This window comes from Chiroxiphia lanceolata, chromosome 2 (assembly GCF_009829145.1).
Source record: "Chiroxiphia lanceolata isolate bChiLan1 chromosome 2, bChiLan1.pri, whole genome shotgun sequence".
In the NCBI taxonomy this organism is placed as follows: domain Eukaryota; kingdom Metazoa; phylum Chordata; class Aves; order Passeriformes; family Pipridae; genus Chiroxiphia; species Chiroxiphia lanceolata.
The window spans coordinates 101,978,165-102,050,253 of record NC_045638.1 but is presented as its reverse complement, the minus strand read 5'-3'; the positions used below and the strand labels follow the sequence as shown (position 1 = coordinate 102,050,253).

The window sequence follows — 72,089 nt, the reverse complement described above, 5'->3', positions numbered from 1 at the left end:
ATATTGTAAGGCACCATGTCAAAAGCTTTACAGAATCCAGATAAACGATATCTGGAGCCATTCCCTTGTCCACTAATGTTGTTGTTTCAGACAGAAGAGAAATCCTGAAATCAAAATCCTTCTAGCCCCTCCCCTTTGACTTCTCCTGAAAGTCGTTATGGCAAAGCATGTTTGTTGCAAGCCAGTCTGCTGCTGGCAGGAGGGAATATTTATGTGATGAGCAAGAAAATCAGATATGAATGGGTTATGATGGGTTGTTTGTCCATGTCTTTTCTCCTTTTCCCACTGTTCGGTCTGCTTGTGGCTGAGGTGGCTTTTTCCCCCCTTCCAAATCCTTTCTGCTTTCTTCTACTTGTTCAAAGTACTACTGCAAGCTTGAGGGAGAGGGAGTCAGACCCTGAGAACAAGCAGAAGGGGACAGATAAAAATGGCTTTCTGCATCTGAAAGTACTTTCTGAGTAGCTCTGCGATGGAGAAAACTGGTTACTTACATATGTGCTACTTGTGCTGCTTACTTTAATTTCTTTCATTTCTGCTTTGCATTGACATTCAAGGCACACTGAGAAGATGAACTTTCCTTTTTACTAAAGAGATATAATAGAGTATATTTCCCTATATATCTAAAACAGAGACATCTGGAAATGAGAGCCATGGTACAAGGAGGCCTTGTGACACTATTCCCATGATAAGGCTCTGCTTATCAGACTGAGAGATGCATTTCACATGTTGTAGTAATTTTGCAGTAAAAATTGCCACAGATGGTGTTAGTTTTTGTGGAGTTTATGAGATTAGTATTTGGCTACAGATCAATCTCCATGTTTCCGTGATACCAAAAAGAGTGCAGAGATAGAGCAGCAAACTTTTCTTAAACGAGATTTTGTTCAGCCAATTTCACTACAACCTCTGCAGTAATATGGGGACTGGACATAGTGAGCTTTATAAATCCAGCTCCAATTTCCTCTCTAAAAGTAATCCTATTCTGCATCTGCAAATGATTCCTCATCATCTGTTGTTTCCCCGCACGCTGCTAATCCATGTATGGTATCACCTTTAAAACATATAAGCAAAAGGTACAACCCCTTGACTAGCAGCTTCTTTGCTTCCTCCCAGCACCCTTCTCCTTGTTGAGACAATCTTACCCCCCACCTCACAATATAGGTCTGTGTCCACCTTACCAGACCTTCTCTAATCGCACAGAAATGTCTAAGAAAGTAAATCTTAACCTCATGCATCATAACAGTAAGGCAGAAAAAAGTGCAAAGCAATACTTTCTTTTTCTTTCTAAATTATTTGACTGAATTGTGCCAAAAAGCAAACTGAATCTTTAACTGAGCATGGTGTTGTGTGATGCTCAAAATGTTGGATTAAGTGACGGGGAGCACAACATTCACCTCATCAAAGCAGCACAATGAACACACACAGAGCTCAGAGTCACACAATAAGCATTAGGGGTGCTGCTGAATGATGTGTGAAGGACTGGGGTATAACAGTGTAGGCTGGGAACTTGTCCTCAAATGGGGCATTTCTAAGCATAGGTGCCATCACTGGCTTGTGCAACAGGTGTACAGCTGCAACTAGGGGTACTCTACTATGAATCCATGAGTGTTAGATGCAAGATTGGATAAGTCAATTTAGGCAAGGTCCCTCAGGATAAAACAGCTCTACAGAACCCGGTGCTCTGCACTTGCCACTTTGACTGTTTCCTTCCCAGATAAATCATAAGAAGAATTAGTTTTATCTTCTTACTGGTTTTTGTTTTGATTGGTTGGGGTTTTTTGTTTTCAAGTAGAGAAATGTAGTTTCTCCTTCTTGCTTTGAGAAAAGGGCCTCCAAGCATCCACACTGTGTGCATCTGTTGACGGTTCAAGAAATTTTTCAAGGATTCCCCTGTTCCTCTTGACCTTGCTCCTATTTGTATCCATCTGCACCCAAGCTACCCCTACCAATGCATCACAGATTTTATTTTCTACCCTAGCACCAGCTGCCAGGTCTTTACATATCCCTTTTGATTTTATTTTTTTTTCTGCACCCCAGTCCTTCAGTCACCTTCACAAAGACCTTATCTTAATTTTAAAGTATTCTTCATATATGAAATTTCCTCCTACATCCTTGAAGAGATCTCACAGAAGAAAGCAACTGAACGGTTGAGTGCAAGAAAGAGGAAGGGCAGAAATTCAGAACTCCATCCAGCAATGCAACTGTATTTTGCACCTCAGAAGTGACAGGCCAGCCACAGACAATTGAAGCCTACGAGTCCAGATAGGTTTAACACCTCATTTTGCAATTCACAGTCATCAGGAGTCAGAGTCTAATCAAGACATATCTGTGTCGCCCACTGATCTTTTAGCCATGAATTCTTATAAGCTTTGCAATGGGGGAAGGATGCCCAGCACACCTTATTCTGGGTAGGACATAAGTCAATTTTACAACATATGGGTGTACATGCCACATAACTCTAATTGAGCCAAAAATCCTTGGAGAAGGATACTAAAATCCTTGAGAATACAGCAGCATGTTTGAGGACTCCCACGCGTGTAGAGGGAGCGTCCATGCCTCGTGGAACTCTACCACCCTTGCTAGTGCTGCAGTCCCAGTTATTTGGAAGCCAAAGCCAACTGAGATGCTGCTACCCCAGTAATGTTCACATATTCCTTTGCAGGACAGACCCAGCAACACTTGATGTCCATAAAGATTAGCACAGAGCTAAGAGAGGCAGAGGACTGAAAGAGTAAGCGAAACATTAGCTCAGATATAGCTGTTTTCTTTTTGTTCTCCACAGCAGTGAGCTTAGCTTAGACAGGTGTGAGTCTGCAAAACTGCAGCCCAGAAAAACTATTTCTTGTTTTCTCCTGGCAAATACTAACTTCTTCTACTAACCCCATACAACTTTTATAACCAGACACTGCTGCAGCACTTGTGCCAAAATATGCCATTCTGAATGTGGCCTTTCACTCTCTGCACACAGTAGCTCTCTCAGGCAACTGCAAACGTTTATCAGCAGTTTTCTAATAAAGACATAGACACATTCTTTTAATGAAACTAATCTTTTCTAGCTGAGGAATCATTCTAATTTCATCTGATTCGAGGGACCAGGCATATGTTGTTGAATCATGAAGACCAAATATTTGTTTTGACCACTTCAAAAATACCTTTGAGGCTAACTCTTGTTTGCCTAGCTCTTTGTTAAACAATTGCAAATGAGAAACATTCAAAAAATCACAGCCTGTTTGTGCATAATTTGTACACTCAGTGCAGAAAGCGCCATGTATCTCAGCTAAATCATTTGCAATGAATAATTCCACCATTTGGTACAGATGCAAAGCATTGGAAGTTTACAGAACATTATGGAAATGTATCTTCCGTCCTCAGGAGATGGGGGAATTTTAATTCCTGGCACTGAAGGCAAGCTTGAATGAGAATATGATTAAACTTTTATAACTGCTTGATGTTTTCTTGGCTCAATCAATATTCTTTTCAATAAGCCCTTGGCCTGTTTTGGAAGCACTGCCAATATTTGTTGTTGAGTAAATGTGGTTTTATTCTTCACTCCCACTGATCTGATCAACAGAATGACATTGATCACAATGAGCGCTGTGTTCAAACATTTTAAAACAATTTAATCTCCTCATGCAGGACACAGGTTAGGTAGCAGCGCTGATTACAGCACATCTTTTAGCGGCTTCTGTTACAGATGGACATGCTTTGATGCCACCTCCAATGTATCCTACTGCAATCATTCATTTGTGCAAGCTGGCAGGAATGGATGAGGTCACACGGAATGGTTGCTTCCCTTCCTTCAAAGGGAGATCGGATGGGACATAACAGGCAGTCATGCGTGCCTCAGGAGGACCAGCATCCTGGGGATAAATCCTGAGCCTTCCACACTGGTGTGTGTGAAAGCACCCAGGGGAACTGGCTATGAATATTTAGATGTTAATACTGTCAAGCAGGGGGATGTTAGACTAGAATTGTGTATGTGCTTACAGCCTATTCACCAATGTGCCACCAGCATGCACAGAACTGTTGGCAATTCACTTAGCTCTGTGCCTTGGGCTTTCTATCTCTCAAGCAAGGTTAATAATTCTTGCCATGTTTTGTGAAACAGTTTGACATCTGTGCAAGAGGCATGATGTGACTGTTGAGTTGTGGCATTTGTTCAGCACATTGGTGACACTCAGTTCTTTGCCAATCCAAGCAGGAGCTACTTCTAGAAAATGCTAGAGAGAGTGAAGGGTTTGGAGAAAATTTAATCCAGACAGTTTCAGCAGAGGCTGAGAACTGAGGAAAGTGGTGAGTAGTGAAAGGGAAAAGAATCACTCATTCCTTTTCAAGGAAATTTTCATCCTTTGCTTCAATGATAGTACAATGTTATTAGGTCAGATTCCTGAGGTTTGTGCCCTGAGCCCTCAATGATTAAAAATTATATTTGTTCTCACTTTTCCATTCCCACACGTGATGGAAAAGAGCACTGACCATTTCAAGGTAATTGCTGTCCTAGTAATTGCTTGTTCCTCAGTTCACAGACATGGTGGTTGAACGTGGGACCTGCCTTTATAAATGAGCTTACAGTCAGACATATTTCAGTGACCAGAAGGCTTCAGAAATAGCCAGCTTCTGTAGGTTGAGTCCCACCAGCAGCCAAGCACCCACAAGCACCCCAGTGGGGCAGGGGAGAGAACAGGAGGAGGAAATGTAAGAAAACTCAAGAGTCAAGATAAAGAAAGCTCAGCAGGTGAAGGAAAAAGGGAAAACAACCCCATGAAAATTAAGTGATGCAAAGGCAATGATTCGCTACTTCCCACAAGAGAGGTCTCCAAGCAATGGCCAACATGGAAGCAAAAATCCCTCATTTTCTTCTTCCTCTACCATAGTTTTTATTGTTGAGCGTAATGCTATATGGCATGGAATATCCCTTTGGTCAATTCAGGTCAGCTGTCCTTCTGGGTCCCCTCCCAACTTCTTGCATAGATCCCGCCTACTCATACTGGAGTGGGGGAGGAGCAGCACAGAGGGGAAAAAAGAGAAAGCCTTGTGTTTGCAAGAACTGTTCAGCAACAGCCACATAATAAAAGTCTTACCAACACCATTTTAGCCACAAATCCAAAAAACAGCACCACAGGGCTGCTGTGAAGAGTTAGATTCATCCCAGCCAAACCCAGTATACTAGGAAAAAAAATTAAAATAGCAAAGTCTCATTCTGGCAGAGAACTGATTAGACTGGAACTAATAAAATTACTCAGAAACAAAATTACATATGCTCTTGACAACTGCGGGCAGTACACAGCCTTCAGAAAACAAGCAATCCAGCTAGCACAGCCTTAGAGCCTGCTCAAAGGTGCTTCCAGCAGGCCTGCACACTATTTTCAGAAAGAGGGAGCTAAATAATGTTACTCAACCTAGTACTGTGTTTGGGAACTCAGCAAAGTATTTGGCTTGACAGGCAAGATTTTTGATGCCTTCCTGATGGCCAACTGTGTCTGGTTTTTTGTTTTGTTTTCTTCTATGCTTTATATAAGCAGAGTTATGGAGTGGTTGGGTGTGTTTAATTATGATAAGGTTTGGAAACATTTGTCTGTTTAACAGACACTCATGCAGGGACTGCCTTATGTGAGGAAACTAATTTATGACTTTGGATGGGGTTGTGAGCAAGGAGGAGTAAAATACTGCTTTCTCTCCTACCTCTTGGAGAGCAGGGAAGGCGAGGCTCCTCGCAGAGGTGATGGTACACAGCGACTGCTGCAGCACCTGGCCTGTGCTGACTCGTTTACTGTGGTGTTTTCCTGAGATGCTCATGCTTCCCTTTTACACAGGCAGCCAGCTCTTCTGTATGCCTACAGCTACTACCCTCTCCACACTTCTCAGTGTTTTTGTACAGTCTCTGAATCCCTAATTGTATTCACTGACTTGACACAAGCAGAGTTTCTGGAAAACAGCAGTTATTTTATGCTTTCATACTCTGTTGCACGAAGGGTGAGAGCAGCATGCAATCCGGAAGAAATATACTGAAGAGAGATGAGTTTGTCATTTCAATAGTCAATGTGATGTTTTGGCTGTATCTGAAGATCAACATTTACAGAGAATAGATGTGTAAATTGCTTTTTATATGGTTCTTCAGAGGTTGCTTTCAGAAAATTATTTATTATTCCAGATGCCTACATAGTCATAGATATTGACTGACTGGAAAGAGTTCAGAGCAGAATACTAAAAATGATCACTTAGTGCAGATGTTCTGACCTATAAAAAAGTGATAAAAAGATTAAAAGGATAAAATACAGCTTGAGGCTGGACTAAGTAATGAGCTGGAGAGGACACAGCCCTCTCCAAATATGAATAAACAGCATGAATAAAACAATTACATATGGCAATAAACCACAGGGTAAACAATGGCACACACAACTCAGTCCCACAAATTATCTTCTACAAGTCAAACTAATCAAAGAATAGTTGAGGTTAAATCTCCTGTCAAAGATTTCTGCACAGACATAGAAGTACTGAAGATGGACAGAACAGAGGACAAGCTTCTAGCACTACATAGGCACCAAAGAAGTTTTCTTCTTGAAATGTGTGTGTTTCTGCATCATATTAACATATTCTCTTATAATGGCAAAACATTCACTGTTTATTTAGTCATAAGATTAAAAGAGGGTGACTGTCTTCAAGCCGTACGAAATTTCCTGCTGACAGCAACGTGCCATTTCCCAGTGGCAGAGCAAGAGTGAGAACCCATCTAAGAGCAAAGACTCAGAAGTCTGGCTGTGTACTGACTGTGCGACCGGAACATTTTCATCTCTCCACTGGTACTGTCCAAGATCCCTGCTTCCACATGGCTGTGACAACCTTGTTTAGAAGCTCCATGCTTTACCAGGTGTTACACTTTTATTTCAGGCTTTTGATTCTTTGGTACCTTGACTTCACATCTGGAGAAAAACTACACACTTTTCTCTAAGAGACTTCTCTTAATTTAGTGAGAAAATAGGGATTTTGGCAAAAAGGGTTTAACAGAAATAATATGCAACTTCAGAAAAGCGTTACAACAGGTTACTGAAACTACCAAGCATTGCTATAGTAAGGGAACCTTTGTTAAACCCAGCAAACACAAACTTAAGTGAACTACCCATAACTTAAGTGAAATACAGACAAGGAGTATAGGAAGAGAGATTAAAAGAAGGAAGAATAGAGAAAGAGAAGAGAAAAACGCAATTACTACTATAAAGGTCACATCTTGACAGGTAAGGAGGGCAGACGCCAAGGGGGATGGACACCTCATGCCTCTCTACTCATAGATTCTGGCTATTGTGGCCACTCCCCCTAGGCAGGACCTTTGGCTCAAGGTAAGGGATGCCACAGACAGTTAGAGGCTCCAGGGGGTGTGATGTGGGTGGGCCACCAGGCAGCCTTCCTGACTGCTCAGCAGGATGGCTTTCCCTGCCATGTGCTCTGCATGGTTGCACCATGTTGGCTCCAGGACTAATCCTAGCCCTACCCCCCTCCCCCAGACAAACACACAGGCAACATGGTTTATTCAACTCATCAATCAAATAATCCGGTGAGATATGAATCCGATCTCTGATAATGGCACATAGCACAATTACACCTGTACAACACACTCACCTCCACTCAATGAAGACTGCAAACTACTACTCCCAGTACTCAGCTTATTCATGATTTCAGAAATAGTTTAATGATAAGTATCTTTATTGGAGCAGAACTGAGACAAGGAATTTGTCTCAGGTGCTGCATCAACACAAGAGAAATGGGAAGTCCCCGTTAATTTACAATCTCAACAAGTAAGCAAGGGATGACAAGCAGCAGACACAAAAAGGACTACAGAGGAATGTTAAGAAAAGATAGACCATTTGGGTCCCACAAGACAAATTAACTGCTGCTTCCTATAGGGATGTGTAGCAACCTTACGTCAAGGTTTTAACACTATAGCTCTTCCTTGTTTTCTTTCTTCTACTTGTCTGAAGTTTGATGCACTACCTTGCTTCACAGTCTACATAAATGCACCCAAGCATTAGCTAGTCTTTGTCGACTTTGTGATTCCTAAGGTCATAGAGTTTGAAATTTTTTGGTTACATCTTATCAAATCTACCAGTCACTGCAGGTTTAGGATAGTCTTAATGCATAACTGCTGAATGTCACTCTCATTTTCTCAAAGGGGTCGTAGAAGAAATTCTTTGCAAATGAGTGCTTCTGTCACTCTGTTGAGGTGTAGCATGAATTCAAAACAGCCAAAAGAATCTCCTGGATAGATTCGCTGAAAGACTGATCTTCTACCAATAAAACTGACATAACAGGTTGGTGATTACCTCAAATATAAAATTCATCGGCAGATACTTCTATTATTTCTAGTATAAAAGTATATATTAAGGAATTCAAAGACATTAAGGTTGTAAAATGAGTGAGTCCTAAGCCAGGAAGTGTCAGAGAAAAGTAATTCATCACATCCTATGTGTGCATTGTATTTCAATCTTTAGCTATCAAAGCACTGCAAGGGGATGGTAAAACACCACAATGAAGGTCATGATGACCCTAAACCCTGTGGTGAAAAAACCCAGAGACATTACAATGTGCTTTTTTTTTCCCCACAAGAAACTTAATGGTGTATTTTTTCCATGCAATTAGCACTTTGTTGAAAGAATTGAATAGTTGGTTACCCGATACTTTCTTTTATCCTTCTTTAAGTATGAGGCATCAGGTCTTTTTTCTTCACATCATGTAAAGCTTGCCCCAAATACATATAGAGATGTACTTGTCTATTAATAAAATTCCTACTACTATTCCAAACTATGCCAATGTTGAAAGTATCACAGAAATTATTTTTCCTGTATTCAGGGGAGTAAAATTAGTAGTATATTTTACCCATGGAAAGGAAAGCTTATAGGGACTCAGTTCAAACTACTAAGCACCCACAGTTTTGTCAAGTCAATCTGTCATACAGAAATTCTGATTTATTCATGGTAGTTACACTTTATTTATTATTTTCAAATCTTAGGAAGTTTATATGAGTTTATAATAGATTTTTCATATATTCAAGGTACAGCTCCCATTAAAGTGAATATAAAGTGCTGAGAGCTTCTGCAAATCCACTACCAAGTGGGTATCAATAAAATAAAGAACAGGCAATTAGGCGATCATCAGTGAGATTCTCGCAGTTTTTTTAGATGATTTGTCTTGCATTCATCATGATGGGAGAAGAGTGGCAAATATAGGAGTGAGATCTAGTCTGTCAGCTTGGAATTACCACACTCATCTCTTCCTGCAAGCTGAAAACAACACTTCACTAATGTTCTGGGTGGCTTGCTCACCACACACACATGTGATTTAACCACTGAACACAGGGGTTTGTGCAGTGGTGGCAGAAAAACCATACCTTGAAAAAGGGTAAGGTCTTAATGCAGAACCAGAAAAAGGGCAAGACCTAACAGAAATAAGGTAAGGCCTCAGTACACAACTTGTCAGCTGTGAAAACTTCACAAACCACGTAAGAATGCTTAAAAATGGATGAACTGATACATTTCTCTTTAGCTTTGCCATTTAAAAAATAACATTTACTATATCTGAATAAACAGTAAGTAGATAAATACAAATCAGCTTTAGACAAGAAGGCATTATGAAAAACACATCTCTGTCTTTACATTCACAGAGTGGCAAATGTCTTCATAATGGGAGGCTCCAGGGGACTTGATGCGCTGGTGGCATTTTGTTGTTTTTAAAATCTTTATTTATAGAAAGGGAATAAAAATTTTGGGGAGGAACGGGATGATGTCCACAGTATCAATGCTAGTGGGTAGGTCACGCTTTTGGTGATGCCGGTTCCAGCGCCCCTCACAGAATCTGACCCCAGGAGAGTATCATCCGAGCGCTTCTGTCAGGCTTGACTCCTCCTCAGTGGCCTCCAGCCTGGAACGCTACGGGACCAGTTGGAGTGACTGGGAAGGGCGTGACTCATGGCAGCCACTGAACATGAAATTCTCCAGCCCCGAGTCCTCTGACCGTCTCTGCTGAATCCAACAGGAAGACAACGCTGTGTACAGCTCTCCCTGGAGCTGCCCGGTCGGTGACCCCAAGGCACCCTGACCGCAGGCAGCCCCTTAGACATCTATTTCACATGAAATGGCTCATTTTTATTTTTTTTTTAAACGTTGGTGTTGTGCCAGCTGCTTTATGCTGATGATGCTGCCCTTGTTGCACATACAGAAGCAGCTCTGCAGCGTTTAACATCCTGCTTTGCAGACGCTGCCAAGCTCTTTGGGCTGGAAGTCAGCTTAAAGAAGACAGAAGTTCTCCATCAGCCTGCACCTCAGGAAGTCTTCCATCATCCCCATATCACCATTGGCGAATCAGTGCTCAAATCAGTTCAGCAGTTTAATTACCTAGGTAGCCTCATCTCATTGGATGGTAAGATTGACGGAGAGATAGACAACAGGTTGGCAAAGGCATATAGTGCTTTTGGAAAGCTTCATAAAAGAGTTTGGCAAAATAAACACCTGAAGAAAAGCACAAAGATCAGTGTTTACAGAGCCACAGTGCTGTCTACTCTCTTATATGGATCCAAATCATGGGTCATCTACCGCCACCACCTGAGTCTCCTAGAACACTTCCATCAACGCTGTCTCTGCACAATCCTAAACATCCACTGGTCAGATTATGTGACCAATACATCTGTTCTAGAACAAGCAGCAGTCACAAGTATTGAAGCCATGTTACTGAGAACGCAGCTGCGATGGGCAGGGCACATCTCAAGGATGAATGATCACCGCCTCCCTAAGATCTTGCTTTATGGTGAACTTGCCACCGGCTGCCACGAGAGAGGAGCCCCGAAGAAAAGATACAAGGACTCCCTGAAACAACATCTCAGCCTTGGCCATATTGATCAACATAACTGGTCTACTCTGGCCAATCGGGAGGTCTGGAGACACACCATCTATAACGCTGCAGATGCTTTTGAGAAAGCACGCAGGATCACCCTTGAGGAGAAAAGACAACGCAGAAAGAATCGTGCCTTGCAGAATACACCATCCAAGGAGTCTTTCTACTGTGCCTTTTGCAACCGGACGTGTCTATCTCGTACTGGCCTTTTTAGCCACCAACGCGCTTGCAACAAACGTGGGTGTTTCCCAAATCTTCGTTCGCGAAGCCCAGCCCTGATGGTGTTGTGCCACGCCAGGGCAGCGCCGCGGGGCAGGGAAAGCTTCCCGCTCCCGGCTCCCGGCCGTCGCTGCCCCGCAGCCAATGGGAGCTCGCTCCAGCCGCCGTTGCCAGGTAGAACAGCACCTCAGCGCCCAACCCGAGGCGAGCCCTGCGCCCACCGCCGGGAGGAGGGGGAGCGGTGGGCGGGCACTCGGCAGCTCTGGCAGCCAATCAGAATGAAGAAGGCCGCCCACCCGTGCGAGCAGGAGCCAATGAGAGGCGGCGAGCGGGGGGGCGGTGCGCAGTTTGAATTGACGCGGCGCGGGCGTCCTGCGGTGGCGGCGGGGCTGGGGTCGGTCCCTGTTCCGCTCGCGAGGGGAGCGGCCCCGCCATGGATTTTCATGTGGATGCGAAGCTGCAGGAGCAGCTGCGGCAGAGCAGCGCCCGCTTCATGGCCTCCGTGAATCGCATCCTGGAGCGGGTGAGCCGTTGGGCCCGGGAGGCCGCGGGCTCCGGGCGCCGTGCCGAGGCGGGCGGGGAGGCGGGGGCGGCCCTGGTGCCTTGGCGGGGGCCAAAAGCAGCTGTGAAATCTGCGCTGTGCCTTGGCAGGAGGGGGCTGGCTAAGGGTCCGCTCCCGCAATGCATCCATAAAACTCAAACCTGGGACTACCAGGCTTGGATGAGCGACTTAAATCATAAGTGCGAGCTGACTTGACAGTGCCCTTCGCCCCAAATCGGTGGCGCGAGATGACATATTTTCAATGAAGCTGCGGGAAGTGGGAGACTCCCTCCAGGAATCCTCCTCAGTTCAGAGCTATTTTGTGTTAAAGGTGTGGGAATGGCGCGCCCCCACCCAGAGATGCGTGTGTTTTTCCAGGGGTGTAAGCTTCCCTGTGCAGGGAAACGTCCTGTGCTGGCACGTGGCCAGGTCTGGCTCTAGGACGTTTTCCTCGTCGCATGTCAGATTGGATATTTTTACATGTCGTGAGCTGTAGCTCTGTGGGGCTGCTTTCAGCTACTACAGATCAAGTTTGGAGGAAACTGTAAGAGAGGAACTTAACCACTTTTGAGAAATCTCTGATGCCCTTTTTTGTCATTCCTGGCTATGCCTTGGAATTGAATGGCCCGCATACATGCTTGAAATATACCTGTTTCCCCTAGGAATTATATATTTCCATATTGCCAGCTTCTGACTTTGGCCAATAAACCAGCACACTGATAATTTCTTGTTTTGGATAAAACAAAATTGTCCTAAAAACAGTTGTTATAATGCATGTTAAAACCGTCGCTTTAATAATTTATTCTAATATTTAATGTTCCTTTTTATTTAGTATAATCATCCTTTTGAAGATGATTACCTTGTTTCCATGGAAACTCTCACTTATGATACACCTGATGGTAAGAACTTCTAAAAGCTTCAATATTTATAAGCTATGTATTCAGACTTGCTAAAGAATGCAACTGTTGGCAACTATAGAACCTTTAAGGGCAACAGATATTCAGTTTTGTTCACTTAGGTAAGACATTTCATATGTAAATTTTGGTACATGTGTAAAGAGTTTACTTTTGTGTGCCATTTCAGTCCATTGCTTGCTCCATTTTAGAAAAGAAGAGAGTTATTAGGAAAGTTCAGGATAAAAATGGTTTATGTTTGGATGGCTTGTAAGAATAATCAAAATGGAGAAGACAACGGGAGGAATGGAAATATTAGCAGGAGTTGATATGCATGAATGGATTCTGTAGTTTTATCTCCACTTAGTATTCTGAATTTCTGTTCTGCCAAAGGTTAGGGTGGACTAGGAAGTTAGTATCATTAACTTTTCATTGAGTGCTCCCATGAGGCCAGCATAAATCTATACCATGTTGGGCCATCTCATTGTAATGGTTGATCCATTACAGAGAGATAATGCTTATGGAAAGCTTGTTGTGAAAAAAACTGTTGTTCAAAAACATATTGCTCAAGGGTTTAGTGGGACTTGTGACTTAAGATCTTGGTGGCTTTACTGGGAAATGAAATGTTCTGCTGGTTTTTATTATCACTGACATGAGGGTTATGATATGTAAATTGCCTTATTAATTCTTGTAGAGTAGGACTTACTGGACATGCACAGGAAGCACTAACAGTGCACCAAGGGCTTTTACAGACTGGGAAGCTTGCACCAGGAGAGGGAGAAAACATTCATACAGTACTGTAATAAACAGTTTTGGATTGGTAAAAGCTTGATTATGCTTTTGGTTTAGTAACCTCTATTCAATATGGAATTAATATGAACCTCAGTCTAAAAAGTAGAAGAATTTCTGTAATGCTCTTTGAATTTTAGCTCAGGGTTTTCAGACTCTCTGCGTTTGATTATTTTTTTCCTTGCCTGACCTCACAATTAACTTGAAATTACCATATTCTCTTGGTTTGTTTTCCTCTTAAGTTTTTATTTCTGCAATTGTGTTGGAGGCTATACAGATTTGATAATGTTTTGTAACTCTGTCATATGTTCTTCTTAAATATTTATGTCTATTACAGTGATGTTTGGTATGGATGGTGTTAATATTGATATTTCTTGCTATTCCTAGGACCAAAAAAATGGGGAAATGTGTCAACCAAGAACATTAAAAAATGGAGAAAGGAAATACTTAAGGTATCTAATAATACAGACCTACTATGCAGTCAAAATGCAGCAATATTTCTTTATATATAAAGATATATATTTTTATATATATATATTTAGTATTACATTCTAATCTTGCTGTGCCATATAATATTTTTAAGAGGTATTAATTAATGAGGTCAACATGTGCTTTATAACAGGGATTTAGGATAGTTTGGTTAAGATTTTCAGATGATATAGACTAAAACAGACGACCATTTATCGGTGGTTAGCACAGCTAGTAAACCAGGAAATTTTTTTTTTTTTTTTTAAATTGCTATCTGTTGGGAACACATACATTTGGATCTCATCAGAAGGTTGTCATTGAAGGTAATACATTGAATCAATTTATCTCAGTTCAGGTAATCAGCTCTTCAATTCCTCAGGGCTTCCTGGTTTCAACTTTACGTTCTTCTTTGGTTTTTCCCTGTAAAATAATGCTAAAGTAATTGAAGTATCTTTGCAGTCTCACCACTCGCTGTGTCAGGCTAAAGTCACTACCTCTGTAGTGTGCCTTGGTAGTTTACACAGGAGCTAGTTCTGAACCCCACAGGGTGAGGGGGTGAGGAATGAAATTCAGTCTTAGGGAAAAAGAGTGGATTTAATGGAGACAAGAAAGGGACTGTATATATGATTCCCCCTCCTTTCCACCCCTGGCAATACCTTGTGCGTAAACTGCTAAGCATTGCTGTACTGTCTAAATCCATTAAGGACTGCAAGAGAAATTCTCTGTGTTAGCCTCTTATGTGGGCCAGTGTTATGTTCTTGTATTGATTTTAACAGCAACAGTGTGGAAAAAAGTGAATGATCAGGCAACTTTTACTCTGTACTTGTGGCTTTTCCGGCAAGGCCATGGGAAATCTGAGGGAAATTTAATGGTTATTTAAGAAGTGTCTAGTTGTGGAATATACCAAAGTAAATAAAGGCAATGATTAAACTAACTCTGCTATTCTAAGATTATTCTGACTTTTTTTCCTATTTCTAATTGCAGCATAATAGAAGAAGTCGAAGGAATGCAGGTAAGGGTTAAAGAAAAGGTGCTATAAATCATCTTATCCAAAGAATCTTGACTTGATAGAAGACATTCTGGGTTTATGCTAAACTCTTCAGGATACTCACTGTTTTTTGTGGGGTGAAACCACCCAATAAATCAACAATACTTATGTTTGTAAGGGTTCAGAAATGTAATTTAAAATGTTCAAGATGAGTAAATGCATTATAATTGATGTTGCTATCATAACAAGTTGATTAAAATATCAATTTGATATGATAGTTAATCAAAGTTGATTATCAGTTAGTCAAAGAACTTTTTGTTGTGCTTGTCAGTTTTGTCAGATGTTCATCGAATCTAAAAACTCCAGCCCTGACTTTTGTACAAGTGGATAAATTCGAATGTTGCTAGCTTTTTGAAAATAACTAAATAAATAGGCATACCAAAAAACGTGAATTTGCACGATGAGCTGTCAAAAATGTAGCAGATTATTCTGTGTACTGAATGAATCAGGCTGCCTGCAGGAAAAGGCAGAGTATAGTTACTTTACTAGAGATCGAGTATAGTGATGGAAGACAAACTACACAACAAAGTGTAATTATGATACTCTTGGCAGGGGGGGTTGGTGTGGCATGTGAACGTTTTCTCTGTTCTGAAAAGGAGCTGTATATTCCAATAAAATATATGTATCCCTGGGATGAGTGATGGGGGGAAATTTTCATGTGTAATACAGTGAAGGTATGTTGGGCTTTATTTTTATAAGGTTTTGACATGGTTTTTTTCAGTGTTGCTTATTTTATGACATTCATCTGAGAAACTTTTATACTGAACACCTGAGCACAAAACGCGGCCTAGCTACTCTCTCTGTACAGTGGTCAGGTATAGCCTTTGAATCAGCCTAAGAAATTTAAATGTAGAACTGGGGAAAAAAGGGTCTGGTACAAAAAGATTCAGATGGTCCAGACTTTTGCCTCTAATCGCCCCATTCGGCTGATGGGGCTGAATAGTACAAAAAAAAAAAAAATGTCTATAGTCTGCAGTAAAGCTCAAAAAGAAAGTTAGGTTTTTCAAAGATATGGTATTTGAAGCCTTTTACAGGAAATATTTCGCTAATCTTTTTGTTTTGACAGAAGGAATGCCTTAGAAGTTCTTAAATGAGGAATTTACTTGGAGTTCTTTAATGCTTTGAAGGCTTGATCTAATTAATTTCAAATTTATTGTGTTGCATTACAGATGAGGTAGAGAAGCAGAAAAAATGATAATATATATATGTCCAATTTTTTATATAATTTGAGCAATGTCTTTAATATTGTGTTTAAGTTATCTAAGGGATGAAATATCTAAATATTGCAGTTGGATGAATAACTATTGTGTTAACAGCTTTTAAGAAAAAAACCTTGCACTGATTTGTATTGATACATTTATATTTACATATGCCATAAAAGATAGAATCTCATAGATTTTGTTCAGCTTAAGAAAACTATATCTTGCAATGGCATTTTTAATTGGAAACGCGAAAGTACATGAGTAAATACTTGAACTGGCTGATTGTTGTTGCTGCTAGCCTTAAAAAAACCCAAAAAACTCATGTACCAACAACCCCCAACCAAAAACCAAGAAAAAAACTCCCATACTTCTATGGATTATTAAAGCTAATGTATAAATTTTACCTCTTCATGTTTTATACTCAGGTGGGCCTGATAGGTGCTTTCAATTAAGATACATAAAGTTCTGGGCTATTAAGCCATCTTTTTAAGACCCAAATACTTATCAATGAACCCCTCCTCTTGGAATACAACTTGTGCTATTTTTTCCAACTCACAATTCTGAGTTTTGCTGGAATCGAGTTTTACTATTTGGATCGAATGTCCAGTACCCCCACAAAGTTTCACTGGTTAAGATGACAATCCTTTGAGTGGTGGTTGGTTTTTGGGGTGTTTTTTTATATGGCAGTTCTCAAGAAGGGAGGACCAGGTATGTTAAATTTCAACCTCCAAGAGCAGCAATATTTGTCATATATTAGCCACTTCAAAGGCTTTCTTTCCTTGAAAAACTTTTTTGAAACACAACACTCTGGTGTTTCAAACATCTTGCTCAGTAAATGATTTCACTTGGACAATACTGTATTCTTCTAATTTCCTGTGTTCCCAATCCAGATATGTTTGGAAAATGCACTATTCAGCTTCTAAAATAATGCATTGCTAATATATTCTAAAGGAAGCATTACTGTAGTTTTCTGCAAAATAGTGAACAGACGTTTCCAGGGAAGGTTACAACCTGAAGCCAGAGCTTTCTAGTTGTGTAATATGCTTCATGAATTTTATATGAGAGAGTAGTTTTATAGCCCAGTTTCCTACTGGTTGGAAAACTGTACTTAGAATAGTTATCAGTGGTCTGTGTCCAAACTGAAGGGAAACATTAGGAATTTTTTTCCAGGATTCATCCTGTGCAAGTTATTAGTTTACCTTTCTTTAAGTAAATAGTAGAGAAGAGGATACCCTTAATTTAAGTCTCAGATGATACCGAGTACGGTTGACCCCTGGGAAAGATGGTCTGAAAACTCTGGACTAAAAGTAAACTTTGTGTAATTTCATGCAAAGAAGTTCAAGTACTGGATGTATTAGTGAATAATCAAGTACAGGAAGAGACAATTTTGAAAGCTGGTTGTGCCAACTGAGAATATCACTCTGTTGTAAAAATAGCATACTCTGTGCTAGAAGATGTGCGCAGGTGCCTAGCATGTAAAACAGAAAAAAGAGGTTTTCTGCCTTGTTCAACAGCAATAAAGCATGTGGTGGAGTACTTTGGTTTGTGTTTCATAGTAACCTGTCTGTCTGGAGTGAGTCAGAAAAAGCAACAAATTACTAGAGCCACTGATGATAGAATATAAATGGAGGGAAAAATAAAAGAATTTTTAAAAAAAATGAGAAGTTAAATATTATAAAAGCTTTTCAAATTTAAACATAAGGAAGTCCCAAAATCCATTTCTTGAAGATGGAGTTGCTCTTAAGAATGGATTGGACTCCTAGAAATACATTAGTTGTAGTTGTTCCTGCTTTAAAATGCCAGAAGCAATGGATAACATCTTTAGATTCCTTTCCATATACTTTAAGCCTTTAGAAAACAGGAAATCTTTACATGTTTTCTTGGCACCTATTAAATAACACAAAGTGTTTGTAGGACTAAATAATACTTCTGTGCCTGAGTTAGGCATAAGTTTTCTCACCATGTGACTGAAAAAAGTAAATGGCTTTTGATATTTGACATCTATATCTGGAAGCAGAAATGCAGAGAAAAAACAAGGATAACAAAGTCTGCATGAAGCTGAAACTTGTTTAATGACAGTCTTGAGTAGGATAAACGTACCTGCTAAAGCAGGTGTATTATTTCTGTTATTTAAATCCAAGTTTACCACATGCATCCAATCATGAGAAGTCTCACTTTAGTACCTTCAGAGTCCTGTGTTTGGATATACAGATCTTCTTTTTGGATAAAGGTTAAATTTCTGTATACAAACTTGAGAAGTTCTAGCTTGTTACAGATAAGTTTTTTTAACTGTCAAAGCAGTGGTTACAAATAAACCTTTTTTTGGCAACACCAAAACAGTTTTCAGTCTGAGTAATTTTAGTGGCATCAATATCTAGCTCAGCAGCTAATTGTGAAATAACCTTATGTGGACATCACATTTATTTGAAGATATCTTCTTCTCTGTGGGTCTAATGCTTTGAGTTTTATTTATATGTGGTTGACTTTTGATAACTAAAGAAGAACAAAATGTAGATTTAAATGTAAAAAGGGGAGATCTTGGCCAAATTAGACAGGTCTTACAGTTCTTATTTTTCCTACTTATGAAATAAGTAGGGGGGTAGGGGGAAACAACCCACAAAGATTGTGAATGGGTCTATCTGTGCAGGAAGACAGATACAACAGTTTTAGAAGGCCCTGTTACCAAAAACTTATTGCACCAAAAGGTGCAATAAAGGTTTGGGGCTCTATCCTCAGGCTTCAGGAGTAGTCTTTTCCTTTTCAACATATGCCAAGGAAAATGCACAAAAAGTTTGCAGTTGTCTTCCTTTTGTTCAAGTGATACCACCTGATAAAGGGGTAAATTTTATTTTCTGTGGTGCTTCAGAGTTTAAGAAGAAAGCAGTATGGTATATGTACATCTGATCAGAATTAGTCTCCCATATTTGGCCAAAAACATGTTCTGGCACTTGCCTATTCTTTGTTTGAGCCCTGTGCATGTTCTCTGTTGAATATTTGTGTTAAATATTTTTAAAAATAGAGTATATACAAATGAAGAATTAATGAGTTCAGGTACCACATTGAATACCTATCGAATTGTAATAGAATTATTTTTTTTCCTCACATTCGTGCTAAGAAACATCCAAGCAACGGATCAGTGATTTTGAAGGTGGACATTCATCGGTACATCAGGTATGGGCACCACGTTACATCTGCTTTTACGGAGTGCTCCCAGGCCAGGTTGGATGAGGCTTTGAGCAACCTATTCTGTTGGAAGGTTTCTCTGACCATCTCAGAGGGGTTGGAACTAGGTGATCTTTAAGGTCCCTTCCCACCCAAACCATTCTACGATTCCATGGCAGCCTCTTTGGGAAAACGTATCTATGTAGTCAAAAGCTAAGAAATGAATCACGAGCAGGTGGTCCTGTACAATGATACCAACCATGGATTTTGGCTGAATTCTACTCTTCCATTTATTTAAAGAGAGAGAGAACAGTTGGATATAGGCTTTTAACCATCAAGTGTCTTTTTAGTTATGCATTATGTGGGTCAACCTTTTTTAATTATTATTTGTAAAATCTTTGTAGTCTAGAATAGCTTCTTTTGAGTCCTTATTTTTTAAGGAGAAAATATTCAGCATTTGAAGAGTGATATGGGCCATCTCACTGGGCACTCGTAATTATTTGTTCTCTATAGATAGTAGTTAAAATTTTCTCATTTTATTGATGCCATTTCAACCCACTATAAATTAATTTTATGATTGCACTGGACAGAATAGATTTAGACTTTTTTAAAAAGAAATTCTGAGGAACACGATGTCAGATGTAGATGGTAAGTATTTATGCATTTTATTTTATGCCACTATCAAGACTTCTACAAAATAGAGCAAGAAAACTATTTGAAATATTATCTATAGATTGTTTGAAGTAAACAATTAAGCATTGTTTAAAGTAAGCAGTTAAGAAACTTTCCTTATCCATTGGAGCACAGAGGAAATCCCCAGTATATGCTAATTTGGTGATTAGAATTCATCTCTCAACTGTTTTTTGTGCTTGTTGGATAATAGCTACTTCTGGCACTGTTTGTCTTAATAAAGAAAAGCTGGGAAGAAAACAGTTTTCCCCACTGACTACTGAGATAGGAGTCAAGGTAAATTTGTGTGCAGATTTGTGGATAAAGATTGTGTCATTTCGACGAAGTTTGTGGAATATGACTGCATTTGTTTCACCACCACCACCCCCAAAAAACAATTGAGCAAGCAGTGAAAGCAGAAAATTCTAGAGGTTAGTTAATATAGCTTACACTACCAGGTATTAAAATTCCTTTCATTGTGCTTTTAAGGAATCTCCTGAGAACACTCAAATGGATACATCTGATATAGGTGGGTTTTTTAATTTACTATTTAGCTATCTTTTTCTTAACTTTTTGAAGAATATTGCAAATAACTTTTTCATCATTTTCTAATATAGTAAAAATAATTTTAATACATGTTCTGTACCCTTTCAGCAAGTAATGAATAGGAATAGCAAGAGCCTGAAGTACTGGTAGTACTGTGAAATCAATATACACATTCCTCTGAAATTTCAATTTTGAATCCCTGATATGCTGGAAAGCCAATGTGGAATATGTTCAACTGCCTTTCCTTAATAAAGGAACAGTGAAACAGGAACCTCAGCGCAGGTGGCAGTGGAAGTTTTATTAATAATTGCAATTATAAATTAAATAGTAGTGATGGGATAAACGCAAGTTTGCATTCAGTTGCAAAAATTCTTCATTAGTGTTTGTTATGGTTTCAGCATCAGTCTTGTGGCCTGTCTGCGAAGTTTTGGGAGGTTTTGTCCTTGTATTCCCAAATAATTGTTTGTATTAACTAGGGGCAACAGACTTTGACTCTTTTTTAAATATTTAAAACTTGTATTACTCAGCATCTTTTGATTCTTGTGCATATAAAAACTTACTATTTTTCATAAATTAAACTATGGCCAGTTGGTAACCACCAGTTAATGGCTGAAAGAGCAGTTGCTGGTGTTTAAATACTATGGTATTCAATTAAGTACTTCATATAAATATATAGCTGTCTCCAAGGCAGACAGTTACTTCTATATTGAGGGTAAATAGAAAATAGCAATCTGAAATGTTTCCTCCTATCATTTGAGAGGATAATTTCAAATATCTATTTGAATGATAAAATAATTTCTGCAAATTTAGAGAACATGACTTTGTGTTTTCTCAACCTGCTCCATGAAATTCAGGAAAGAAATTCCAGAGGCATCTGTTATCTTAGCTTCTCTAAGTGAACTTTGTCTTTTGCACTCATGGGATAAATGAGTGATGTGGTTCAGACTCTGGTATCTTCATAGCAGTGTGCAATAATATTATTATCCACTCCTCCTCCTTCTCTTGTGAATGTTCTAGGAAGAGACTGGCGAGGATTTTTAGAAACCTCGGTGAGTCCCAGCTGTCTCCAAACACAGTAAGATGTAGAAATTAGATTCTCTAGAGATATAGGATTGGATTCCTCACATAAAAATGGAATTCCCCCTGGTGTTTGGGCATTTTTTTGATTTCTGGTGGTTTTTTTGGTGTTTTTTGTTTGGTGGTTGTGGGTTTTTTAATATCTAAAAGATTAGCAATAGGGCATGTTAACTTAAGGAAAAAAACATATCTTTAGCTGTTCTAGCTAAAATTTTAGGGTTTGGCAGGTTTTTTTCCATTTTTAGTATTCATACAGAATGCTTCACACTTCTCAGTGAAGGCAGACTTTTTTTCTGGGTATTATCCAATATTTTTGTTCTGAGAGTATTCAAAGCCGATCAACAACAAGTAAAAATATAGTGAAATAACTCTCACATGTACCTGCAAGTATTATTCTGTCCTTAACAGGGAAAATTAAGGCTACCTTCTTTGCTTTCACGGGAAGTAACATAGCAGAATATAGTGATTTCTATTTCTGAACAATATCTTGTATCTGTTAGGATATTATCACAGAAAAATGAATTTATTTGGAGAAAGGGGTAAATAAGTTACAATTTTAGGTAATGATAGTGTTTGAGTGCATCTCTAGAGAAACAGCTTTCTGTGTTATAGGTGAAATTTTCGAGAGAGAAGGGTAGGAGTTTTCACTTTTCCTCTCTGTTCTGCATTTGAGGTGCAAAGGTGTTCCCATATTTTCCCTCTGGCCTTTTAAAAACGCTTCCAGATTTCCTGGAGAAGATATTTTGGGGTTTTTTTCCGTTCTGGGCTGTGCCATGGCCCTCTGCTAATAAATGATGTTCCAGTGATTTGAAGTATGATTGACAGTACATTGAGGACATAGTAAAATTACCCTTTTGTGAGGATTCATACTTAGAAGAATATTCTACTTGCATACTGATCAATTCACCTGAATACAAGCTTGTTTTCTAATAATTTGTTGATGGTGATGGAGTTGACCATTGGCACAGCAGCTGTTCCCTTTATCTCAAGAACCTCCCATTTTTGTAGTGGTCTAGTCTGGTTGTCTTGGTGAACATTTAGGAAGCAATCTGACAGTTTTGTGCCCAGTTCTACTGGAGGAAGAAGACTGAATGGCAAGGAAGAGTAAGAGCTGTTACAACAGAAATTGGAGGCTGAAACTTCTCCCAATTAAACCATTAACATTCTTATTGTTTCCTCCACTACTGATGCTTAGTAACTGATTTCCTGTGAATAAAATGACCACAAATTTGTCTTCCATTGGTCATGTGGGAAGAAACTGATAATCTGACAGGTATGGGTTTCGGTTCTAGTAATTCTTCTAGGGTCAGGTACCCTGTTAAAACCAACCCTCTGGTTGCTCAACATCTTCACCAGAAGATGTGTTATCTCCCACAAAGACAGCATTTCTTTTGTACATATCTTTATCATAACTCTATAGCACAGAGGTGATGATTGCACTGACAGGAAAGGTGGGATGAGCTGGAAAAGATTTTCACTCTGGTTTTAGCAATTTGGGGATAGTGTGATGAGGCAGTGATGTGGTAGGTATCATAAGCAAGGTTTTTTTCACTCGCTCTTTTCCTTTTCAGGGTTATTCTCCTCTCCTTTTTCCCTCTCTGTTGTGAACCCAGGGAGATTCAGAAATCAGAGCTTACAATGCAGTCATGTGTTTTATGATCATGGAAGATAGTGACTTTAGCTAATGATGAATTGGAATGTCTGGCTATATCTAGCAAAAAAATGTTTTGTTGCATTTCATTCACAAAAATACCCATAGACTACCTAAAAATTGAGTTTAAATATTGTGACTTGCTTTTTCATATTCTCAGGTCTGTCTTATTTCTCATTTGGTCAGTTCTAAGGTGGTCTCGACAAAAAGAAACTAATAAAATGAAGTGTGGTAGAAGGTCCTTGCTATCTTTGTTGGGATATTTAGAAATGTAGTGGGAATTATGCATTAATCAATAGTGAATCTTGAAAACCAAGAAAATAAAGAGCTTTGAAAATGTTTTACTCTCTGAAACAATTAACATAAATCTTGAAGAACTGGAAATAAAAAAGTTATCTTCACTCTTCTTTGTTCCCCTCAAGACATTTATGAACCCATAAACCATGCTTTTCAATTGGACTTGAAATGGAAATGTAATAGAGCTTTAGTGTAGAAAATCATTTTCTAAAATGAAACTAGTGTAGTCCATAACTTGTATGTGTTTAAAAACTTTCTCTTTTGGTTTTGAGTGCAACTATATTTAATATTTATCTTCAAACTGTAGATGAAGCGAGTGATGTCGAAATGGTTTCAGTAAGAAGAAAATTTGAAGGCGTTCACCTCCAGGTAAAAATTTCTGGTGTCTAATGTAATGGAATAATTTTGTGTTCAATAGAAATTATTAATTATTTGAATAGTTTACACGTACCTGATGAGTTGATGGAGTCAGCAGAAGACTCTGTGTAGTCTGCACCTTAATACACATTTTTAGTAAGTATAGCAAATGAGAGCTTCGATAAATAATGTCATAAAGACCAGTGTGAAGTAATATCATTGTCTTGGTAATATTAGTATGCTAGAGAAAACTATACATTTTATTGTAACAGACAACCCTGAGAAAGGCTATTACAGGTAAAGAAACAGAGTAATCGGATGAAGCTTATAAAAAATATGATCATTTACCTGAGAGTCTAATAAAAGTAGGTAACATGATTTAAAACAAAAAGGAAATCTGAAATAATGGATGATACAGCAAAAGCAGACTGGAATCTTCTGCTGTTGCTTCCCAAACTAGACCGTGGGTATCAAGACTACCCAGTATTTATATTGATGAAGAAAAGTGTAGCACAGGCTTTGCATGTGCAGCCGTTCTAACCCTGTGTTCTGCTTGCTCAAATACCATTACTAAAAATGGAATTTATTTTCCTTACTTGTTTAGCATAGTGCTAGTGTCATGTCTCTGACAACAGCTAACACACACTGCTTCAGAAAGTGAGAGTTTCATTAATGAATTGCCATTTCTCATTTAATACTCTTAGATTTTACATAGAGGTGAGTTACAGAGTAGCCCTTAATTTGCATATGAATTCTTATAGGATCTTAAAAATACGTGTAAAGACTTGTAGCTGTCATTACCAATGCTTTCTAATTTTTTTTCTCTCTTTTTTTTGTTTTATATGGGTGTTTTGTTTGTCTGTTTCTATCTTTGGATTTTCAGAGTCTGTGCATGCTTTTGCTTCTTGGGATTTTTCTTTTTTTTTACATTAAAGGTATACATTAAAAATATGTTTATGCTTCTTGGATATCCTCATCTGAATAACAGTAGTTTGCAGCAAATCCGTGTAATACATGTGGGTTTGTCAGTGCCTATAATTTCTATGTGTCTTAATTATTTTTTTTTATTTTCCTCTAAGAATCTGAATGTAGATGATGGAAAAATTCAAGAGAAAGTCAAAGTTCCAGTGGATGTGATTGTACAAGATGATGCTAGAAAAATTCCCAGATGGATTGAGGTAACATATTTCTCCTATTCTAAGTTATGTTGCCTTAAAATCGGGAGCAAAAAAACTCACTAGGCTAATTTAGTAGAGATAAGAGAGCAGGTCTTTAATGAAGGCCTTCTGGCACAAGGAGTACAAAAGGCACGCCCACGTGGCCAGGGGTTACACAATTAATGGTCTGATCCAAGAACTATTCCCCCACCACCCCGATCTACCCCCCAGGCACTCCTCCCTGGAAACTGAGTCAGAGGTGAAACAGGAGGCCAGGCCCAAAAGAGTTAACTAAGAAATTTGGGCTGCTAACAAGCTACTAACATCCAAAACGATCTGTGCTTGTTCTGTTCTACTTACTGGACCATCATGGCTGGGCTTCGCGAAGGAAGATTTAGGAAGGCTCTGTCCACGTTTGTTACAAGCACGCTGGTGGCTTATGAGGCCAATACCAGATAGACATATCCGATGGCAAAAGGCACAGCAGAAAGACTCCTTAGGTGATATATTCTGCAAGGCACGATTCTTTCTGCGTTGTCTTTTCTCCTCGAGAGAGATCCTGCGTGAGTTCTCAAAGGAAGCAGCAGTGTTATAGATGGTGTGTCTCCAGGCCTCCCAATTTGAGACCAGAGTAGACCAGTTATATTGATCAATATGGCCAAGGCTGAGATGATGTTTCAGGGAGTCCTTGTATCTTCTCTTTGGGGCTCCTCTCTTGCAGCAGCCGGTGGCAAGTTCACCATAAAGCAAGATCTTAGGGAGGCGGTGGTCCTTCATCCTTGAGATGTGCCCTGCCCGGCGCAGCTGTGTTCTCAGCAACATGACCTCAATACTAGTGACAGCTGCTTGTTCCAGAACAGATGTATTGGTCACATAATCTGACCAGTGGATGTTTAGGATTGTGCAGAGACAGCGTTGATGGAAGTGTTCTAGGAGACACAGGTGGTGGCGGTAGATGACCCATGATTCAGAACCATATAAGAGAGTAGACAGTACTGTGGCTTTGTAAACACTGATCTTGGTACTTTTCTTCAAGTGTTTATTATGCCATACTCTTTTATGGAGTTTACTTACTGGACCAAAACTTAAGGGAATGGTAAAAGAACATGTAATAGGCCTAGAAGTAATAAATTACGATGCAGTAGGATAAGGTAGACATTTGAATAGAAGAAACAGGCCATGAGCCAAGGCTTTTTCCAAGCTTCAGTGAGCAGGTCAAGAACAATGGAAAAGAAGAGAGGTCAAGGTAAGGAAGATGAGACTAGCCCCCAGACTCGGGGAGGAAGAACGGAGCTCCCACCAAAATTGAGGGCCAAGAGAAGCACTGCCTCAAGCCCCACCTGAGCTCCACCTATACTCCTCTTGTTATTATTATGTATAGATAGATGCTGTAATCACTTGAATATGCATTTAGTCATATATGAAAATTGTATAAAAACTCTGATTCTGTGTGAAGCCTTTGAGCAAGTTTTTCCAGCAATAGCTGGCTTGCTCCCAGCGCTGTCAATAAATACCTTTGCTGCTCAAAGATCAAAAAGGACTCTGGGCAGTTTACTATACTGGATTTTTTGGATTCAGAGGTCCTAAGACCCCCTTTCTTCCTCATCTTCCTCTTCCTCACGGCATGTACTGTCTTTGGAGCTTCTCCAAGGTTCCAGGCTTGGAGGTGGCTTTGACTGTGATGGTCTCTTGTTGTTCAGGTCTGGGGGGCGTATGTTCTTAAACAGAATATGTTTACTATAGTCCTGCCTTGAAAGGAGCCTAAACAAGCCTAAAGAATTTAGAAAACTCTATATGAAATGGGGGAATAGGGTTTGGGAAGTGTTAACTATTATGCTAAAGTGTGAGAGATTACTCAGCTACATTAAAATCTACGAAAAGCTATAAATCCTAAAAATTCAAAGGCATCCATCAGTTATTAGATAAATAGCACTTTGCAACAAATCTGTGTAATATGTTTGGGTTTGTCAGTGCCTATAATTTCTATGTGGTTTAATTTTTTTGTTTGTTTTCCTGTAAGATTCCAAATGTAGATGACAAAAGAATTCAAGAGAAAGTAAAAGTTCCAGTGGATGTGATAGTACAAGATGATGCTAGAAAAATTCCCAGATGGATTGAGGTGACATATTTCTCCAATTCTGCTACAAGTTATCAGCTAATTGGAATAAAATAAGAACTCTGTAACTGGGTAGCACAATGAATTCTAACACAACTTCTCTACAGTTTCATCATCGTTCCTCTCCTGCCTGCTATCTATGTAAATATTATAATATCTCAGGTTTCTGACAGTAATGATTTGTAAGAAACAGAACAAACAGTTTACAAATTTATTTTTTTTTTACTTTTATACTTTGTTCTTTTAACCCTGATATGCAAGTTAATTTTTTGATCAGTAAGTTTTTTGAAAAGTCCAAATTTGAACTTTGTAGTGAAAAAAAGTTTTAGTTTTTTTGGGTTTTAGGGGTGAGGGGGACTGGAGGTGAAGTGTTATGTTGCATGGTACAGCTTCTGTTTTCTACTGGAGTTGCCAGAGATGTATAGATGTATAGATTATCTGGGGTGTGTTTTTATATATATATATATATATATATCTCCATGTATGAATTTTCATATTTGGGAAAGGGGTTAATATATGATACATAATATATAAGTTGCAAAAAATTATAAATAGCTTTCCAAGATTAAACTTGTAAGTCTTAACAATTCTTACTGAAGTCTTAGACTAGATATTTTCCACTTTTCCTGAACTTAGCTAAGCCCCTTAGGACCACAAATATACAGGACCTACTATAGCAAGGAGAGATGAGATGGAGTCACAAGCAGGTTTTGATGTTACCTTTAACATGCAAAAAATTCAGAATATGAGATTGAGTCTTTTCCTTTGTTTGTTTTTCAGGTAACACCTCAATGTTTGCCAAAAGGTTTTCGTGTAACTTCGTCTGTGCAAGAACTGATTGGTAAAACTAAATTTTTTGTCCGTTGACCAAATATATTAGTTACAAAATGTGGTTTTATTAAAATTTATTAGAAAAAATATTTAATTTCTTGTAAACAAAGAAGCGTTATTTATCCAACAGAAAAGTCAAATAGGTTGGATTTCGAAAGGGAAGTTAGGCATGATTTTGCTTGGGGCAAAATATATATGAAAATCAGAAAATAAATAATTTTTATACATAAATCCAGCTTTTCTTAAATAGCCCCAGGAAAAAAAAATGCACAGTTACAATATTCAGCAGCATTTAGCTCTTTGAAATGAAAGCATGATTTTTTAGTTCTCCTTATTTTAAATTCAAGGAATGTAATAGAGTGGCTTTGAGTCTGCTGGTAACTGGTACTTAAAGTGGTACTTTGCTAGTAAACTTGCTTCAAAAGCTTTCCAGACTTGAGGCAAACCTAAGGTAGAGTTTTGGTGTAAATATTTCAACTAACAACTACAAAAAGCATTACTTTCATCATGGTTTATGGCAAGTAAAGCTGCAATGGTACTAGCCAAGTACAAAGCTATCAAGTAACATGGAAACAGAGGAACAAAACCTATTGGATAAGGCTGTTTCTCCTAGTCAGAAATCACAGAGGGCAAAGAGAAGTCTTCCTCTACAATTAAAATTTTTTTATATCTCTATATTATGCTACTTTAAATTCTGGGTTCCTTTCCAACACATTAAATTTCTATCCTCTATAGTTTGTGAATTGCATATGGTTAGGAAAAGTATTAGTTTTTTTCCTAATGGTTTGTAAGTTAATTATCCATGTTAATTAGCCTGGGAGTAAAGCTTAATGAAATATGCTATTGCAGTAAGACTACCTGTATCATCTGCCATTGTTTCTAAGTCATACAATGCATTACTGGAAGTGCCCTAATAGATGTGGAATCTTTTCCTTCTTCTGGTTTTGTTTCTTGACTTATTTGGCTTTGCTTTTTCAGTAGACAATCAAGCTACTGTTTGCAGAAAGAAACTAGAGTTGTCGAATGAATGTTCTTCATCCAGGTTTCTACAGTTACAATATTCCGGTATTCCCATTCCATCAAATACAAAAACCATACCCACGCACCGACCTTCTGCGGAACTGAATACGACTTACTGTGACAGTGTCTTCGAAGAATGCCGGTCTGCATGCGGGGGGTGCTCCTTGAGCAATACAACTCTTGCAGACTTGTATCCAGTGATGTTAGAGACATTTACAAGGCTCATGACAAAGCACTCTCAGAGAAAAGTATTAAAATACTTACTTGGGCACTTAAGGTCCAAAAGATGTCATTCTAGAAGACCAAAGATCAATATCACTGTAGACAAAATAAGAGGGTTCAGACCTTTTAAACTAAAGAAAGGACTATACAGCATATGCAGCAGTAGAAGTGAAGACAATCAGAATCCAACCTTTGGAAATGAAAGCAGAGAATTTTCTTATGATAATTGTCTCATTAATAATTCATCTGCTCTGGTACCTTATACTGATACAAATGAATTCAAAATGGACTACTCTGACTCAAGTTTAGAACATTGTCTGGTACCTGGAAAAGGCCAGAAAGTCTCCATACAGACTGTTTTTCCTAATGTTATGGCTAGAATGGGAGAGACATTTGTAGCTGAAGATGAGTTGCAGACTACTGCCTCAGTGAAGAGTTCAGAATACAAAGAAAGTGAAAAATTGGCTTACAGATGTTCCTCAGAACACAATTTTGTAACACCTATTGCCAGTTCAGAGTCAACAGTGCTTCATCTTGTAAAGGAGAGCAAGGCTCAGAAAACTGACTTTTCTTGTGGTACCTCAGACTCATGTTCATCTGCTTGCAGTTCCTATGGCAGTAATAACACTTCTGCACCCGTCACAAACTATTCTTCTGCGAGAGCATCAAATACTTTGCTCATAAATCCTGAAAAAATAATTTCTGAAGGACAAATTTCTTTCCAGCACAAACACTCATTTTCCTCATCATTTATGAAGCAGACTCCTTCAAAGATGCCCCAGAAATATGAAGATGCATTTGAAAAACTCTACTACAAAGTGTGTTCAGAAGAAATCCAAAAGCCTTTGGTATTGAGAAGACCTCCTTCAAGTTCACAGAACCTTGAAGAGAAAGGAGGATTAATGAAAAGTAATCTAAGTGTTTTTGTGAAGCCCAGAACACAGTATGATAGAGAATTTGACAGGATCTATGAGCAATTGTGTAGTGAACCTGTTCCAAAACTTCCTGGGTTACAGAGAGCTTCAAATTTAAGGAAATATGAAGGAATAAAGATGTCTGAAACTGTAAATGCTCTTGTTAACTCACCTGTTCGCACTTTATCTGCAATTCCCAGAGTTAAAAGATTAGGAAATTTTCAAAATGATCTTCCTTGTTCACCAGTAAAGCGACTGAAACATATACCAGAACATTATTTTTCTTCAACAAAATGTCAAGAGATTTCTCACAGAAAAAAGCTTAATCTTCAGACAGTCGACATGGATTTTTTGAGCACATATAATGGCAACAACCCCGGCTTTTTTGAAGATCACAGCTGTCAGAGTCAGGTACTTAAGGACCTTGTAACAACAACAACAAAAAAAAAGATTGTGCACTCATAGGTATTTGGAGAAGGGCTTAAAAATGGATTAGAGCTGCTTGAACTACTGATAGCATACTTCTGGTGCTGTTTGGTCAGTAGGGATATTTTATGGCTTTGGGGATATTTATTTGCTGAAATATAAGTTGTATCAGGTCTCCTGCAATGTGTGAGGGAGCTCACTATATTTAATAACCTTGAAAATGATTATAAAACGCTCAGTGAAAGATTTTGTTACGTTTTAATAGACAATGTCACTGGTTAAAATAATCTCAAATAATGACCCTGTTAATTGAGGTGTTGTCCTTCTGAAATGATGACATTTTAATAATTTTATAGATGGACAAGATGAGACACAAATTAGGCTTTACTGGGTTTCACTGGAATCATTAGACTTGTTGATTTAAATATTAAATCAGACCTTTATTTCTAGGTTCACAGTAATTTCTTCTGGGGCAAGCTGTGAAATAATATGAGGTTTTTTCATCAATGTTATCTGTCGATGCTTTATTTTCAGCACTCTGGATTTCGTGATTCTTCAGATAAAACTTCTCTTGATATTCCTGGTACTTACCCGCAAGGTTAGTTTAAGATGCTTTGAGTTTACTACCTTAGCAATCACAAGCACTTCCTCAAATGGAAAATCTACAGAGCTCAATACACAACTGTCTAGGTGACAGCTCTTCTTCCTTAGTAATAATTGGATGCACTTCTTTCCTTAAGTAAGGAATCTGTAGACAAAACAGTTTTCTGAATCACGTGCTCTTTAAGAAGTTTATGTTAACTAGGACTTTTCCTACCAAAGTGTTTCTTATTATCCACTAGTTTTCTCTCTTCCTGTTTTGTATTTTATTTAAAGTTCACTGTTACTTTCTGTATCTGTATGTTCAGCAGGAAGTGAGTAGTTCGTTAATCCTACGCTTGAATAACTAAATGCTTTTGTTTTGTTTCTTCAGATTTACAAAAAACTTGGAATTGAGTTGTTACATGGCTACTATCATGCTTTCTTAGATCAATTAGGTTATTAATCTGGATAAAGACTTTTGCTGAATCAGGACAGTAGAATTTCATTATTTAAAAAAAAGACCAAAACAAACGAAAAATCAGAAAACCTACATCAGTGTAAAATTTTAAATGCTAATGTTTTGGTTTCTGTTTCAAAAACTGATTTTGGCTACTGTATGTATATAACATAATCTTAACTTTTGTAATGCAAAATAAAATCACCAATATTTGTTTTCCATACTTTTTTTATTAACCTCGTCATCAAGATAAAAACTAACACATAAAGGAATATACAGGAGGTGACTTGAAATATTGTCAACTGGCACACAAGTAGAAAATGGCAGATGAAATATACTTGTTTGCATGGTTCTTGCTTGGTTGAATTTTCATTAGTGATTAATTGTACAGAATTTGATTATTTGAGCTTAATTTATCCCATCTTGTCTTATTTTGCTTTCCTTACATATTAACTCGTACTTTATCTATTAAATTTTTTTTATATCAACAGTTCCTTATACATTTTTCAATTGATGACAAATTATAAGCATTTTCCAGAAACCTAACTTGTACTTAAATATATTCAGTCTTTAAAAATGTATTTGAAATTGTTTTGCCAGGAGCTTTTCCATGAGACTATTTTCATAGGGAAATTTGCTCATTGAAGTATGCCAATGAAGTATTTCCAGTGTTTGATTAGACTAATATTTTATCAACATACTGCAGTGTTCATGCTACTCAGCATTGTTCTTGCCCTTTTCATACCACTGTTTTTCATCATCAGAAGCTGGGATTGCATATCCTCACTCTGGTTGGCCCAGGACAATGATGATTTGCAGCTCTCCCAGAAACGTGCAGATGTGTCACCAAAGGTAAGAGCTTCTTGAAAAAAAGAGATTTCAAAATTAATTCTTGCTGCTCTGCTTCTATATGAAAGGTATGGAGGTTTCATGCATGCTTCTAGAATGAAAATCAATATGGGAGAGCCCAAGCTAAGCTGCAGACTTGGACACTAAAGGGCAGATATCTGTGGACAAAACTATCCAGACTCCAGCGTGGATGGCCAACGAACACAAGTTGGCCTAACTTAGTCCTTACTGTAGTCCTTATTTTGTGTTCATTATGGAGGCATTTATTATTTTAGATACACTAGAGAATTGTTTTGATTGTGGCTGTGTGTTTGAGCTAACAAGTCCTCTCAGATCCATAAACTGTGGAGAGTGCAGTATGTTGCCATTTAAAAGGACTTTCAAAAGTTAGCCCCTGTGCAGTTGGGTGTCATTACCTGCATTTTGACTCTGTGTGCAAGCAGTGACTCTGCTTGGAAGATATCAGAGATGCTCTCCTCCTGCTGATATTGCTACTGGCAGTGTGTTTAGATCTCTGGAAGGAGGACACTTCACGGAATATTGGCCTACTACATCTGTTTTTCTTACAAAATATGTAACTTTTAAAAAATTATCAAGCTTCAGATCTCTTGGATTTTTAATTGCAAACACTTAATAGTCAACAAGATTTTAAAAAAGCATTAAAAGCTCTCTATTAAAAGCTCTCTAAACAGTTTTTCGTTTTATTTTCCAAAACATTTTTTACGTACTTTTTTGCCGCAAAATCTAATTTGTAACCACAAAATATGCTGGCTTCTCAAGCTCAGTCAAGAAATATTTTCACCGTGCTTGAGAAGATCATACAACTGATATCAAAATTTACTCACAATGTTTGAATTAAAACTTCAAAGGAATCTGAAAGCGTTTTTAAACTTCTTGTATGGAGAACTTAACCAGAAAAGAGGCTTCGTGATTTAAAGAAAAAAGTTTCAGTTCATGCAAAGATGAAATTAAAACTTAGAGGCTTGTATTAAAAATGCATACCTTATTGATAAAGATTATATTTGGATTATTTTTTATAAAATGGAAGATTGGAGACAAGCTGATGAGTATACATATATATATATGTGATGTTGTCATGGTTTGAGTATGTTCACTTAGCTGAGTAAAGTTCTGCTCAGTTCTTGGGTTTCCTTCTGATTTTCCTCATTGCTTTTTCCCGTCTCCATACAAAACAGCCATCCCTATAAGATTAATGATTGGTCTAAAGGAAATGGTTTTTCTTTCCTTAATGCATGTAAGTAGAGAAATCAGGATTCCACAGAGTGTTTTCTTGCCAAACCATCTGGAATAAAATCTATTTCTTTGTTCCTTAATTACACAAATACATGTTTGCTGATTTGTAGCCAAAACGGACTGTCAGCTGGCAAGTTTCCTTAGGCCTGTGGTGTGATATTTTTAGCTTTATATGTTTCCCAGCATTGAGGCTCTTCTTTAATGGCTTCAGATCCCTCAGAAGTTTTATGCCAAAGCCATGTGGCAAAATGCTCTATGTTGTGATGAATGGTTCTGAAAAGGAATGTTGTCTTTCTGTCTGGAACTAGATTGCCTTTATCTAGATGATTATGAAAGAGATATTTCTGATAAAGAAATGTTCACAACTAATGAACTTTTCTTCAGTTCTGTGTGAATGCTGTCCTACAGCTGCCCTGCTATACTTAATTGTCATTTGTAAACAAAATTAGTTTAAAATAGGTGACAGAAAAAAATTATACAACTTCTTAAGTAATATGCGAGGAAATAATTGTGTTCTCACTTGTGTCTTTAATTTTTAGCTATTTGTGAATACATTCAAAGATTACATGTTGAAGTTTAATAAGTATATATAACTTAGGTTGATGTAGTAGCGTTACTGAGACTTTAAAATGACAGCATGAAAAGCTTTCTCTCTGAAAGCACATAGGATTTCAGACAAGGAGTCCTGCTGCTGTTCACAGTTAAGATGTTCAGCTATTTTGCTTTGGCAACTTGTTTCAGTTTCATTCTGTTCACTGGAATTTCAGCAAACATAGTATTTTTGTGTAATTTACTTTGTCATCTAAATGGATTATTGTTTTGGTTTTTTTTTCCATAGGGTATACAGAAAATTAAGCTACACTGATGGGAAAGACCAAAACCCCAGCAATACCTTTGACTTCCCGGGCAAAACTCATCAAGGAGCATTCATAGACTGCTAAATATAAAACATAGTTTTTATAAAGTTTGCCCTTTATCTGGCTTTCTTTCTTCTTCCACGAATCAAGTATGTTTGTAATACACAACTAGTTCTGATATATACTTCCTTGCAGTATAATTCTTCAGGAACGGGTTTATCCCTTTTGACAGGGCATTTCTTACTCAATTTATGGCTAAATTGGAATTGTGTATTTAAGTGCTTATAATAACAGAATGTTATCTATATTACCTTTTATCTGCTAATAAGCTTTGATTGTTAATGTGTTAATAATAAGATAAGGAACAAGCTCATTCACCTAAATTCCTGCTTATTCATGCTTTCTCTATGTCTCAGTACACCCCCAAATTCAGTATTATATGCTATGATTTTTGTCTGTTAAGCCATCTTAATGTTAAAATTTTATAAGTGTCTCACCAAAGCTGATTGTTTAATGGAATTTTATAAATTTTACTGGATTTGGTAAAGTTATATTCTGTATTCTGACACAATTTGTATTCTAAATAAAAAATTATTTTGAACAAATACCTGCTTTCAACATTTTTATTTCAGATATGGGAATTCTCAGGAGGAGTTTGTATACCTACAGCAAATACCTGAGAATGACATGTCAGGGTCCCACAGGTTTTCATTGCTGTGGTCTTCCTCAGCAAGGGGATTGTGTTAGTGGTGTCAGGTCAAGTACTCTCTTTTATCAGCATTGCCCCTTGTCAGCTTTCTGAGCTCCAGAAAAGGAAAAAATTGTTTTTCTTTGGCTTCATTTCTGGGCACACAGTAGTGTTTTGTGTTATCTTAGCTCTTAAAATCAAACTCCTATTATCTTAAGTACTGTTCTTCAATGGCACGAGAAGCCAGCTTCAGTGAGGTTTTCTTTGCAGTAAGAACTTCTGCAATGTGCATAAACATTCTATATTCCCTCATAATTTGGTATTATGATTCCTTCAACAACATCAACAAAAGATTTTCTTTTAGAAATGCTTTTGTGGTTCATTTTTCTTCCTATTCAGACATGGATGCACTGTAGGAAATATGCTTTATTCCCTACCTTCTCCTTGAATTAGCTGAGGTAATTGTTTCCCGGTATTTCTTCGTACACCAGTACTGAGAGACTGCAATTGGGTTTTGGACATGTTCTGACTAGATATGAATTCTACCCAGCAACTTTAATGAAGGCTCACCCAGGTAAGCTTGTTTATACGACATATACAGGGTATAAACCTACACCTAGCACAACCTTTTCTTATTTTGTTGCAATTAGTTGAAACTTGCTTTATACATAAAGAATTTAACTAGTTTATGATACTTATGTCAGTCTTTCTCTGACGGATTGAAGATGGAGCAATATTGAACATGCTCTTTCATCTAAGAATTCAGTAGTCATTTGAAAAAGTATCCCAGAAGTCATTAAAAAAAATTAGGTCATTCAGTTGCTTACTTAAGCAGATGGAGGTTAAAGAGCTGGAGAAATAAAGCTAAATCTGAATGTGACAACATTAAAAGTGCCTTTGAAACAGTTGATAAACCACTAAAGATTATCCTGAAGTAGAGTGTCTGTGAGCAACAGTCAGTCATTTAATGGAAGCAGTGATTAAATGTGGAGAGGAAGGATATATTGGAGGAGAATATTTACAAGAATGCCCTGCTCTATCAACAAGGTACATTGCAAGGGAAAGCAGCTGATGAAAATTAGCGTAAATGCATAGCTGGACTAAACAATGAAGACTGAGATAGAGGAAACTAGATTTACCTAAATCCCATGAGGTGGACTTACTGCTACATTTACACTCAATGAGAGAAGTGTGTACTTCATTTCTGTTAAACTGATGATCAGATTGAAATGGCAGGTTGAGTTTAGTTAATTTGTGTAAGTTCTTTAACTTGTGAATTTAAGGCATAATCAAGAGTTGCATCTCACCGATGCGTTAAAACACTTTATGTGAATATTTTACATATTATTGTTATTCAAACTATTTTGATGTGAGTCTGAGCAAGCATATGTTGAGATGTGTATTATTACTTATTTAGTTCCTACTATGGAAAAAAAATAACTCCTTCCAATCTAATCAAATTAAGTGAATGCTTTGTGCACTGATATTTAGCTTTAGATATTTGGCTTTGGATTTGTCTTTCTCCTTTCCCCCACAGGACCTTAGGGCCATCGTTTAATCTGCTTCTGCATTAAAGTGGTTTTTGTAGATTCTTCAACACCACTTGTTTCTGCCTATCCAGTGGTAGCTGGGCTAAGACTGTGATAACACAGTTACTTTCATTCCAAGTCTGCCTTTTTTCTGGGATGTAACAGCGAAACATACTGCGTTGGTTCCAGCACACAAAAGGAAATGCTAGCACAAGATTGGCAATGACACTGGGGCAGCTTTGGCTGCAGGGCTTGGCCCTTTCCTTTTGGTTTTGCATAGAAGTTAGAGCTTGTTATGTAAGACCCTTAACTATGAACAAAACTGAATGTTAACCAGGCTGTCAAAGAACTTATTTCTTTTATATTGATTTTGTTTTATACTGATTTTCTTCTTCATAAATGTGTCTCATTGCTGGATGTGTCCATCCACTTCTGCTTTTAGAAGAGGTGTTGGGCCTTTTGTTTGTTTTGTTTGTTTGTTTTCAGGACCTGAAACACTTGCAGAGTTCTGTATGTGCTTGAGAGTTGGAAGCTCCTTGACATGGTGCTCTGTGTGGATGTTAAAGGCACTAGTATCCTTTATTTTTGAGAAGACAGAACTGTCTGACACCTAGAGGTAGGCATATTACATCAACCTGCCTCACTGTTTTCTGCTAAAACTACTTAATGACTCCTAGAATATAAAATGAGATCCCCACTCTATAAAACTTACCATTTAATGAGTTTAAAGTCTTAAGATGAATGTGCACACAGTAAGTGAATTGTTTGGGGAAATGAAAAGCTCTTTCTGCTTTTGTAAGAATAGCAATGTAAAACCCAATAGGAATGTAAACATAACATAGCGTATTAGAAGGAAGAAATCCTCACTAGGAGATTTATTTTTACAGATAATTTGATAATATCTTTGTGGACTCTTGAATACAGTTGGATACAATATTGCATTTAGTAGAGGAGTAGAGATTTGAGACTAATTGTGGTATTGCTAAGGGAAACTGAAGATATATAAAGATACTGTTAAATCTTGTGAAATGTACAATTACTACTTTAAACAAACTGTTAAATTATTCTCCAATTATCTTTAGATAGATTGCGTTATTACCATAAATCAGTCACAGCAGGAAAGTACACAATGTGGAACAGCAGATTAGTTTTTAACTGGTAAAACAACTAAATCACCAAGTGTGCAAGCATGAAAAAAATTTCCTTTCAGAAGTATTGATAAAACCTATATAGAATAGTTGTACTCTGCTAGAGCTCTACAGACCATTAGTGGGTCTTTTGGGAATGTTTGAAAGCTGGTTGTTTAAAACATAGGATTAATTTTTACTGGGATCGATACCACGTGAATGCTGAAATACCAGATTCCACAACTCTTTCAAATTGTCCTCAGAAGGGCAGATCCTTCAAAGTGGCAGTCTAGACCTATACTTATTTCTTGTTTAGTCCTTAAATATACTTGGAAGACACTTTGGAACACTTACCCATTTTAAATCATTGTTTGGTACGACAGTTTGACAGTTTGACAGTCTCTAGTCATTCACTGTTCCTCCAGAATGAAAAAGCACATCTCACTTTATGATTACATTTTTGGTTCAGGAAGCCACTTCAGATATTCTCTCCTTTTGCTTATGAATCAAGCCCATTAACCTGATGGGATCATCATGAATGGCTTCTACTTTTGCTGTGTTTTCAGCAGCCAGCTGCTCACTATTGAGGTAAATGCTCGCTTTGGAAGCCATCATGGTGGGGTTAGATGATCTTTCTTCTTCATCTTCCTCTAATGAAGGATCTTTCTTTCTCCTTGGTTTTCTGCGTTTTCCCTTGACACTGTGATCAAGCGAGGCATAACACATTTGACTGGCAGACTCCACCTGAAAGGAAATTCACTTTAACATTCAGTAGTTATCCTTGCTTTAAAATTATACGTAAGGCTATGAGTATGTCTACACTGTAATCATAATAGTGGCTGAAATATGCCCAAGCTAGCTGTAAAACAAGCCATTAAAAGTACAAAAGATTAAGACATGGGAGCCTAGAAAACATATCAACATAATCTAATGGTAAATGGCTCATAGTGACAATAAGGAAAAATTCTTCAAGGTATCATAGGAAAGATTCTCATTGGGAAGAAGGGTAGGTTATGAAATCAGTCCAAGTTCTTTGGGATGCAAGATATGATTAGATCTGTTTTTCTTCTCACTTTTGTTTAGTTAGAATCCAGTTGTTAGCAATATGATTCATAGGCTTTGCCTCTGCAGAATACCAAAGTTGGATGATTCTCATCCGTATAGATGATCTCATTTCCAGTGCAAAATGTATGTCTTTTGTATCTTTTTCCTGCTTCTCTGTTTTTCAAACCAAATTGTCAATGACTATTGACATTGGAATTTTCATAGATTATTCTGTTTCCATGAAGTTAATGAAAACAAATGTCTAGATTAGAAAAGATATTTTTACCTGCTGGAAATATCCTGAGAGAGAGGCTGGAAATTGATCCTAGTGAAATGCATGGAACACAGGAAATTGATGCTGGGAATGCTTCAACTACAGGCAAATTTCAGTTGAAGCTTGAATGCTCTTAGGTATCTCAACAAAATACAAATCAATAGAAAACAGTTGTTTTCTATTTTCAAGTGTTAAGGCATATAGATTTTGTGCTGGACAGGAGAGAGCCACTCAAATTCATGAGTATCATGTGATACAACTTGTGTTTTCAGTTGATATCAAAAATAAATAAAATTAATTCTTTTCGTAAGCCATGGTAGTAGATGCAGATTTAGTTCAACCTGATCTGCATGCCTGTGACAGAACTTTATGATGCCACATGCGTGGACTGGAGCTGTCCATAATTTTCCTCCTTCTGCATTAATGATTCAGATTGAAGAGTCAAGTCTGTGCTGAAATACCTTGGTGAACTGAAACAATAATGCATGGTAATCTTTGTGATAGTGTCAAGATTTTTGTCATGGGATAAGCACAGGAACTCTGAGACAGACCACGTCACCCTAATTCAGAAACGTAAAATTAAAATTAAAAATACCTGTGGCTGGTTAACTGGCCTTTGAGGTTGGGACTTCATCTGCTCATAACAACATTCTTCTGTAACTTATCAAAGTAGAAAAATGTTTTAGTTATTAAGTTATATTACTGAGTCTTAAAAGGTCAGATCAGCAGATCCTCTCCATTACAGAACTCACTTCTCCCAGTTTTCTTTGGTAGAAGTTTGTTTTGTTTTGAAATCACACACAGATCTCTCCCTCTAGGTATAGACAGGCAAATAGCTAAGAAATTCAGACACATACTGTGGAAATGAAAATCATTTTCTGTTCATGGGTGGGAGGTTTCTCATTATTCACTAAGTGGGCATCATTTTAGAGTGCTAGGAAGACTTCTTGCAATTTAAGGGTAACCACATATTGATGTATTTTTCAGCATAGGCAGCCTTTCTTTGGCTGAGAAAGGGGCTGTGGCTTGCAGCAGCTGGTGATTAAATTCTATTCCTGAATTTACTTCCACTTTTCTGTAAATTTGGTGCAAGTTATTTTCTTGTTTCATGTCTCATTTTAGCCATCAGTAAAGCAGATTACTTCCTTACATTTTTCAGACTTTTACAATGTCAATCCATTTGAGTGTTGACTTAGATAAATTTATGCAAACCGTGTATGAAAGAGTTTGGTTTGTTTTTTTTAATTTTTTTCCCTGCAGCTCAGTACTTTAGTTTTGCTTAACCCCAAATAAGGCTTGCAAAAAAGTTATGTTCATATTACTTAAATACTGCTTTAACACCATAAGCGCTTCAAGAGACATAGTCTCAGCATATCTAGCTCTAGCTGCAGTTATGTGATATTACTGCCTTTATTATGGTATCTCTCTGCCAAGGATTATCAACTTCAGCACAGTAAAGCAAAGCAAAGCTGTCTGCCCAACACTCAGCCACTGGACTTCAGCATATTTGTCAATGTTGCTGATGATCTTTGGATAGCTACAGCAGAGAACTGGTATATGTTTGTTTCTGCCTGTTTCTGTGGGAACATTGGCTTTGGACCATGAGTAATGTGTGGTTTAGATTGCTTTAACATGCATGGATCAAGCTGTTTTTTCAATTGGTGCAGCTTTACATATATACAAGCTCTTTGTTTTGAGATACTTGGCTTAACTGGACCATTTGAACCATAAAAAATAAAATTCAGTATGAAATCTGTTCTTACAAATAGTAATGTAGTATGATGGTTTGCATTTCTATCCCAAGTAGGTGGTAATATTTTTAATTATACTAATGATTGAAAAGATGTGAATTCTCAAGCTTGGCATTTGAGAAATGCAAAATATGTTGGTCAGTCAGTTTTTAATCTTATATTTATTATAGCCACTGAATAGACACATGTTCCTAAAATAAATCTTACCTAAAATATCTTGACTGAGATTGCCATAAACTGGGTAATCTTCTGTGGGATAGTCATCATAGCTACAGGGGGAATGGAAAAATACTTTTAATTCACAGAATATGCTTTATTTAGGACCCCACTATTCTACTCTAATAAACATTTAATGCACATGTACCAATATCCAGATTGTGTATGTGTGTGTGTGTGTATATATATATATATATATCCATAGCAGATTGTATGTGATCTAATAAACAAGACCAAATATACTGGAGGGGGCAATGGCAATGTGAATATTCTGAAGAGAGATTTGTTATCTAGCCAATAATTGAACTCTTCTTTCCTGTAGCTTAGGTAAGTAAAAAGCTTATCTCCAGACTAGTAAGCTACTGTTTCATGTAGGTCTAGAAATATTAATGATCACTGAAAGGAACCCAGTTCACGTCCTCTGAGACCACTCTGCAATACAAACTAAAGCACTGCATGTGTCTTTTGGGTTGGTGTTCTTAAAAGGTCCACAGTCTCATGTCAACACAAACAGAGAAGACCAAAGCACATTTCAGCTTTGGATTTTTAATGATATGCTGTGTTTCATTACCTGGTGTTCCTTGAAAATGTTTCTGAGTCTGTAAAATGGGAATTGTTAGTGGGAAGCACTTTTTTCTATTGCATCCCTATACTGTGTCTCATCAAGGGAATGAAGCCATGCTATCTAACACCGCTTCTTCAGTGGTATTTTTCAGCTAAACAGGGAGTAACAGACAGAGACTTCCCAACTTCTGTTTCATTGCTTTAGGGCATCATTTGTAAAAGATGGTTATGAAATGTAAATACATACATAATTTATTACTCCAGAAGTATTAACTATCAGACTATAATTTATCATTGTTTTCTGAGAGTTCTTTTAAATTATTATGGGATTTTGAGGTTAAGTGACAGTAAATGGTGGTTTAGTTCAGTATCTTGCACTCCCTTCAACAGACAAAATTATAGTATTAGCATGAAATTATTTCACTGTTGATAAAAAGACTGCAGGATGTACCTCCCACATGAATTTTTTTTCTGGTTTTCTTTGGAAAACTTTTTTCCACAGCCATTCTCTCCAACATTTCCAGGCAGACTGCAAGAGATATTGAATTATCCTCTACGTCATCCCTCCAAAGCCATCTGTCATTATTTATTGCTTATTTCACCCTTGACAGAAAGAAAATTTTTTTATCCAACTTACCTTGGATTGTTCTCTTCGTAGTCTTTATGCATTTTAGCTGGAAAATTTGTTAAAAAAAAAAAAAAAAAAAAAAAAAGAAGTTAAGAGAAAATGAAATGTGTTATTTTAGAACGCTTCAGATAATTGTCTCAGCGGGCATGCTTTTGATTTCAGTTTAGAGAACACAACTGAAAGTTCTGGCTCTTCAGTCGTCCCTGTACTTTTCTCAAATACTTTTGTCTAATTCAAGAAATGTTTGTGTTAACACCCTGTGCTGTGGCTGCAAAGTCTACATTAGGTTACAATATCCCAAAAATGTATTTATAACGCATGTTTTCTTCCTCCACCTTCTATGTCTACCTCGTCTCTTTCTCTGTCTAGGCAGGTGCTTATATTACAAAGTGAAGGTGTATTTATTTTACTAGTTCTTGTATCTCTGAAAGATATCTTGTGATCCACACAGATGAAGAAAATGAAGCAGAGAGGCGATGGCTACAAAAGTTTATTATTAGAGCTGGATTCATAACTCAGAAATGCCTGACTTTCTATCCTCTGCTTACCACAGTAAGCTCTGATTCCATGAGCAGTGCAGCATCAGGCAATCCAACCTAAACCTTGGTCAAGGTTAGTTTTGTAAATGACTGTGATTTTTAACTCATGGAAATATCTGCCTACTGGCCCTAAAATACAGAATAAACCTAAAGAGCCTAACCCATACCCCTCCCCCCACCCATCCAAAAACGCTCCAGCAGCTCTTTTAATATCCTGATTCTCTTACACTTGGTGAATTCAGTTTATAAGCACAGGCCTGCTGTTTATGTAGATTGTTTATGTATGTGTATTTAGTGTAGTTGAAGCCACCAATGTTTGCCTGTCCATCCATACATGTATAGCACAGGTACAGTTTTCCCTGTGTTAAGGGAATGGTGAGGATTGTACAACTTCCTAACAACAGAATTGTATGCATAGGAGAGGTTCCACTGGCATAATTAATTCTGTCAAAAAAGTCATAGATAATTTCAACCAAAACCGGAGTATGACCGTAGTCACCTTCTAACATAAACAAATTAGTTTCTTATTGAGAGTTCCATTAGAATCCCATGATGAAAAGCAATTAGAATATTTTTCCAAAATACACAGATTAAGCATAAAATATATAGGAAATCAGAAATTCTAATGAGCATTAAAGAATTTGGGGAGGAGCTACTTAAAATAATTTTCAAATTGAGGGATAAATAATAAACAATTATGTGAAAAGTACACTTAAAAGAATAAAATTACAAGTATTAAAAATATACTTTTAAAATAAAAATTTAGTCAGAACTAAATTCTTCACCTTGTACATGTTCTGTTGGCTTGTCTTCAGAGAATGGGCTTGAGTGGCTGTTTCTGGCAGTGGATTGTGCAGTTAGCAATCATTCTGCAATCGTACCTGACTCTCCTAAAATTTTTTAAAACTCACGTGGTCTCTACTAGAATCATTCTTGCCAAAGGAAAACTGTTCAAACTAATCAATTTGTTGGCTTGAAATCTCTGAGCAGTGATGACTTTCTCTACAGACAATTTAAATATTGAAACTCCATTCCTTACAAAGAGACAATGTTTCTTACCTCTCTTCTTTTTCAAATAGTGTAAAATGTTCAGTGTCAATGAAACAATGAGAGCCAAACTCAGGAAGGCCAAAACTCCCCAGACAGAAAAATGGCAGCTCATTTCTGTAACTGAAGGAAAATAATTTTATCATTTGTGTTGTCTAATAGTTTCACCATATTCTTTGTGCTTGGTTGATTTTCGCTTTCTGTAATTGAAGCTGCTATTTTGTTGTTTACTCTGTGACAGCCATTGCCATACAAGCTAAATAATTAATATCAAAACCAGATGCTAAATAATAAGAAAGCAAGATCAATAAGCTGTTAGCAGAACTACTGTTTCATAGGAATTCTGCCAAAGGCTGGGCTGTTGGTTTGCCTGTAAGATACAGTAAAAATCATAAATTCATAAGGAAAAAAGTCATTTTACTGAATAGCTTTGAAATTAATTCTGTCATAGTCTTTAACTTACTCTTTGCAGTAAATTTTTGGCTAAATTCTAGAGTTCATTAGTGTAGTTCTGAATTCAGTCAAAACAAATTCACTGGAAATATCTCTGAATAATAGCTAAGACCATAAGGTTTTAAAACTCCCTGCAGAAAAATATCAAAAGTTGGTTGCTTTCTTACATTGTCTTCTTGCTATTAAAACCCCTTACTTGTACTCATTTTCTTGCTTGAGAAAGCGGTGATAAAGGATAAGCAGCAGATGGGAATCAGTGAATGCCCCAGAAGTTCTGCAGAGAAAAGCCCAAACAGCTCTTGGAAAATCACCCTGTAAGAGGTGGGTCAATTTAATTGAACAAAGTTTCTTTTTGTACTGAACTTGCCTCTCCTTGGAGTCCTGTTTAGAAGCACAGGGAAGAACTCCCATGCACTGAATCTATTTTGTCATCTAATTAATTCTTCGATCAATCTAGCTCATACAAATTTTCCATCACAAACCATGCTGAAGAAAATAGTTTATTTGTGACAGTCTAATGGCCAGAATTTTCAGCATTGCAGCAAATGGCCAGTGAAACCCTCCTTGACAGAGGAAACACTGAGCCAAATACACGAGTGAAAGGAGCTTACAATTAGTGTCTTTGCTTTCCCCCTGAGGCATGTCTCATGTTCTACTAGATTTGGAGTGTTTGAAATAAAACCTGGTGCCCAAAACTAATGATCTCTGCTGCATAAAAAAGTCTAGCTGGAGCAGAGCAGTCAAAGGGAGGGATTGGATGATACTGATCCTTAACGCGCTCAGTTGTTTTGGACGTACATGGATTCTTTCAGGAGGCTGACATTTTGTTTGCTTCTTAAAGGAAATCTGAGGCAAAGGAGTACAGGAATACACATTTCCGTGTTGCTGGCCAGGGATGGGTGCAATGCATTTGCTCCTGCTGAGGACACAGAGCTTTGTTCCTTGGCTTGACCAGCTCCAGCTCATCTTAAGAACTTCTCCTTACCGGTTTTGTTCCCTCATTATGCTGTTGCAAAAGCTATTTTAGATTTGTTTTACTTCAAGCCCCAGATATTTTTATGATGATGAAACAAGATAAGATAAACCTCGGTAGTAAAAAGTCACAAATCACATGGGCTTCTAGGACGCAGGTTTCAGATTTCTCTTTTAAAAGGAACAAAACAGAGCAACTAAGCTGTGACTTTCTGACAGATTTGTAACTGGTGTTTCCACCTGGTACTTCCAGTGGCCATTTATCCTTCCTTTTAAACTAAACATCTAGTTTTCATTCCTTTCTTTTCTCCCACTCAAGTTCTCCCAAAGGCACTTGAGGGCTCTCCATCACTGCAATACTCCTTTTCATGTTGAGAAGCACTTTTTTGCAGTGAGATACAGATATTCATGAGGAGTAACACCACCTCCATGAAGCAGCTATATATTTTTCCAGTTTTTCAGAGAAGAAATTAAAAGAAAGGGAGGTCCTACGTTGAGAAGATGTTATCAAGATACATCAAGAATCAGCATTGTTTAGAACCTGCTTACTCTACAATTAGTCACTCAACATTTGCATCCTTTGTGCAAAACTACTAGTCCAAAACTACAAGTCTGTCAAAGGCAAGAAATTTCAGGTCTGAATGTTGTGCCTAAATAATCATTCATCCTTCGTTCTTCTCCTGTCCTTTTTTTCTTTTGCGATGTAATTATTTTCCATTTTTCTTATGTTCATTCTCTATTTCTTTTCCTACAAACTCTTTTACCAGGGAGCAAAAGCAGTGAGAAGGGAAGCACGTGTAACTGTAATAGAAGGCACAAGCCTATGATTCATTAGAATAAAAACACTGAGCAGATACCTAAAGTGCAGTTCCAATCTAAGGTTGTTCCTTTAATATGGTACACAGTGGTGTAATTTATCTTTCTTATTTAGGAGTCCTATTTTTCCCTATTTTTCAGATGTTTCCAGGGTAGGAGAACTCATAGTTTCAATTTGAATGTTTTCAGTCCTTAACTGGAGTGGAGGAGGAAACCCATTTTTTGATGACAAATATTATCTTCCCGTTTCAGCTTCTGATCTAAATGGGAATTATCATCTGGAGAAGACTAAAGTTTGGAAAAAACTGTTTCTCTTTTCAGTTTTCAGTTTTAACTTCTACAGTATTTGAGCAATCCCACTTCTCTGGAACTTTAAAACATTCTAGGAAAACAAAAGACATGAAACTTTGGTTTCTAATAAAACATATCAATGTTTTAAATCTCAAAATTATAGTTCTTTCTGATTTAGAAAACTTTATGGGTGTGGGGAGACTAAGAAAACAACATTTAAATTTCTTCCTAGATGAACACTGCTTAGTTTATTTTTGAATTTATTTTCCACAACTCTGAGTCAAACATCTTCTTCTGTTGTAGTAAAATGTATACAAACATATGCATGATTTCAATAGCTTTTTTTTTTTTAACTTTTTCTCTTTGCGATACAAGCTATTTGATTTTCAGACAAGACTGCTTATATTGTGGAAACAACAGCAGTTTTAATTTACCCTATAAAACCATAGTAAAGACCTTGATCAGAGACATAATTGTGCAGTTCTGAGCATTTTATGCCATTTTAATATCAGTTTCAAGTAACCTTACCATCCAGATATAAAATATGAGAAATTTTGATTTTATATCTTCGCTTTACAGATATACAACTCCCAGGTGTTCTTGTTCTTATAGTTGTTGCCAATATGCTAGTTATTTACATTTATAACTGAATTATTTGAATAGTAACTAGTTTGACAGCAGCAGCAGTAGAAGGAAAGCTGAATAACTGTGAAGGACTGTTTGTTTCCACAGATAACTACACTGCTGTCCCTATATGTATAACAGCAGATGCAACCTGTCACAGTTAACTGGTTGTGCTAAAGACAAAAGTAAGATAAGGAGACTGTGGATGGTGAGTGAGAAATAAGCAGAAAGAGAAGTCTATGACTAATTACATTCCATTCTGAAAATAATGTCTTTTTATTTATTCTATTCTGAAAATAGTGTCTTCTGTTCTATTCTCTAATTCTCATTCACGTAATCTACTCTCAGATGTAGCAAAAGCGGATTGTTATTTTTTGCATAGTATATAGTTATTCCAAAGAACTCATGCAACTGTGTTCAGGGGCATTCTCACTCAAGCCATCAATTTGAATATTTTAAAAAGTGTTGTTTTCTGCAGAAAACAGTCATATAGAAAAATTATTCCTTTGGGAATAGTACACTATGATTCTAATAGGATAAGCTCAAATCCCATCAGGGTTTTCTCCAATAATCTGTAATGAGAAAAGGTAAGAGTGGTGGTATTTCGTTATAAGAAATAATATTGAAGCTATTCTTAAAGTATTGTGCCGCTCTGTGAAAGAAAAAAATCATATAGCCAAAGGTTTTATAAGAGGGACAACAATTCTTGGTTTTTTTGTTAGAAGAATTTGGGATGTGTGAGTGGGGAAGTAGTATATTAATGACTATAAAGATTACAGTATTTGGAAAAACTAATATTGGAATTTTTCTAGTATTACTGATATACTCCTATGCTGCTGTTCTTCCATTTCTATTTGGAAAGCAGGTTAAACTTGGAGTTGCATCCAAATAGAACATCTACTTTAGGTAATTTACTTCATTTGAATGATGTTTTTACTTTTCTGACTTTAGGGATGGGGTCACTCACCTCCTTTTAGTACATTTTACATTGCTATAAACTGAAGGTACCATATTCACACCACAAAATACGAGCAAGCAGACAACTCTCTGAATACATAGTTAAATGTACTTTTTCTCTCTTTTAAATCTGTTGACAATTTTCTCCATCAACAAAGGCAAGAATGGTAATAAATAGAATGTTGGTTATTTGTTCTTTGGTTTTCTCTTTGCAGGGTTCATTATACTGTAACTGGAGGGGTGTGAGGGGGGGAAAAGCAAACAAAAAACCCTAACCAAATAAACAAAAGTCTCCAAAACATTCAAATCTTTCCTAGATGAATTTCTGCAGTTCAGTTTAATGCAACTCAAAGGAATGGACATAATCATGTACTTACCTTTGAGGAAAGGGGCCAGTTTTAACAATTCATGTTACACGTTTGTCCTCTTAACAACAGAGGAATAGGTAGCAGGAGTACTACATTTCATTCTTTCTTGCTCTAAGGTATTTTGTTTAGAGAATCCATCACAGAGGATAACAGAAGGATAGCATACTTCTACCAGGTTTTTGTATGGAAAAGGAATGTGAGGTGAGGAATATAGATACCATCCAGCTGCACATGCCATCTATGGTATCAATTCATCATTCATAGAAGCAGATTAATCACTACTAGATTTAAGATGATGATGTGGAACACAAAATGGTTTGTTTCCTGTTGGTTTTGTCTGCAAATTTGTCAAAGATGAGATAAAACTGTCTTTCCCCCTCCTTCTAATTAAGTGTTGATATAAATAATATTTTTTACTAATGACCCTTAGAAAAAAAAAATTAAGAGACTGATGAACATTAAATTAGTGTTAAAGATGCTTCCACCTGTATGAGCTTTTAATATAAGATTAATTCCCTGGAAAAGATTCCTTAAACTGCAATTAATTAGTGCATAACTAATTGCTTTATAAAATATCAACTTCATACTTTAGAAGGGAAACAGTGCATTGTAAAATAAGAAGGCCTACAGTACAGTAAGCACTTTCAGCAAAAAACTAATGCCAATGCTTAGTCTTCATTAACAAGCCTTAATTAATGAAGGTTTAAGATGTTATTAATAATTTTAATTTAAAACCTTGAGCAACCCTCTTACAAGACTGGTAATCTGCCGTAACGTTGTTTTACTGCTCTTTTGTTTACAATTTTATAACTAAAAGATAGGGCTTACCTGTTTTTGTAGGTTCTAGGAGCACTCCCCTCCCCTTTGTCCAACAGGAAATCAAGTTATGTTCACAGATCTTGGATGCTCTTTTGTTTTGGACCTGGCAGCATCGATCTGCCTCTAGAGTTGCCGTCAACCTTAAAGGCCTTCACTCTTTTTTTTGCCTTCTTTCTTACAAACAGGAAATGTGGTTTGGGCTTTTGCAAGCTCATTGGCAAACTCACAGTCTCCTTCAGTGTTTACCTCTAAGAGAGAATTAAAATATTTATGTGTGCACTTGTATTTATTATCCACCTGTCTTGCCACAGAAGAATGTCTACAGGACTGTTAGTTCCATTTATGTGATACAAACTTACTTTTCTAATATTCGTATGATACCCATACTTTAAGTCTTCCCTGTTTTGGTGTTGTGTTGAATTCAACAAAGGTATTTAAATACCTCCTAAACTAAATTACGGAAATATTTTACCTAGTAGTGCTATGGGACTCTTCATCTCTTGAGGTTTCTGGACCAAGTCTGAAGATGCACTGCTGAGAGCCTACAGTTCAGCTAAGACAAGAATCAGAGGCACGATGAAGAAATTATAACATCGCCAGCTCTTGAAGGTCAGGTTAGAATAACATAATATGGTCCCTCCATTCTTTAAATTCTATTAATCTGGGCCCACGATCCAGTTCCGTTCTGAAAAGAAAGGGTAAATCAACATGTGGCTTACTGTGTGTATTTATCTTTAAAATTTAACAAAATGTCTGTGTTTTGGTAGAGAAGCCATTTTATTCTCAGAACTGGAGTAGCTTCTTCCAGAGAAAACTTGCACTCTGAGCACTGCCAAAGAAGCTTTCTGCTAACTTCTGAGGTTTTAGGGTTAGTGTGTTTCTTTGTTTTTTCTTCAGAGCAAACAGTTTTGTGTCCAATTATGCATAACACAAAAGCAGGAAGGGTTTCTTAAGAAAAAAAGTTAATCACATGACCATGTTTGTCTTTTTGGAATATGTACATTGAAATAGTCCTCAGTGTAGTCTAAGGAACAATGTAAAACTTTGCTCTTCAAGAAAGGCTCTAATGTGAGAAAATGTCCTGTGCTGTATTTGTTTACTTGGGATGCTATTACTTTGGAATATTATTTTATTTTAACTGCCTTACATCAATGCTTAAGAAATAATTCACTTGATTAGCATGAAGGAACAGGTTAGTCTCAATTAATACATACCCTTCTATTTGAGTCCAGGGGTGATATAGACCCTTAACAACTCAGACCTTTATCATAATGAAGTGAATTGAGCATGAGGAATTAACATAAAACTACTGAAAATGGTGGGAATTCTTATAAATGTATACTGAACTGAGAGAGAAGCTGGAGAGAGTGGGAGGTGTGCATTGTGCAAATGGAGACAGTTGCTTAGTTTCTCAACTAAGAGCAAGCACAAGGAGCAAAGCTTAAATCTGCAGAGGATTCAGAATAAAATGCTTATCAGCCTGAACAAGAAGCTTACAAGGAATAAACTCCTTTGGAGATAATTAGGGGCATAATGGAAAGGTGAACACTGAGAATGCAGCAGGGGATTTCTGGGTCTGTAGTCCTGGTGGTGTGTTAATAAATCTGCTCTCCAGGAGCAAATCATTGCTGTACCATATCAGCTTTGACTGGCTGCAGAACCAAAGTCTACTGGAGTGAACATGAGCTTGGTGAGCTATTTTGGGCAGCCTGCAAGAGACTGAAAGCTCTGTCAGATAGCAAGAAAATACTCGCTGCAGGCTGTAAAATCCATTGTGAATATAAGACTTCTTACTTTCTTTTCTTGTCCTTTGTATCAGCACTACATTAAAAAACTTAGTGAACCAGTACTCTGCTTAAAGTGCTGTTATATTCAGCATAACAAAGACAAGGACAAATCATGCCTTTCTATATTTAGAAAGACAAGTCCTAAGGTAATGCTGCTCCATCCCCATCTATTGCGTACAAAGACATTTCCTCCTCTTTTGCAAGTCCCAAAGATATGAACTGCTGGGTGAATATTCTGGGAAATTACCTCTGACTGCTTAACTACTTATGTGATCTTTGGTAAATATATGCTGCTGGTATCCCCAAGATAAGAATCTGTCTCAAGTGGACACCTGACTTGCCTGGGAATAGCTCTGGCTATGTAAGATCTTGGAGAAGATAAATGGATGACTACTAAATATTGCTGTGCACAGATGTATATGAAGGAGGAAATCTGTGCTCAAACAGAGTCAAAGAGTACATTATTACATTTTTGTAATGTATGCATGTAGCCAGCAAGTCGTACTTTCCTAAGACCACAGAATGAATGTTTATTCCATCTTCCCGAAGGTGAAATAAGTTGCATGGTTGACAACAGAATCAGGCTTCAAATGCCTGCTTTCTCTATTACTACTCAAATTACAACCTTTCTTTGAAAAATTACATCATTTTCAATGCTGAGTGATGTAGTGGAAACCCCCTTGAAAAGAATGAAGACACTGTTTGTAGCAAAAGTCTTGAAAAGTGGAGGTATTCCTGGAAGATGTAAATTATATTTGTTTGAAGTGGGATTATATTTTTATAATGAAACTTCAGGATTTGTTGGAGAAAGTATCTACAGCAGACATGTTTTGAGTAGAACTTATGCTGAAATGGAGTCTGTTCTGGTTCTAACCTCACAAATATACCAGAGAAGTAGAACTCTTAAGCTTAGCATGTGTCTCTTTACTTAGATTGCAGGTGCAGACCTGGTGCTGCTCCTTGTGCACTGAACACAAATGAGAAACAGTGCCACAGGAGAGAGGTTGGTGTAAAACAGCTGCCAGAAAGAGTGAGGCCTTTCAAGGCTGCAGAGAGCTATTTTGACTCTTACAATTAATATTGTGCTTAATGATAAAATTAAAAAATTAATCAGTGTCATTTGTACCTTGTAGAAAAAGTCCTGTCTTTATTCACTGCTTAAACCAGTGTTAAGTAAAATGTTATCTCATTAACTGCCCTTGAAATTATGGCTCCTATTACAAGCAGTATCATGGGTTTCCTGTGGGGAAACCACAGGGGTTTTTTTTCTGAATGCTATAAAACCATATTATCAGGGACTGTAAAGACAAAATTTCTTATCTTGGTAATTCTGCGCTGAAAAGTTTCCATTGAAAGCTAACACTGCACACTTGTGCAGCTTTGGGTGGGGTTACATGCTGTGAGGTAGCAGAGCAGTCCCTGCATGTCTAGCAGAGAGAAAACAGAACAGATGCCACTTCATCCAAAACCTGCAGAAATAAAGTGTGGCTTTTCCATTGACTTCAACAGAATTTATTTTCTGTTCAGATAGACTCTGTATCTCAAGAGAGATGCAATCTGTAGTGATTTTTCTTTCAATAGCTAAAAGAAGAATGAATTTCCCATTAAAGTGGCTATAATCCATTTACCTGGGTTTAGGATTTTTGTAATTCCCTCTTGACACACTTATACAAAGAGTGTGGGCACATATTTTCACCTGGTCAGCCAAAGACCTGACCCTGCAATTATTCCTCAAGTGAGACACCCTAGTGAAACCAGTAGGCTCAACTCTGTGCTTGCTAGGAAGTTTACAACTCTGTCAACTTTGACCAGAGTGCAAGAAGAATTTGTGAACAAGATAGTGCCTCTAAAATAATGAGCTTGTTCTTTTAGAACTTTTTTGTGGCTGTTGGAGCCATGGCTTCTGTTCGCGTGGCTCTGCTGGAGTTAGTGTAGAAAACCCAAACTCATGTGTATGTGGCCTGGAGCCTTGTGGAGAATCACCCTGAACAGTCCAAGTCCCTTGCTACAACCCTGAGGCTGAGCTAATGGACCTGACTCCTCAACCATCCTTATTACTAAAATGATTAATCTGACTCCTGTTTTGCAATGTCTCCTTTAACCAGCTTAGTCTTCACAGTGAACTTTTTCATCCCTTATTTCTGGCTTAAGCATTTGGCTAAGAGAATGTCAGAAGCTTGTCTTCTGTGTTACAATCAGTTAAACTTGCTTCAGAATATTCTGTGATTCTGAGTTATACTTCGAGTGAAGTGTTCCCAGTTACAATTCAGAACGAAAATAATCCTCACTTTGAGGAAAACAAAACCTGTGCTCTGCAGAACGACTGGTATCACAGCTAATGACTTGTTGTGACTCAGAATGCTGTCTCTATGTTTGAACCCCAAGCCTCTTCCACCACTTTTTGAAGCCTATATTAACATGGTTCATATTGGGTCTTAACTGGACCTTGGCCTATCCTTCCGGGTACAACAGAAATTCTGAGCTCTTTAAAACCCAATGGAGACCTAGTCTAGGCTGTCTTGTTGGGGGTTCTGTTAGAAGTCAGACTGATGCATATGTGTCTGCTCCCACCTCATTTTGCCATGACAGTGCAGGTAAAAAGCATTTGAACTGTATGGTTTTCTCTTCTAAAATCTTTTCTGCATTTTATCCCAGAGGGACACTGTTCCTCTAACATGACACAATTGCCAGAGGGCAGTAGGAGAACCACAGTACTGGGAGTCAAGTGCAGGTCATGCATATGTCTGCCGAGTCATGCACAGGTCTGCCAAGGAAATATAAAAATGTATGAGCCTGCCTCAACTTAGTCTGTGATTGCCTGTATTTACCAATAAGTTATCTCTGCAGTGCAGCTGAATGACTGCTTAGATCTAAGTAGTGTGCGTGTAGGCTAAGAGGAAGATTGGAAATAGTGACTGTGAAATAATGACCTTGAAAAGTGGTCAGTGATGCATTGAAGTAGTGAATTTGAGCTCACTCAATTACTGAACCTTTCAGTTTAACAGTGTTGTGGTTGCATCTCTATTTAAAGAAGTATCTGGTAAGCAGATAAAAGTGCCACGTTCACGGCGGTTAAAACATTGTTTTCTTACTACTTCCTGTTCAGCAGCACATTTGGGCACAGCCAAGTGTGTGCTAGTTCTCTTGTAGTTTAAACTGTCAGAGACTTGTTAGCATTTACAGACAGTAAGAGCACAGGTGCATGGAAAATGTCCCAAAAATGTTGAAAGCCTACAAAGTGACTCTTCTACATTGACATGTACCTTTTGGCATTTCTCAGAGGCTAAAGTAGGTATTATGAATGTTTAAGGTGTTTTCTTGGGGCATCAGGGTATTGGATTAAAGTGTCTGTGCGAAGGAGGCAGGACACAGACTGACTTTCTGTCTCTGTGCGATAGCTGAAAAACGCAGTCATGGACCCCGTTAAGTGTCGTGGGCAGCCTTACTCTGTCATGTGCAAATTCTGCATCCACAGTGGTAGTAAAGTGGTTTGGAACTAGATGACCTTTAAGGTTCCTTCCAAACCATGATTCTATAAGTTTTTCCAAGAGGGTTTTCCCAAGAGAAATATCATGTCACATTTCACTAAGCTTCCTGGTTAACAAGACCGTGTTCTCTCAGAAGTATGGCATTGCTGAAAAACTGAACGGCTCTAAGTAAGCTCTATTGTGGTTACCTCAAACTTGTAAACCAGCAGAACAGTCCCACAACTTTGATTTTTGCTTTGTTTCTAATCTAGGTTACTATGGCCTTTCTATTCGTGTCCTGAGTGTGACTACTTAAGAAAGGTGTTTCTCTTGTTTATGAAATATGCTCCTTAGGAGTATTTTCTGTCTTCTTTTTTGTTGTGTGTGCAGCTCCCACTTTCATAGCAGATAATTAGGAAAGAGTTAATCTATGTTGCTGTTATTGGTGCAAATAAATTCTTGCTGTGTTGCTTAGTCAGTGCTTTATTTGTAGCACTTTCCAGTGATGAAGAACTACTTGCATGAGTGACTTTCGTCCTTTTATAATCTAAGGAAAAAATTACATAACATTTAAAGGTATGATAGCCAATTCAGTGATTTGGTTGTTCTTCAGATAGTTGTGTTCAGGCGCTGATGTAACCGATGAATAAAAAAATGTACATCCATCTACATCAGCATCGATGTGCATTTGCTTGTATGTTCAGTTCTGTATGTCAGATATCACCAGGAGGAGCAATGACATAGTGACAGAGACGGGAGTTGAACGACACCAAAGCAGCCAGCTGTGCTACCCCTCTTCATGAGCACTGCAGAAAGAGATGACATTTCCATCTTTAAAACTGGTTGTCGTTTTAGGAGAAAGTGTGCAATAACTATGTAGTTCGTAGAATACTCCTTAGGCAACGCTCTACAGCTGCTGAAAAGAAAGGTTCTTCTGAGTGGAGCTCGGGAACTTGACAGCATTTCCTTCAAGCAGAGGAGGCAGGTAGAACACAGGGAAGGCAGGCAATCAAGCCATTTTCCAACCTTACCTACAACTCCCTAACGAAGAGGTAGCATATTATTAAGTAATATAGTGGGGTAGAGAGGTATAGGGAAGTGTACTATATGCTGTACCCACACCACAACACAGTGAGGGAACAAAAAAAAGTACCAGCACACTTGAAGCTTGAAGATTGAGACAAGCAAGAGAATGGCATTAGTGTTACTTTGATCTTTGTGCACCAAGTTTTATTTTCTTCTCAGTACATAACTAAACGCATGCTTAAAACTGTTCCTCTTTGCTGTGAGTCAAGCATCCTGGATAAAGTATTGCTCTACCCTATACTTGAAGTGAAACATTTTTTAGGAGTTAGATCACCATGCTAAAATTGAGAGAAGAGTGTAAATTATTTTCTGTCATTTTTGAAAACAATTATCCATTTTAGCTGAACAGTCACAACCTGGGTATTGCAGCTACTTGGGGAGAAAAAATTGTGGTAAAAGCTGACCATTCTGGTTTGTGGCTTTCTCCTATTGAATGCTTTTATTCTGTGTTTGAGACATGCACATCATGACTTTACATCGTGGGACAGTTCACAGAGGGTCATGGAACCACACAGAGATGACAGGTTTTGATATGCCTTGCATCAGTTTTCCTGGAGTTGTTCTACAGCTCAGTAGCAACTAGAAAAACTGTGGCATCCTAAGAAAAGCTGGGATTTTCTCCATATGTACATGACTGCTTTTCTTTTAACCATTATTAACTTCCAGTATATATCAAAAGTTTGCATTGATAACACTCTTCAACAAAGATGTAATGTTGACATCAAACCCCAGAGTTTCTTTCTCCATAACTGGAAGTTAAGGAGGTTCTCTTAAAGAAAGTGTTGATGGCCTTTTTTTGGGCTGGGAGGGAGGAAAAAAACTCAGAGGCACTTGGTAGCTCACTGAGTTTTCTATGTTACTGGATGTATGATTCATGTAGTAATGCCGTGACTTGATGTTAATTTTTTTCCCTCTCAGCTTAGGCAATGAAATCCAGAGACAAGCTATTCAGAAATGAATCTAATCTTAAGTGCTTTTCAAAGCTTGGTGTTATTACAGGACTGTCTGTCTTTGAAACTTATCAAAACACTTTATAAAGTGAGATCAATAACACACCATGCATCATACAGAGCATGATCGTACACCCAACACTGAATTAGAACACATATCTTGCCCAGCAGCACCTCTGTGACATTGTTTAAAGCCATGATGGAAGGATGCCATCAAATGAGGAGTGCAGGTTGGCTTCTCCTGAGTAGAGGTAGTAACACACCTCTACCACAGTTTCCTTCACATGCTCAAGTAACTTTTTTCTCGTGCAAACAGATCTATGGTACATATGCAGAGTCTTGGCTCTGAATTTCCCATGAGCATTACTGTATTTGCAAGTCCAGATCTCCAATGACTTGCTGAGAGCATTAATTCATGTCTATTTGAGTACCAGAAAAATCTGGAGATTTAATGCTTTTAAAGATAAATGTGTCCGGGTTCTCAGGAAGGGCATTGTACTAATACCTCTACAATTCCTGGAGTGGGGAAGTTTCTACCCTACCTAACAGGCTTGTGTTTTATATCATGACTTATATATCAACTCAGTAATATTTCCCTGTGACTGTAGAGAGTCTGAAAAAGTAACTATGAAATACTACCTGTACTTCTCATTTTGATGCCAGTGTTTTTAAAGCTGTCATAGTGATGATTTAGATGGTTACATTTTAGGTTTGGAGCAGCAAAGGAAGGGAGCAGAGCACTGTTATAAGGAATTTTGTTGATGTGTGGCTAGCAGTACTTACAGCACCATTCTTTTATGTCTCTACTTTTCCACTGTGACACCTGATGCTTTGAGCATCCTGGTCCTGAGGTGGGTGAGGGACTCACCCTTGGCTGAACAGTTAGTAGTTTGCTATGGGCAGGCTACATTTTGAGCACTGTCTTTCCTGACACTACCTGCCTGCCCAGCTGCAGAGCAGGGCTGGAGTGTCCTCCAGTGCCCTGATTCACAAGGGAAAGCCCTGATGACAGTGAAGCATGTGATTGGAGACAACTGGGCAAGGTTGTCTTACCCCATATGAGAGACCTGACAACCTTAACAGGAAAAAGAACAGAGGCTTGTCTGGATGCATGAGCCCTTAGCAGCATTTCACTGATGTCTCCTAACAGGAGGTGGAGGGGAGGACCTGCAAATCTCTAAAACTTAGAAAATACTGACTAAATAGTGCAATTTCACCTGTGAAATCAGCACTTCTTAGAGCCAACTGGTTTCTTTACTGGTCAGAGAGATCCTGTATTACTTCAGGGTTATTTTGTACAGATCAGCCATATCCCTCCCCTCACCAGGATACCAAGGCTGCTGATTAATTGGCAGATGCCTTGCTGTAGCTCAGAGATGAAGATGTTTGTTATCCTGGAGCGGAATCAATAATTGTGTTGCTTTGCATCCAATGTCTGTAATTTCTGGCAAGCACAAGGACTTTTCTGCTGTCTTAACCCTAACTACTATTTAATTAGAGGATTTTAAAAGGGTAAATACATCCATCTGTCCTATGCAAAGACTTTCTTATGATGACAAGCTGAGCAGCCAGAACATCAGATCCTTCAAGATCCTTTCTTTCAGATCAGGTCTCTTCTGTACTCATCTTTCTACCTTTAAGAATAGAATTTGTTTAATGCCCTCAGCAGGTGCTAGAGTCTTCCCAGTGCTGGTGAATTCTCACTCTCTTTGTTTTCCAACTTCTCCTCCCATCTCTGTTCAAAGTGTGTCTTATCTTCAGAGAGCAGAGCATGCAGTGAAAACAAACCAATATATATGTACAGTAAATATCGGGTCAGGATACATAACTTGGTTTACCACAGCAGGGTGGCATTTCCGAGATAGGTGTTTAAGGTACAGAAAAGGATTTTCTGGGCTATCAGATACATGGCTTCTGTTGGGAGAAAAGTAATAGGGTTTGTGTTGCTTCATTAGAATAACAAATGAAAAAGTAGAGTGCACTGAATGCCAAAGCCATATTTATCTTCATGCCATATTCAGCGCTTTCTCGAGGCAAATGTTCTTGCTCAGAAAGGAATTGTGAAAATGCAGACTGAGGCAGCAAGTTCCAAAGTCTCTGTGCACGCTTTTCATCAGCACATTCTGAATTCCTTTGCTTTCAGGAAATTCCTCAGGTTATAGATACTTGAGTTTAATGATGAACCTGTTTCATCAAAGATTGAATCAGGATCTTGGGCCTTGCTGGAAAGGGCAACTGCGCAATACTACAGAGAAGGCAGCAGTAAATGTTACAGATACCTCCTTGGAGTTTTCGGGGGTTTGTGGGTGGGTGTGAAATTTTTGGATTTTTTTGTTTGTTTGTTTTCCCTCTGATGGGAAAGCTGATGGACAAGCACTGCAGTGTTTTGCTACCTCAGCAGTGTCAGTGCCACTTTTTTGTGGTTTGTGGTCTTACCATTATTGTTGTAGGCTGGTTGCATTTTGTGGTATATGGGTTAATTCCTTTTTTATAAATTCAGGTCATTTCATACAACACATTGTTTTTAGAGCAACTTCTCAGAAGGAAGCCCTGAAAAATTAAATGCTGCTTATGGAAGGCTATAGGCTTAGAGTCAACTCAGAATGGATGGGGTTCTGCTCAGTACTGCATCATTTATAGCACTTTTATGTAAGTGTGCCAACTTCCTTGATTTATGTGTGTGTATATTTGGACTTCTTTTCTTCCTACTATCCCAGAAATTGATTCTGTTTCGTCATGCCTCTGGGCCTATTTAAAGACTGCATGATGTTCTGTCACCTGCCTGATTACAGTGAATACACTGGAACAAATGCCCAAACACTTTACTTCCAGAGGACAAGGGCATTTGTGGCTGCCTGCGAGGATGAGGACAGCTGGTTTTGCTACTGCATAGAACATGGATGCCTCTGTTCTGGGGATCAGAAAAGGGAATGGTGTTTGTGTGCCTTTCCCAGGATGTGTCCTGCCTCATTCTGCAATTGGAAATTTTATCTGAATGTGACTGGTCAAGGTGTTTGGGACTGTGGCAGCCTAATAGGAGTAAGTGGTGTTACAGAGGTGTGCAGGTCGGTTTTGATGCATCTCCAATGTGTCAAACTTATGTGCCAGCTCTAAACACTGTGCACCCACAGGCACCTTCTTTGGGCTTTGTCAGACATGGTGTTACTCTGCTGCTCAGCACATTCTTACCAGGACAACCATGGACACAAGCATGGTGAGACGCCTTCGGAAGCACTTGCAAAAGAAGGATCACATTAGATTTACTGAGCGGTAGCTTTCCAGAGAGGCATAGAAATCCTGCATGTTTTCTGACTCCTTTGGTTATTTACCATGACAGATTAATCTAAAGCTCCTGACTGAACCCATTGAGCATTAATATGATTATTGTCCAGCCGCTTTAGAGGGAAGAAGGTCAGGTAATTTAAGGAGATGAAGACGAGTGTGTGGAAAAAGCACTTAGAGATTTCCACCCCCTGGGCATGAAAGCACTGTGTCTTGGAAGTAACTGTGAGAGAATATGAAGAGCACCATCTACTGATGCAGAAGAGAATAAACTATTTGTATACAAAGCCTTTTCTTTTCCTTCTCTTTAATCAAGTTGTTGGTTGCTTTCTCAGTACGGGCTTTAATCTGGATTTTGTTTGCCTGTAGCAAGATATTTTAACTATTGACTCCCCTTGCTAATGGTGCTGATAGAGAAGATGTTGTGCTTGTACATGGTCTGTTCTGTCCATCAGCAATCCCAGCAAAGAAGGGGCCCAGTTAGCACTCTTGATATGCGTAGATATGCCTGCCAAATGTATCAGCTGCCTGCCTAATCCTTATTGTCATGGCAGTTGCTTTCAGTATTAGGTTAGAAAAGCATGTTGAGCTTCCACAGACTGTCATGGTCTCTTTCCAGTGCCAGCTCCCCTCAGCCTTCTGCCTGAAAGCTGAATGATTTGTGACAACCTTACCTGACAGCTTTATGTGCTCCATGGTTGGAACACTCTGCAAACTTCAGGGACTGAGACTGTCGTAGTTTGTTGTGTGTGGGAGTGGGCCATGAGGGTCTTTTTGCTGCCAGCTCCTAGGCAGACCATGCTGTGTTCACCTTAGAAATCTGGAATTATCTTAAAATGAAAGTGTACTTTTTGCCTCTCTGGATCTCTGTCAGCCTGAGCTGCCCCCTCTCTCCTATGGAGGACTGTCTCTGTATTTCAATCTTGTGTCCTCATTGCTGACTAGTGCTCCATCACCAGGCCCTCTTGTTCAGTGTCAGATTGGGCATGAAGTTGCATCATTCAGAATCCTTGATTAATTTAAATTTGCTTAATTCAGGTGAGCTCCTACAGGAATTATCAGGCCTGCACAGATATCTGTGTCTCATACGTTGCAATGTTTCTATCCTGTTATTGCCTGAAGTATGAAAGAGCATGGACTTGCTTTCTATTTTAGAGAAGCACAAGGCTGCCTCTTTTGCTGTACACCAGCACCACTTAGTGCTGAGATGTTCCAGAGGCCACTAATGGAAAAACAAGTTTATATATGATGATACCCAATTTCTAAGTGAAGCCTAAGTTTGTGAGGCTTTGTGGCAGCACCTAACTGTTTTCTGTTCTGTCTTTGCTCTTTCTTCCCTGCCCACCTCCACTTTATAGAGTATATTTCACAGCGTATTTTCCTACTGTAGCAGTACATCTGGCAAGCACACAGCTTATGCACTGGAGTCTAGGGTACAACTCATGTCTTGGGCCACCCCTTGCCAGCCATCAGCCAGTCAATTCCAAAACTATAGATCTAGCAACTGCTGCGGTTACAAACTTCAAGATTCTGGATGTTCTGCATCTCCAAGTTTCTGTAAACTTCAATGGATACAAACAGATTAAATACAGTCAGAACATTAACAAGGGAGAGAGAATCTTAGACTGGTTATTCTGCTCGGGGAAAAAAGCCAAAAGTGATCTTTTGGACAGTGAAGTGCTACCAGCTTGGGGTTGTTTTTTGTTAATTTTTTACTCCACTCATCAACTGATTTAGTAGAGGTATTTTCTTCTTAAAAACCTTGTTTTACAAAATCTGCTGAGTTCAGTTTAGTGCAGGTGATTACAGTGAGGGACAAGAGTCTTTTTTTCCTGCTCACGTCCATTATCTCTGAACTGCAGAAAAAAACAGATCTGGAACTACAGTAGCATCTCATTTCCTGGAAGGGAAAGAGACAAGTAAAGCATTGAAACATTCAACTCTTCTGAACATATTCTTCCTGATGCCAGAGGAATGTAAGACTTGAATGAAACTACTGCTGCCTTACCTTGCTCCAACACATAAACTAACATGAACAAAAAGAAATATGTAAGAATTTTATACATCACAATCTTTAACAAATGATATTTCTGATGCCTTACATATTTAAATGTGACACTTTTGATACAGACTCAAGATGTTTCATAGCTAATTATTTCTTTCATTGTCACAGATAGCATTTGGTGGTCACTTTCTGAACAAGTGTAGACCAGCTGATGCTTGTTTGCAAACAGTGCTGCCTAAATCAAGACTGGGAGAGTGAGTACAGGCCGCCTGAGCAGAGCTCACCTATATAATACTAGACAGTAGAAGCTGCTGTTTGTGGTACACCAGATTCTAAATGTTTGGACAATATCCAGATGTTTTGATTGCAGTTTTCCAAGTGCAAATAATCTCCATTGTCCTCTCCAAAACCCTTGGCCTGGTACTCATGTGTAGTAGAAAACAGCAAAGTACAGAGGTGGCAGCTGCAGAAAGACAGCAAGATCTTTAGGATCAGGGCATAGGGGAAATGGAGACTCCTCTCCTTTAGAGTGCTCAGCAGTCATGCATCCGTGAGGGACTAGGGCATAAATACCTTCAGCTAGTATGAAAATGAATCAAGCTGACGAAAGCACTGTCTCTTTTTATTTCAGGGTGAAGGGAAAATGTTCAAAAATACTTAATAACTTACAACAGAACAGTCCTTATGCTTATATAATTTTCTATTTACACCTGGTTTTGACTATCATCATATTCTTTGGTTTTCACACAAGAGTGGGGAAGTGAGGAGATACAACTGTGTAAAGTTTCTAAGTTTGTCACAGTTGTCTGGCAAGTATCTGCCAAAGCCTTCCAGACAGAGGCATCATCTGCTTGCTCTATGCTTTATTTAAGCCATTTTCTTATTTCATTGTAAGACTCCATTGCAGCTTCTTGTTCACTCAGTAAGTGAACTGAAAGAAGACTTTGCTACTTCTTTTTTTTACACTAAATAATTTGGTTGTAGTAACTGATTTGTCCAATAAAGAAAATCAGATGGAGGATTGGTGAGAGCTTCCATAGCTAGAAGAGTTTACTATTTCACAACAAAATATATTTAGGACTAGAAACTGATTTCTAGATTAGATAGAAGATTCTGTGATCCATATAGTTTCTTACAATGAGTAGTGCAGCTATTGTGTCTTTGCATACTGACTGGAAGGAATTAATGATATACTTTAATTTTTAAAACTGTTTCATTATCCTAAAAATATGTGGGTAGGTTAAAAAAAAAAGGCACATTTGTTTGGGGGCTTTTGATCTTTGTTTGAACTTTGTATCTGTTTCTTCTGGTTTGAAGCTGAAGCAGATCTTGCAGCAAAGATTATGCTTTAGGCACAGCAGTGTGAAACAAGCTACTTCATGACACTTTTCTTCTAGTAGAATTTGAGGGTTTGGTCTTGAACTGCAAGGAAAGATTTTACCTGGAATATGTAACACTCTAACAAAGCAAAGCTAAATAGAGATACAAAAGCATTCTAGTTGTGTATTCGTCATTTGCTCCATGCCAGTGCATCCCAAGGCTTAAAACTTTTTTCTTGAAACTGGAGTTTTCTCTGGGAATTACTTTTCTTGTATTATAATCTAGCCTGGGGAAGTTTTGTGAACAAGCAGGGTAGTGACACTTCGTGTTGTCTTGGTTTTGATGTTGCTTGTTTGTTTAGTAGCAATTCTACTACTTTTATGGACGTTTTCCTCTGTATCCGAGGTCAAAAAAAGCCATCTAGATAAAATGAACACTGTCTCAAAGAATTCCTGGTTGCTGCCACACACAAAGTTTGTAGAAGACTGAAGCTTTAGTTGGATCCCTGCACTGCCTGTGCAGGCACAGAGGTGGGAGGGGGTGCGGTGGGGGCCCTGGCAGGTGATGCAGAGATGAAATCTCTGCATCTAAGCTAACAGCTGATCACAAGCAGCAAGGGGGAGGCAGGTCTCTTGTTTCGCATGAACCCTCGTGCCTTCTTTAACCTGTAAAACCCACTGAGCATCCAACTGCTTTCTGTGCCGCTGTGGGAACACAGCCTTGATCTCTGCCTTGTGTGGCCCCTGTGGGGGACAGTTTGACCTTCCACAGGGGCTTGAACTCCAACAGCCCCAGTCAGAGCCCATGTCCAGGGCAGGCTGGCAACACAGGTTGCTGCAGGGGACACAATGGGGCTCTGCCTGAGACGAGTCATTGGTGCCCTGCAGCCAGTTTTCACTCTTGCAGGTCCTCCACAGCCTTTGATGGAGCACAGAGGCAGCAATAGCTCATTTTCTGGCTGGCAGGGCCAGAGCAGAGCCATCTGCATCTCATGTCTAGAGCTAATGACCTTTATAGATGTGTGTATCCATGATAATGCCATTCTTTTGTGGTGTCAAATTTTATATTAGCCAATTTTATATTTACCCAACGACTTTATGAAAGGCAATATGCACCTTTCTATGTTTGAGTAGCTTGCACAGAAAGCTCGCAATTGGACTTGGTAACATTTACTGAATGAGTTTTCCATTAAAAGGTCACTTTAAATAAGATCTAAAATTTTCATTAAAAATTGTTTTGATATTTCATTTTGGAAAAGCTTGAGCAAGTATTTCTTGAATACTTTCCTTGACTCCCCTGTTTCAGCAGCATGTCACCATATATTTCAAACTCAAAGGGTTGTGGATAAACATTACTTACTTTTCAGAATCTCATTTTAAATGGTTGACTTTGGGGTCAAAGCTTTTTGAAACTTCTGGACTTCTTCAAAGGACAAAGTGTATTGTAACTATGACTAGTTAGACTAATGTGCCTTTACAGTGGAATATATTCTTCTGAGTTTATTATCAAAACAACTTTTATTACTTGGAGTGGGTCTACAGGGGAAAATGAGAACAAAAATGGAACGAGGACTGAAGAGACAGGAGGTTATGAAACAAAAATAATATATAGATGTAAGGGAAGTGGAAAAATATGTGGCAAGGAGCAGTAATTAGGGCAACAAAATATAGCCAAACAAAGAATAAAACTGAAGATACCTGAATGAAAGGGGACACATAAAAAAGAAGCCTCAAAAGTAAAGGGCAGGAAGGGTTTGTATCACCACTGAAATGAGACGTAAGGAAAGAGAAGTGTGGTGAATGTAAGGAAAGAGAAGTGTGGTGAATTCATAAGGAAAGGAAGGGGAGGAGAGGAAGAGAAGGGAAATCTTCTGTTGATTCTTTAAGCAGATTCAAGCCAGATCTCCAGGGACTGGAACATTTCCATCCCTTACCTGCAGTTAGCATGTATGGTAGCTGGTTAGCACCTGTTGAGATGTTAAGTGACTTGCTGAGGGCTTCAGTCAAGTGGTGTCTGCTGCCTTCTCACCATTCAAAATGCTGCCCACCCTGCATGGCAATATTTCCCAACAAGCCCAAGATCACCCTAATGGCAAAAGCTTTTATTGGGGCATTAAGTAATGTGCTCTGGGACTCTCAGTGGGCAAGAACAGTGTCTCACAAATCACAAAGGGATTGTTGAACACGGCCAAGCAATTTAAAGGACTTAGATTATGGTTTAGAAGATGGATGCCAAAGGTGAATGAGAAAAGGTCACTGACCTTCCCTGATATGCAACACTGATTAGCAACTTTCCTGATTAGCAGCACTGCTGCCCAGTGAATAATTTAACTTCCTCCCGTCAGCTGCCTGACTGGCTGACAAGCCCATCTGAACCTTTGCAATTGAAGGCAATAAAATTTACCATACCCTCTTCAAATCTTTATTCAGTCCCCTACTCCTAATCCCTCTTTCAACTCTGTGAGAAATAAGTGAGGCTGAATCCTGTTTTCAAGTTTCCTTCACAAATTAAAGGCTAGATAACCATACTGTGCAGACTCCTTGCGGTAGTAGCTGAGCTGTCCTTTTGATAGGGAAAGCAGTGTGTGGCTGAAGATGTGACGTCCTGGAAAATTAATTTCTTCCCAAGGGTTCTTGGCAGCATGGTTCAAGGCCCCATATTAATATCTTTCAGCCAGTGTCCTGGATCTTAATCTTTCTCCTTTTAATTCCTAAGAGTAACTTAGGTCAGAGAAGACAGTAAGAAATCAGCTCCCTTCTCAGGGTCAGGAAAAGAATGACTCTAAGAGCTCCAAGTAAAGCCAGATCAAACTCATTGACCAGCACCTGCACAAAAGCTTTAGGGAGTTTCTTGGTGGGTTCATAAAATAACTGCTAGAGGAAATAGCAACATCCATACAGAGAAGGGTTACCATGGCAATTCTAGGCTAAAAAAGTCCTTCACTACTGGGATTCATCATCATCATGGCTAGGCTTCACAAACGAAGATTTGGGAAGGGCTCTATCCACATTTGTTACAAGCGCACTGGTGGCTTATGAGGCCAATACGAGATAGACATGTCCAGTTGCAAAAGGCACAGCAGAAAGACTCCTTAGGTGGTATATTCTGCAAGACACGGTTCTTTCTGCATTGTCTTTTCTCCTTGAGAGTGAACTGGGATTCACAGAACATTGTGAATCCTTCACTCACACTTTCATTTTGAATAACAATTTGTAATGAAGAAACAAACTGGCTTGTGGTGAAAAGAGCAGGCTCCAGGAGGTCTGGTGACAGGAGACCTTTTGCCCGAATGGCTTGAGCAGGGCAAACAGATGTCTCCTTCAGTGAACTATTTTGAATCTAGGAAAGGTGGGGTGTGATCCTTTGAAATACTATATATTAGGGCAGGCAGTATAATCTAAGTCAGACATTGTGATATTAGTTGGTCAGTGCTGGCAATCCAGGACCTCACTATTCCTAAAACAATTCTGTATATTCTTGTCTCTACAGTTCCAGCTCTGCTCTTCTTGGCTCTAGCACTTGCTTTGTTACTGTGCTATTGTAAGAGAGAGCACAAAGAACAAACTTGCTTTTACCGTCAAGTGAACTTGAAACAGAGTTGCACTTGGAGAATGCTTGGCTTTACTCCTAGAGTTTGTCTGAAGGCTACAGATCCATGCAAAAGGGATGGATGGGGGATGCATACAAATCCATGAATACTACAAAACTAGGTAAATTCTGGGTATTGTGCAAAGCCATTACCTAAGCAGTGACAAAGTTTGGAAATTCTCTGACTGAAGGAAACGTCTGGTTTACCTCATTTGTTCCCTTTCTGCTTTGCAAGAAATAGCTGTCTTATAACTGGAAATTTAATTAAGTAAGGCAAACCATTTGCTCCAGTGTCTCCTTTTATTCCTACAACTCGTGCAAGGCTGTCCAAAGAAGAATTGAAAACCTGAATGAATTCTCAGTATGTACGTATCCATATTTTTTGGAATAGTAATAGCTTTTGTGCGATACTTCAACACACAGCTAGCTTACAAAAGTACCTTAAAAACAGAAATTAGCTTACAAGCCAGACAGGTATGTATGTGGGTTTGGGGTTTCTTTTTTTCTCATTTCCAGCAAAACCACTGCAAATTGGAGAATGCCACTGTGCTGAAAATGACTGCGAGAAAGACTTGGCTTTGATGATCATCTGTCTTCAAATTCAAAAAATTCCTGTTTCAATACTCTTGTCTACATTTAAAACTTTGGTGCAAAATAACTATTTCAAAGTTTTTGTATACCATGGACTAAAAGTTATTAATGTTTTTGGGAATATTTTAAAACACATTAATGTTTTTCCTCTTTCTGAAAAAAACTCACAAACATTTTCCTTTTATTTGCTTAGTTTTTTGTGAGTTTTCTGAAAGTCTTCCTGTCCTAAATCATAGAATCATAGACTAATTTAAGTTGGAAGGAACCTTTAAATGCTGTATAGTCCAACTCCCCTGCAATAAACAGGGACATCTTCAACTAGACCAGGTTGTTCAGAGCCCTATCCCACCTGATCTTGGACACTTACAGGAATAGGGCATCCACTACCTTTCTGGGCAACCTCTTCCAGTGTTTTACCACACACACAATAGAGTGTAGTAAAAAGTATTTCATGTAGAGCTGTCTGTTCAGTGGGGTATTCATGCTAGCAGCACAAGGTTGTTTTACCCGTTAACTTCAAATCTTTACACACAAGGGAGACATAACTCCCAGTTCATTGTATGGACAGAAATTAAACAGATCCATAGGAGTCATCTGTCTCTTGGTCTTTTAACTGTCTTCATGTGCAGTGTGTCTAAGATGTCTTGATTCCTAGTGAAGACATTGCTCCGTGGCATCCAAGAGCAAACCTGCCTGGAAGAAAATAGTGTGGAGTGCTATCTGTGGCATGGACTATGCAGGGTAGCTCCACTGAGTTCAGGTAAGTATACAAATTCCTGACTACTTTTACAGATGCTGGTTAATGTAAAACTAACAGGAATTATGGGAGCTGGTAGTTATTTCTGGTGCTAGTGAGTAATGACGTTATTTTAGCAGAAGGGGACAGAAGGAGCAGTGATTTGCAGTGTTCAGTGACTCCTGCATATTAATGGTGTGCTTTAACCCCAGCTGGTAACTAAATACCACACAGTCTGAGAGGAGGTATGAAGTTGGTCCATAATCATTGAGTATTTCTCTTGGGTTTTTAGCCATCTCTAAGAGCACTAATACCTTTATAGAGGTACTAAACACTGTTTGAAATCAAATGGAAAAAAAAATAGCATCTAATCAAGAGTGTTAATGAATGAAGCCATACTGAAAGCCAATATCAAGAGTGTACTTGATCTGAATGATAAATCTAAAAAAATATGTTGTTGTGAGCTGGATCAGCTGGAAGGTCAGTGCAGCATGCAAACAATATTTGCTTGAGGTGTTCAGCTTGGAATTTCATTATTTTGATTGAAAGGAAAAACTATTGGTGGCTTGTTTAAGGTAATTAACATGAAAGCATTTAAAGGGAAAGGCAACTTGTTCTTCTTCCAGAGCAAACAGCAAAAAGCACCCTGAAATCTACAAAATACTTTTAAGGACATCAACATTTGAAATAAAATTAGTCCCTTTACATCCATAAGACTCAGGATTGCCTTTTTTCCAGGAAACTGAAGTATCCTGTTGGCTCTGAGACTAGCTTGCAAGTTGCTACACAAAATTAAATTTTAAGGCTCTCAAGAAACAAGCAAATGTGACTTGTGCTACCTGCATGCAGTGCTAAATCAGCAGGGTTTTTAATGTAAAATGCACTATGTCTGTAACTTTCCTGACAAGGTCCAGGAAGAATAGGAGAACATAATTATTTTTTTAGTTCAAGGTCATTCATCTTTCACTCTTGGTACTCAGTCTTTTAATATTCACATCCATATATAAGGAATCTCTTTGTGGCTGTAAATGTGATTTAGCAGGTGATTTTCTTTGAAGTTGAAAAGAACATGATGGAAATACGAGGTAATTTAATGCATGATTTTATAGTTGCAGTGGTAAAAGTATATATTAAAAGACAGAGTTAGATTTTCTTGTAATGAAGTTACTACGTGTATGTTTTAGGCAAGGATGTTCAAATTCCTGGAATGCCAGAAAGAACTAATGCTGTTTCAAAAACTAGATGTATACATAAGTAACTATCAGTATTACATTGCTTGCCAAACATTACTGCAAAAACATGAAATAAAGGACAAACTTTTTATATATTCTAAATACTGCTCAATCTACCCATGTGACTATTTTGTACTTGGTGTTCTGGACTAATATACATTTACATACTTACATGAATGTATGTATATATACATATACATTTACACGTGTATGCACTGCTTCATGTTCCAGTTCTCACTGTCAGGTTCCCAGAGTAATTCAGCAGTTTACATGCATTATTACTATAATATGTATGTCAAGTCTTGCCACTGTTACAATTTATTGTTTTTCTGCCCAGAAAGCTCTTTTCTTTGAGGGCACAAAGGATCCTGGAGGAGGGACCATATTTACCTGTGGTTGCAAAGTGTCAGACACAGTGGGTAGAACTAAAAATTAATTAATAACGTATAAGTCCTTTCTCTTCTGTCCTGATACTAAACAAATGTTTGGGGCCCAGGTAGATCATAGACAATATCTATTAAGCTATTTTCAAGTGATCATCTTTTGGAAAAGCATTAAGCTGAATTATCTTTTACTTACCTTTGCCTTCTTCAGCAGCATAGCTACAGCCTATAAATGGTACCTCTTAATTCCTCTCATGTTGAAACATTTCCTAAAGGTCAAATATGCTCATGATCAAACCTGTTGGCCTAAGTTCACGTTCCTTCTCCAGCACTTAGAATGCAAATGCTGTGAAATAGTCTAGCATTAAAAAGTGCTAATTAGCTCAATATGAAACACTAAAATAAAGAAAGTGTAGGTAGATTATATCCATCAACCCACTAGATTTTTCCTAATAACTTTCTCATTGATTTAGAAATACATCTTCTAGTCTCTCATGGCTATTGAATCAGTCCTACAATAGTTAAGTAATATGAAAAGACTGAATGCTTTGCAGATCTCTAAATGGCCACTTGAAGTTATTTAAATCTTATGGCTGCTTTTCTTAGATAATATCTTCTGATAATGAAACAGTTCTAAGCATTTTAAAAGCTCATCTTTCTTCCTTTTGAATGTAAAAGGGTATCAAAACATAGTATTTAATGGGAACACAGTAAAAGCTTAAATTATGGAAAGTTCCTGCCTCCCATTAATAAACCTGAGATTGCAACAGGCTCAGAGGGAAGGGAGCTGAGTTTTGTAGTTGCCAGTAATACCCTCATTGCTTCAGTGATAGGAAGGAAAAGGTGATTCAGAATCATTCTGCTTGGTCTTATGCCAAAAGGGAATTTGTTCCCTGATTTTCACCACCAGCAATCAATAGAAAACATTCCAATTTGGATATTTTAGGATTTGAGATGGAATCAGAACTTCTCAGCCATTTTCCTAGAGCTGTCTTAAAATACTGTTTCATGTATTTGTGGAACATTAGAATAACAGGATTAACAAGAGAAAGTTGAGTCATAGAGAAACTTGAGGCAACCTATCAAACAACTTATAGCTGTGTGGTTTATAACGATAAGCTGCTGAAACTTTTTCAGGTTCCATGTTTTCCAGATTAGAGTAACGCTGAAAAGTTTTGTCACACTGAAGTTTCAAGACATAAGTTTAATTATGTAGCATAGTTCCTTTGCATTTAGGTAATGAGGACAGCAAGTGAGAACACAGCGTGATATCTCACCTCGACATTACTGGAGTGTCTCTTTGTTCATATAATCAGGATTTTGCCAAAACAATGGGACAGGAAATGTGACAAACTCAGAAGAAAAGAAGAGATCTGTAGCAAGAACTGGAGCAATAGAGAGTTTGAGCTAATTAATCAAATCTAGTATTGCTGGCAACTGGTCACCTCTGTGCATTAAGTCAAATTTTCCTTAATTTATACCTGGGAGGTACATGTAAGAGACACTTAAAACCATAATTTAGAAAAAAAAGAAAAAAAAAAAAAAGCAGCTGCGACTTGTTTACTTTGACTTGTTTTCTTTAGCTTAATGAAGAGTCTTCCAGGTCAACTCAGGTCTACCAAAAGGGTTCAGAAATACTTTGTTAAAGACTCTGCTTTATCTCAACCTTTTGTAAGTAGGGAACATGCATTTTGTCATGACTCGGAACAGCTGTTGCAGGTGCTGTGCCTCAGAGTTTGTGGGATTTTACACTGATTATGACACAGAGAAAGGAATTGCTCAGGAAATCCAGCTACATATGTCCATATGCAAAAAGCCACTGCTCAAATTTAGTTGGGTAGGATTACAAGTGAAAAATGGCCTTCATTAGCATAATATTATTTTCAGGATACTATTAGGGGTTAGGAGTTTCTCCAGAGAATTTGCACACCATGTTCATCAACAGAAAGCAACAGCAATTCTCTCTTCCAGAAAAACTTCCAATTTACATAGCCAACCTTGAGTCATGATGCAGGTTTTATAAATGACTTTGTCAATCTAAAAGATGCTTGGTATTCAAATTATGAAGCCCCTGTGAGTACAGGCCCATTACTCTGAATAGAGAGGCCATGAAAACATCAGTAACTCTGACATAAAACTGATGTATTGTGTAATAATGTTTCACGTAGAACCTGGAGCTTCATTTATCAGCAATGTCTGTATCTGGGTTTTGTTCAGGTTACAAATGAAACCCTGAATGCTTCAGTCACATCACAGATGTTAATGAAATGGAATAATAGAGAGGCTGAGCAAGATAGATTCGGGATGTAATGACTCTTTCGAGCCAAATGCTCATGAAGATTAGTGAAGGAGGATGGATGAGAATCTCCACCTCAAAATTATACTGAGCATCTTCCTACCAATAGTAAATTGATCTGTCTGCTGTGGAAGAAGTAAATAGGTAAAAGGCAGGTTTCTTACCTAACTATCAGCTTGA

At 38.1% G+C, this 72,089-nt stretch overlaps 2 protein-coding genes across 5 annotated transcripts; one reads left to right on the top strand and one right to left on the bottom strand.

The window, feature by feature from the left end:
• The first annotated feature begins 11,452 nt into the window (after positions 1 to 11,452).
• Positions 11,453 to 35,084, top strand: HJURP (Holliday junction recognition protein). Of its 4 annotated transcripts, none has more exons than XM_032680874.1 (14): positions 11,453 to 11,617; positions 12,468 to 12,534; positions 13,705 to 13,769; positions 14,770 to 14,797; positions 19,151 to 19,206; positions 20,356 to 20,395; positions 23,745 to 23,806; positions 24,874 to 24,972; positions 26,972 to 27,070; positions 27,848 to 27,908; positions 28,880 to 30,465; positions 31,015 to 31,078; positions 32,284 to 32,371; positions 34,461 to 35,084. In XM_032680874.1, exons 1-14 carry the CDS (start codon positions 11,528 to 11,530, stop codon positions 34,561 to 34,563), a joined length of 2,508 nt encoding a protein of 835 aa, XP_032536765.1. In that variant the 5' UTR covers positions 11,453 to 11,527; the 3' UTR covers positions 34,564 to 35,084. The 4 variants fall into 4 exon arrangements, with proteins under 4 accessions (XP_032536765.1, XP_032536764.1, XP_032536767.1 ...); XM_032680873.1 differs by having other exon boundaries at positions 28,877 to 30,465; XM_032680876.1 differs by lacking the exon at positions 26,972 to 27,070.
• A 2,541-nt stretch (positions 35,085 to 37,625) lies between these two features.
• LOC116782924 (T-cell receptor-associated transmembrane adapter 1) lies at positions 37,626 to 49,307 on the bottom strand. The gene is made up of 6 exons (XM_032680025.1): positions 49,196 to 49,307; positions 43,899 to 44,009; positions 42,310 to 42,346; positions 41,100 to 41,161; positions 39,737 to 39,795; positions 37,626 to 38,567 (listed from the first exon to the last, which is right to left on the bottom strand). The coding sequence occupies exons 2-6, from the start codon at positions 43,999 to 44,001 to the stop codon at positions 38,289 to 38,291; spliced, it is 540 nt and encodes a 179-aa protein (XP_032535916.1). The 5' UTR covers positions 44,002 to 44,009; positions 49,196 to 49,307; the 3' UTR covers positions 37,626 to 38,288.
• Between the last annotated feature and the right edge of the window lie 22,782 nt (positions 49,308 to 72,089).

Bases quoted from the DNA above. Each gene is read 5' to 3' on its own strand.
- LOC116782924 (XM_032680025.1), bottom strand. From the start codon at position 44,001: ATGAGCTGCCATTTTTCTGTCTGGGGAGTTTTGGCCTTCCTGAGTTTG. The intron at 42,347-43,898 runs GTAAGAAACATT...CAAATTTTCCAG, and splicing joins CTATTTGAAAAAGAAGAGAG to CTAAAATGCATAAAGACTAC. The intron at 38,568-39,736 runs GTATTTTTAATT...ATTTCCTTTCAG, and splicing joins GGCCAGTTAACCAGCCACAG to GTGGAGTCTGCCAGTCAAAT.
- HJURP (XM_032680873.1), top strand. From the start codon at position 11,528: ATGGATTTTCATGTGGATGCGAAGCTGCAGGAGCAGCTGCGGCAGAGC. The intron at 11,618-12,467 runs GTGAGCCGTTGG...CTTTTTATTTAG, and splicing joins TGAATCGCATCCTGGAGCGG to TATAATCATCCTTTTGAAGA. The intron at 31,079-32,283 runs GTTAGTTTAAGA...TTTCATCATCAG, and splicing joins TCCTGGTACTTACCCGCAAG to AAGCTGGGATTGCATATCCT.